Source organism: Nipponia nippon, unplaced genomic scaffold (assembly GCF_047370975.1).
Source record: "Nipponia nippon isolate SJK-2023a ecotype South Korea unplaced genomic scaffold, ASM4737097v1 scaffold_6, whole genome shotgun sequence".
In the NCBI taxonomy this organism is placed as follows: domain Eukaryota; kingdom Metazoa; phylum Chordata; class Aves; order Pelecaniformes; family Threskiornithidae; genus Nipponia; species Nipponia nippon.
Window position 1 is genome coordinate 11,168,414 of NW_028262380.1, and position 72,089 is coordinate 11,240,502.

The 72,089-nt window shown below is 41.1% G+C and overlaps 1 protein-coding gene and 1 long non-coding RNA gene across 2 annotated transcripts; both read right to left on the bottom strand.

The window, feature by feature from the left end:
- Nucleotides 1-3,403: 3,403 nt before the first annotated feature.
- Nucleotides 3,404-16,069, bottom strand: LRPAP1 (LDL receptor related protein associated protein 1). Its single transcript, XM_009471147.2, has 8 exons — nucleotides 15,861-16,069; nucleotides 10,592-10,736; nucleotides 10,125-10,249; nucleotides 8,652-8,772; nucleotides 7,548-7,706; nucleotides 6,937-7,019; nucleotides 4,429-4,605; nucleotides 3,404-4,116 (listed from the first exon to the last, which is right to left on the bottom strand). The coding sequence occupies exons 1-8, from the start codon at nucleotides 16,038-16,040 to the stop codon at nucleotides 4,051-4,053; spliced, it is 1,056 nt and encodes a 351-aa protein (XP_009469422.1). The 5' UTR covers nucleotides 16,041-16,069; the 3' UTR covers nucleotides 3,404-4,050.
- A 6,407-nt stretch (nucleotides 16,070-22,476) lies between these two features.
- Nucleotides 22,477-23,509, bottom strand: LOC104018085 (uncharacterized). The gene is made up of 3 exons (XR_015699981.1): nucleotides 23,339-23,509; nucleotides 22,995-23,103; nucleotides 22,477-22,810 (listed from the first exon to the last, which is right to left on the bottom strand). It is a non-coding gene; the product is annotated as an uncharacterized LOC104018085 (long non-coding RNA).
- Between the last annotated feature and the right edge of the window lie 48,580 nt (nucleotides 23,510-72,089).

The following is a 72,089-nucleotide window of genomic DNA, read 5'->3' on the forward strand; positions in this document are numbered from 1 at the left end:
TGCACCAAGCCACCTAAAGGCGTGTATTGAATAAATGGCAGAACTGAAAAGGCGATGCGTTAGGGCCCCCGCCAGCTCCCTGCAGGGCCAGCGGGGCGAGATGCCCACTTCAGCGGAGCTGCGAAGGCTGCGTGATGGGATCCAGGCAGCACACCCACAGCTGCACTTCATGCCTGGAGCTGGGCACTGTGGAGCTGCCTGCTGCTCCCCAGCCAAGGCCTGAAGCCCTTCCAGCCACTCAGCCCGGATCAGCTGCTGAGGCAGCCGCCTCCGTGAAGCCGGGCTGGTTTCTGTCACCTTCAGTGCAAAGGCCCTATCACCCTGGCCGGAGCCTGGCACGCAGCAAGGAGGAGAGTCCTACCGAGGAAATGAGATGGCACCTCAGCTGACACGGTGTAAAGGCTCTCTACTCGAGGAATTAAATACTCCAGCCACTGCCTGATCTATTAGGCATCAGAATCCCTTGCGAGGGGAGAAGGGAAATTGTTACAGCAATACGCCTGCTGTAGTGGCTGCTCCTTATTTGTCTTGGTTGAATGATGCGATCTCAGCTACTCAACCAGCACGCAGGACATGGTTTTTATTTTAAGAAAGACTTGGTTATTTTTGTTGTATTTAATGCCTTGTGTATTTTTTCCCTCTCATTTCCATTTAATAAATAAAATCTGTCCTATGTGAAATCACTGACATGTTTATTTAAATTCAGGTTCTTTTTCAGGGCAGAATTTGACAGACCGTATAAAATATAAAACATTCTGATCTTTTTTTCCCCCCTAAGAAATGCAGTTCTTTCCTCCTTCTTCTGCTCCCACTTTTGTATTTCAAATTGTTTCTCAGAGTGGTTTGAAAAACTTGGGAATTTGAATAATTACAAAAGGATCAGATAAAATACCAGTTAAGGAAGAGAAGGTTCAACCACTGTTGAAAGCTGTTGGTTCTTTCCTACTCAGATGTCTCCCGCATGCACTCTCACCTATGAACCCCATTACTGACCTTTCAGTAGGCACAGGACTGTAGGCATATTCATTTGCACCTTTTTTCTTGGCTTTGAGTTTTTGTTGCTATTTACAGAAATGCAAAAGTGGTGACTGGAGCTATTTTTAAATGTTTAATGTCTCAAAGGCTACCCACTTTTGTTACTTTAGCCACATGAATTGTCTTTGGAGGTTTAAAAACTGCAATAATTACCTGACTTGTACATATACGGATGTGTGCGAGGCGCAGACTATAGAAACAAGAGTGGATTCAGCCTTTACAACTCGCTAGCCTGTGCACTGTCCGCAGGCCTCAAAAAGCAGGGAAAGCCCCAAAAAGCCTTGACAGGAATGGAGACGATTCCTAATGTCTTCCCTGTGCCGCTGCAGACTCTCACTCCACTACAGACTATTTCGGTGGGAGTTGCACTCAGGGGCAGCAACCACTGCTGTTTAATATTTTTTCTCCAGTAGGTTTGTGGGAACAATCTTTGGGCCTGACGACTCATTAACGGCGATGTTAAATAACTGAAGTGAGGTGACTGTGCTGAGCCCAGTCTCCACCCTTTGCCACTGATGACCTCACTCGTTCCTAATTTGGAATTACTATGGTATGTAAATATTTTGTCAGCCTCCTGTATTTTGAAGTGCTTGCCCAGTGTTCTCTCTGCTGGAGCCCACCTGGCCTTCGAGCCTGATTACTGTCATGGTGTGGTGGGTAAAGACACGGCACAGCCACCACTGCACAGCAGAGCCACCACCGCATGGCACAGCCACCACCGCATGGTACAAGCCACCACCGCACGGCACAGCCACTACCCTGCTTCACAGCCTGCGCTGAAGCAGCTCTGCGCATGGAGACCACCGTTACCACTGCTGATCTGACCCTGGGTATGTGTTCTGTGAATCCAGCCCCCCGCGCTATCCCAAAATTCTTCAGACATTCTGGGTACACACCCAAAACCCAGCTTTCTGTGGAGCACGCAGCTACTCTGCCCACCTTCATTGCAGGCTGAGATCCTCACGTCGCTTTCCGTTGCGCAGCAGAGTTCCCCCCCCGCAGCAGTATCCGAACATGCTCAGTAAAAGCTTTTCCATTCTTGTGCCACCCAGCCAGGACTGCTGCGATCGGAGTGCTTTGCTCAGTTCCTTTCCTCTGCTGACGTACCGCGTGCATGTGTTCAGATTCTTCACCCGGGAGCCAGTGGCGCGGGCCTCTCCGCATTGACATTACCAAACGAGGCTGCAGCCACAGAACACCAAAGTCACCTGTGGTACATGGATTTATTTCTTACTCTGCCAAAGGGAAACATGAAGGACATCATAGTGAAGTCTGCACCTTCCACACACTGTATAGAATACACTTGTATTGTGCATTCACCTTGAAAAAAACAATGATGAAGATAAACCTGTAAGACACAGCCACTGCTGTGTTGAGGAAGGCTGAACAGCCCTTAAAGTGATAGTCTGGGGCAGAAAGGGTGTGTAGCATCCACGAAAAAACAGTTTTCTTCTCAGAAATGGGTTTTAGCTATTTTTGGGTTTACTTTTTTTAGCTTACCAACCAGAGGGGACATACATCATAAACTACGTGAACAGAACCATCGCTGAGATGACTGCTAATATTAATGGGGGCCTCTGTTTCTCATGATGGACCGATTCTCTGGAATATAAATAACTGTTAGCTTACATTAAACTGAAATGTAAAAAAAAAAAAAAAGCTTACTGCTGCAAAGATATTCAGAATCTCAAAGTAAGTCTGCTACCACAATTTTGGTTCAGATCACTTGCACATTATCAAATAGTCTCCATGTACAGAATCATACCACTTTTAACCCACCACAGACTCAGGTACTGGATAAATTATACACAGAGTGGCCGATTCTGAACGGATCTCTTCAATATTTCTCACGGAACAGGTATGGCAAGCGAGGCTCGAGGACAGCCTGCTCATGCAGCACAGTACAGCGCTGCAATCTGTGAGCGACAGAGCTTCCCAGCCAAGCAGCTGTAATGATTTACCTACACTGGACCTTTGCCTTAACCTTGTTGCTGGAAGAGTTTGATGTGAAACACTCCTTAGAAAGAAAGGGTCAGCATTACTCTTACAGAAAATTTTAACCCAGATGGCTAATGTTTGCCAAAGTTCTGATGCACAACATAAAAATCTAGTCTCAAAAGGGAAAGTCATAATAATCTTTACTGGAGATTGTACTTGGAACACGTGCTGAGAGAGAGAAGCTGCTTTAGAGAGCCTTCTGCTTATTCAGAACTTAGGGACACATTCGTGCGGTACAAAACTACCCCTCCTGTCTTAAAAACTAATGTGTGAGTGAACTTTAGTTTAAAGGAATAAACAACATGCTCAAAAAATAGGTCTGGTTACTTCTCACTAAATGAGGGAAGAAAAAAAAAAGGCTTCACCAGTATCATGTTTTGATTTTTTTAATGACTAAGTGTAACAAAGCCAAGCAACCATGAACAAGATAGGTACACATACATTGAATAACTTCAGATGTGTTAGTCTATAACTAATTTGTGTGACTTGACCTCAATACTTGTTCCCTCCTTACTCTTCCTCCCCCTCTCACATGAAACATTCATACACAGTGCAGTTCTGAGCCACTGCTCAAAGTCAGTAGAAATATTTTCTTTACCTTCTGTCAGAAACGTATTAGGCCAGGCAATGAAATAAAAGACTTTCTGGCCTCTGTTTTAACTTCCTGTACCTCAGTGTTTGCTTTCATTGACCAGACTAGTGTTTTTTTTTACTAGCAGGAATCCTCTGAGAGTTCACGTTTTTCCTTTTGACATGACTGCTTATTTCAAAGGCTGTTACTTGATTCAGATGTAAGATTTACATGATCCAAGATACGGAACTTAAATTTATAATCTAAACATTTAATTTGATAGTGCAAATACAAAACTGGCAATTAAGTGGACCAAAAAAAAAACTTCTTACAGGACAACCCTGTTCAATCCTTACGAGTTCAGAATGACTCCTTGGTAAATCCTGTTCAAAAAACACATTATCTGTTTTGTGTTAATAGATTGATCCCATGAAGCAGAACAGATTTTATAATTCATTGTGTTGAAGACCTTGAGAGATTCTGCTGGATAAGTCTTGCAAGTGCTTCTTTACCTAGCAGGAAAACAAAACACATCAAGCAAATTTTAGCAAGACAATGAATTATCAATACCATATATTCAGGTTTTGCTATCAGTATATGTGACAACAGGAAGAGCGGAAACCAGAGGTATTTCAGGCATTTTAGAATTAGGTCTATAAAAAACAGTTACATGTATCCTGTACTAAACATGGAGCACAGGTGTGCCTTAAAATCCCCCTCTGGAAGTCACTCAAATTACATGAAAAATCAGCGCTGGATGATCTACGTACCCTCTAGTAGTAAGTTAAACTTTCAACACATATGTAAAATGGATTTATACAGACCTTGTATCCTAGTTCTTTTGTCTTTTCTTCCAGCATAGCATATTTCTCTTTGTTTCTGTTCAGATGATCCTTATCTCCAGTTCCTTCTACATGCTTCAGTTTCTGGTGTGAAATCTCTAATTGTTTCTGATAATGATGGTGTTTTTCAATTTTTGCTTCAAAGTGCTTCAGCTCCTCCTAAGATAACAAATAATACACACAGCTTCACAGGATTTTCTTTCCAAGGCTCCCTCTCTCTTTTCTTGCCAAGACATCCTTAATGCCATTTTACTAAGTCAAGCACAGAAAGCTTTTTCAGTTCCCTGCTTCTTAAGAATGTCTGGACAATACATTATCATCACCACCCAGACACCCAATTTCGAAGGCAGGTGATGAAAACGACCCACTGCAGAATCCTCAAAAGGAGACTGCTGATGGGTGCGAGGTGCTCGGAGACGATAGCAGTGAGTACCAAATAGAAGTTTGTACATAAGAATAGTGGACTGCGGGGAGGGAAACACAATTTTTAAGAGAAGCCTCTTTTTAAAAATCAGGTCCTGGATTTGCCATTTTCTTCTCAGCTGTAAATGTTTTCTGGGTTTGCAGTCTGCTATGATGAATCTGAAATAGGATGAATTAATTAACAAACAAAAAACCCTCTTAGTTTGTCCAAAAGACATTGGCCAGACTAACTGTGGTGTTCAGGGACGTATCAGAGATGGTCCTCAGACAACCTGGTACACTGCAAGGGGGACCAAAGAATGAGTAATGTCTCTACCCACCAAAGCATGCTCTTGCTTTGCTACTTCAAGGCAGTAAATTTAGTTTCTCTGTGTCTTAGGACACGTCCTCTGTGAAGAGGATATGAACAATTCCAACTGTTATACCACTTATGGCAGCAGTTCTATGCATTACATCGAGAAAAACTCAAGACAAACCCTACAGTGAAATCCCCCTGTTTGACAGGGCCCACTTAATTTTGGTCACTGGTGTGCTTCAGTCCAGGTGGCTGACAAAATTCCTCTCATTTCAAGACAATTAAAAAAAAAAATCCATCATCCTAACAGATCTTCAGTTTTTAAAGCAGTTTTTGTTTTCAACATTTCTGACAAGAGAATAGTTTCCTTTTGCTGTAGAACATTCCAGTCTGTTTTACATACTCCGTTCATGACGTCAGCCTGGGATTTTACTGCTCTGATAAATCATTTTAGCTGCTCCTCTGAGATGATGTACCAGCAGAGCAGCACTCGTATCTTTCGTTATGAAACCCTTATGAAGGTTGGTACTGTGGCCACTCAGGAGAAGACACAACTTCAGCTGCTCAAAGAAGGCTGAATGGAATCAGCACATGATTTCTTTAATTCTGCTTTCATGAACTTTTTAAATAGGCAGATGTTTTGCTCTGATTCTTACTGTCTTACTTTTGTTAGGATGTCTCAACGTTCACAGTAACAAGACAGGTTTGGTTTGGTGAACAGGGTTTGCATGAATGAAGATTTCTACTAAAACAGTAAAATTAATAAGCGGGTATGTGTTCTTGCTTATGGAATTGTTTTTTCTTTTTCACTGCAGCTGATACGAAGGCCAAATTTACCTGTCATGCAATTGTACAGTGCTGACCAAAATGTCCCACTGAGGTCAGCAGAAGCCTTGTTGCAGACTTCAGCAAGCTTTCCTTTGACACTCTTACAAGCAGGGCCACTGAAATCAGTGTAATTAAAATGTTTGCTTCATAAGAGAATCGGGCTGCATGTGAGTTAAAAGAAATAAGATGGATCTTTGATATCGAAGAGAGACAGATTTCGATCCCTGTCCAAGGAAGTCAAAACTCTCTCATTACCTTCCCCAGAAAAGAAGCTCAAGGTGGCCCTAGCCATGTCTTGGAGGGTAAGACAACATTATAAATACATGGAACTTCATGAACAAGCCCTGAAGAGTTACTTCTCCAGGCTATCAACAAAATCTGTTCTGATAAACAGGCAGAGTCAGATGAAAAAAACCCCCAACATTTTATCAATGCAATTTGAATTAAATAAAACCAGTATCAACCCCACAGGAATTAATTTCTGTATTTCCTTGAAAAGTGGTCTTCATCATGATACTTTTCGGTCAGTTCAACACAGCTCCAACATGGGAAGTTAGCAGTGCAAGAGGTGGGCATGAGAGGGAAATAGCTGGGTATACAGAGTACACGGCTTCCCAAAGAAATAATTACATTAAGACATTGGGTCAGAGAGGGAAATACAGTGCATTGGAAACAAGCAAGCAGGGCCTGATCTTTCAAAGATTTAAAATACGCAGCACTTGCTTTCACAGAATTCAGAATTTTCATTTTGCTGATTATAACAGAACCATGCATATGACTAGTTACCTACATGTTTATATATTTGAAATATTAAGAAAGAAGCATGACTCTCTTTTACGGTGTCTGAAGAGCAATACAGAAGTGGCTGCACTCAGAGTAACACTGAGTGTTTCTTCATGTGGGAAAATATCTTTCCATAAAGATCTAATTGGAATTCTACTTACCCGAAAAGATTCAAGTTCTTTCTCAGTGAAATTGGCTGATTTGGCCATGTCCCACAAATCAATCACTCTTGGTTCTTCAAATTCTAAACAAACACATACCACTAAATGAAAATCTGGACACAATGGTTTTATGTCCAGCTTCTATGCAAGATGAGCGTGCTTTCTCACATACATACACACAGATATATGAAGCACTGCATTACTATTCTATTTAGACGAAAAGGAAGAAAACCGCAAGTACTTAACTTAAAACTATAGCATTGCTGTAGCCAGTATTTTTTAAAAAGCAACCCCCCCCAAGGAACTGAGTAATGGTGTTACTTGCCCTGCATATTGTCTCACTTACCTGCCCTCCTGGGGCTGAACGCATAACATCCCTTCTCATGTGGGCATGGAAGACAGAACTATCCTCGTTACAGATTGTCACTATCCTTTCATTAGGCTTCTAGTATTGGCTTCTAAATAGAACAGGCTGGCTGTACCTCTTCAGCCCATTTTGGTCACACCGTGTACTGTGATATTGTGACTACATCTTATTACTTGCCCACTGATTTTTATTTTTTTTTAAATGAAATTGATCCCAAATAAGCATAAAACCCACTGTATCATACCACTGGTTGTGTCATATCCCTGGTGACTGACTTTACGCAAACGTTCAAACCCCTGATTGATGCTTCTTAGCTTGTCTTTGAGCTCTCTGTGTTTGTTGTGCAAGATTTCCTCTTTCACCAGGTTCTCTTCAGATGGGTTGATAACATTTTTGTGGATATCTGTTGAACAAGAAAAGTGTTACCGATTGTGGGCCAAATCCTGATAGGTCAAAAGCTCCAGAAATCCCCCGAATCTGAGGTGAATAAAAGATGATAAGTTCCTAGCATTTGAGCTGAGTGTAAATAAAGCATCAACACCACACTCTAAGAAGCAGTAATTCTTTCTGTGGATCAATATTAAGATCAATGCCCCTCACTGCTCTGACAGGTGATATTACAGAAATGCCTTTTAACTCCTACTGGCCACCAGCCAAGATTCTAGTTCTAGCAAATGTTCTTATTTTCCTAGGTTAACAATATCCCAAGGAAATGGGATAGGGATGACTGATGAGTTCTGTGCTCTCTTCCCCGAGCATTTCATGAACCAATCAGGACATCTGATGTTGAAATGACTTCTAGCAGGTTCCAGCTTGGACTCTGCAAAGCAAGCATCAAACTGCCTATAAGCTTTAGAATACTTTGGGTCTAACGAAATTTTAGCTAGGATTAGTACAGCAAGCTGGTTTCAGATCCTCAGTGCTTTAATACACCTCAGGCTCAGTGCCTAAAATATTCAAGTATATCCTCTTGGGCTCCCAGCTGGTGAGATAAAACATGCATGTTCTGCAGACTTTATGACCACATTTTGCAGCACTGGATCTATGCTTGATGCATAATTTCTGGTAAACTACTATGGCCATCATTGCTAACTTGATGGTATCCTCCCTGCTTGAAATGCAGGCAAAATCAGAAAACTGAAATGGCAACATTTTCATTAGCTTGCAAGATTTTTGGCAGCTAATGCAGAACTAAACCCAGCAAGTATCTGGAAATGTCAGCATCTGCAGGCAGTTCTGACAGAAATGTCAGACTTCAGGAGTTTCAAAGAAATTTGGAAACAATGGAGGCAATGGGCAGAGAAGAGAGTTGTACTGATCTCGAAACATCAGAGAAATGTTCAGGCACCTTCTGTTCTGCTCACGGTCTCCAGCAGAATATTGTATTCACGAATCTTTTCTTTGTGATGCTTAAATTCTCGCCAAAGCTTATCCAGCTCGTCATCAGAGAACTTCCCAGAGGTCTTGGCCTGAAAGAAACATGAGGTTATTATGCCTTCCAGGCCAAGCGCTTTTAAGTGTACTCAACTGCCTAAACTTCCCACCACCTTTAGAAAATTAAGTCCAGCTTGTCCTTAAGATCTTTTGTTTTAAATCCCTTTATATTAGTGTGAGGTCAGGATTTAGACATCAACAGATATGGTGCCTTTAATCATGTCAAAAGGAAGTTTGCTTCAGACTTAAAAAGCTAGACTTGCTATGGACTACCCCGTGAAAAGTGTCTGTCATTTCTATTCCATGGGAAATAATTTAATACAGAAATTAGGGCCACAGAGCTCCATATGCAACTGTACAGGGACTGTTTGCATGAGGGACGCAGCCTGATATTAAGCACAGTCTTTACTTAATCTTACTCTACTGGCAAGTGAAGATTTTATCACTGCTGTGCATTTGCTCTGCAGCGATTTGTTCCTCGCTGGACTACTTTTTAGCAATTAGGGAAGCACTGGTCAGACAACTGGAGCACTACCCACAATTCTGGTGACTTATTTGCTGCCACGCATGATCAAAAGGGACTGTTTTTGATACCTATTCAGCCCCAACCTTTTTTTTTTGCTTAGGGAATATTTCTATCCAATGCTGTTTACTGTTCCCCAAAGCACATATCCCGTCATATCCCTTGCCAGAGCTGTATCTAGTTACAGTAACATTTTAAAACCCAGCAAATCTTTTTCTCTGCTTTACTACCACTGCACTAGACTGATGTAAGAATTCTTTGCTTTACTTGACTACTTGTTTCTTAAAACATGAATTATTTATTTTTTTAAGATTATGAATTCTCCAGTTTTAACTGCCCAGACTGACAGTACACTTTCTATTTTTTATGCATTAACGCAAATCCTGGAAATTTTCACTTGAATACCAGGTTGGGAAAGTCCATTTAACACACCCCACTATACATTTCACTTTTAAACAGTCTATGAAATGGTCCTATTTTAAATGCATCTTTTTAAAAAAGCCCAGAAATAACAATAAGAAAAACAGGAAAAACACCACAGGTATACTACCACACAGTGTAATAGTCACACAAAGGGAAATCATGAGTTCAGTGAAATTTGATGAAAAGCTCTGTTTGTCCTCCATTATCCTCCATGCAGACTGATGCGGCAGAGAACCTGCCAAACCTGGTGACCTAGATGCAGGTGGGATGCCCTCAGGGCACAAAGATGTGAGCTACAGAGCACAGCAGCTTGGCCAGTACTTAAAAGCAGAGTAGTAAAGCTATTTAATTCCAAGTCTGGGGGCTCTCAGAAGAGACAGACAATAGTTCAGTGAAGAAATACTGATTTCCTACACTCCAGTTCCTGGAAACGTTACTCACCTTGCTCCATAATTTTTCCAGTCTTGGATCATCTAGTGTATCACTTTCTGTACCATCTTTAATGTAGTTGGTATCAACTAGTTGAGAGTCCTTCTTTCCATTCATCCCATATTTAGTCATAATGACTGCAAGGGAATAGAAGATACAGAAACATTAGAACCAGCTATGGATGTATGGAAGACGAGAGACTGGCTACATCCTTGAATTGCAGAGCTGGATTTTGCAGCTCACAGTGGAAAAGCTAACAGTTTACGACACAGAGGTCCCAGGTTTAATGACCTCTTCTGAAAACATCTGGAGCAAAGGAATCTGTTAGCCTCCTGCAGCTCCCTGCTGACCTCCAAAGAACTCGTGTGTGCTCAGTGTCTGGAAAGACAACCTGTTATTTAATGGTTCTAACACCAGCACAGGTGTCTAACATGTGTCTGATGCAAAGTTTAAACTCCTCCTGCAAAGATATACCTTACCATTTAAGTTGCGTCTGAGTTTGGCTTCTTTCTCTCCATCTTCATCTAGCCCTTCAGCCTTCAGTTTTTTCCAGCTTAGCTCATCCTTTTCTTGTATTTTTAGATCACTGTGCAACTCTGCCAGTTTCACAGCAGAGAGATGAAGCTAACGGGAACAGAGAAAGGTTTGTATTCAGTTATGTGGAGTCATCTCTTGCTGCAGTGTTACCTCAGAAGCCAGTATAGATGCATAGCCAGTATAGCACAGCATTTTTTTCTTTTACTTTAATGCTGTGTATCCATCTGAATTTAAGAGCCTTAAGGTATGAGCCACTGCATACATAACATCTCTTGCCTATGAACACGACTATGCCCCCAGCATACTGGTGTTAAAAGACAGTGACCACAGAGCCTTCTCTCTCAGCTCTTCAGCTACTTGGACAACAGCGAAATTACGTAAGGGTTAAAAATTTGTGTCTTTCTTTGGTGTTCCTTCAAGTAATATTGAAATGTGTTTTTTCCCCCACTTTTAACAGGACTGCCTTCTAAAAATGATTCTACCTTAAAAATGTCCAGTACTAATAACAAAGAATGTAAAAAAAAAAAAAATTATTAAACCAATTCAGTTTCACTAATTCACAAAAGGCAGTAACAACTAAATTTCTCAAACAACATGCCATTGCCACCACATGTGCTTTCTTGTGGACCACCTTCTAACCATATAGTTATAGTGAGTTGGTAAATTTTATTTGTCAATATGGTTTTGTAGACTACCAGGAAACTGAGGATGGCCTTGCAGGTCAAAGAGCCACTTCATCAGCAATTTTTACTATGATCAAAGTGCAAAATTTTCTAAGATCACTTCTTAACATGGTTTATGTGCATTAAAAACATACAAAACCTAGAGGTATTCCTGTCCCACATAACAGAACAAAAAGATATGATATTGAGGCTGAAGCTATGAAAAAAAAAAAAAAAGATGTAAATGAATGATAGGTCAGCTTGAAATTTTGTGGAACAGAGAAAACAGGAACAGAGACAATGACTAATATGCAGTTGGCTAAGCAGCTCTGCTCTAAGTTGAGTGTGAACTTCTCAACTTCCAGATTTTAAACACTTCAGTTATGCAGTTTAAAACAAAGAAATGTAACAAATCATATTAATGCTTCAGAACTTATTTTGTGTGTATGTGCGTGCACGTTAGTAACAAGAAGGTGAGGTAAGGAAAAGCCCAGAGAAGAGAGGAGATCAAAAAACATGAGCAGTGTGACCTCCAATACAGTTCTGCCTGAGCTGTCTGAGTCCTTCTACCTCCGACCACTGAGCAGCCAGCTCCTGGGAGCTCAGATGCGGCTCTGAACCACCTGGGCTTATCTGTCCTAGGACAAGCTTATTTACTGGAGGGTTTTTTTGGTCATTAAAATCACATTAGATTATAAAAATTCTCATTTTCAGTGAGGAAGAAGTATGTTTAATAAACACAGACTCAGAACTCCGTATTATTTTTAAACATCAGAATGATACTGAAAAGATTCAGCCATTCATTTGAGTGCCAGCAGGTTGTTTGAAAATAACTAGGAAAAATGTTATTATTTTGAGCTAATGCACTGAATTTCTATTGACAGGAATTCAGGAACCTATGCACATTATTGTTTCTGCTTTCAGCATAGGCTGTCCTATTAATTAGTCTTGTGCTTCTGAATATAATTATTTTAATTTTTAAACTACGTTTTTTCCCCTGTATCTTGCACTTGGCTTACTGAAATAATTTACCAAAATCTAGAGTAGTTAGAATCACAGGTAAATATAAAATTTATAGAACACATTAAAACTTCCAATCCCTCTAATACTAAAGCAAAGGAGCATCCCTATTGTCTTCTTTACCATCTGCTTTTGGGGAACTGCTTGATAAAAGCTAAGCACTTAGAAGGAACCGCTTTATTTATGATTTTTAGTATGTGCTAAAGTCACAAAACCTTAATCATGTACTTATTTGCTTTTCTGGAGCAGGATGACCTGGATAGCCAGAGTATCTTTGCTGCAGTGGCACCAAGTAACAATGCGTTGCTCAGCCAGAATTGTGCCCTGATGCTTCAGGAGGAAGACTGAGAGAAAAGTTTGCTATAAGTTGTGAAGGAAATGATCAATCATCTCAGTAGTTCTGTATTCTAATGCCAGCATTCAAGTAGCGTGGACTTAATATGTAGTTAGGCTGAGCAAATCCAGGAAAAAAATCACCAGCAGTAACTTAGATAATAATTAATTCTGCTCCTAAGTACTGCAGAAGTAGGAAAACACAACCTTTTAAATGTATGACTTTATCATCAGAGACACACTACTGTATAAAAGATTACAACAATGCAGTTTATGTTAGATACTCTCTGCAGTTAGTGCAATCTCATAAACACATACAGTTTTGTGTTTTCTAGCAGTTCCAGAAAAGAATATCAGAACTTCTAAACATAAACTTTGGAGACATACCATCATCAATCAAACATTTAAAACTCTTAATAAAAACTACGGAACTACATTAAGCCCATTGTTCCTTAAGGGAAAAAAAAGAAAGAAAATTTCTCCCAATTCTATGGATATTTTTCTGATTCTCATTACAATTTAGTATGAAACTCAAGCAACTGTCCTTTTAAACATTATAAATCCTTTGAAACCTGTTGGAAGCCCCTTGCCTGTCCCATTTATATAACACAAAAGTGAATACATAGGCTAATATAAAGTATACAGTTCAAGAACTGCTTCCTTCAAGATCATATTATGTAGGACCCTGAATGCCACCTGGTAAAAGAATGTCAAAAGGTAAGACCCCACATAACTTTACTAACATCAGTCATATGTTGGAATAACTAACTAGAAGCAGAGATGAAAAGCTAAGTTTAATGATTAAATAACAAAGCACCAAGTTCCTTACGCTCATTCCTTATGCTGCCTGGACATTAACATCCAAGATGGGTATCTGGCAATTCTGGGAAGGAGCACTAGAAATCTGTGAAACATTACAACAATTAAGTTGTTTGCTGTTTACCTGGCTACAATCATTACCTGCAATATCATTACCTACACCTTTGTTTCTGAGAGGAAAGGGTTCTTTAATACAATTTTTTTAGGTGTAACATGCCCTAAATTCTGGAGCCCACTGTTGCTTTGGGATGGCCAGGAAGCCCCGGTCACAAGCGATGCCAGAACTACACCAATGGCCACAACCACCACACCGCGGATTGTTAGAGACTAGCAGGCCAAACCACGCATCTTGTGAAACCTACATAGTATTTGTCATTGCTTCAAATAACTATAGAATTAGGGTCTGACTAAGAAGAACTCTTGGATTAAAATAACTTTTTAAAGTTTTTATATAAGACATATACCTATGAAAAGAGATGCTGGAGAACCATCAAATGCTCCCTCCCTCAGGGAAATAGGAAGGAATTCTGGCTTGCCTGCTCCTGGTTCCCATTAATTAACATTTTGGGGGTTTCTGAAGGACTGTCCATCCAGCTGTGTGTTGCAATGTTGAATTGCCATATCCATCTTTTATGTCAAAACAAAGGAGTTCCTTATTTTCAGTACTATCTTCACCACTACCAAAATGAAGGAAATAGAGTTCAGCATTGGCACACACAAATATTTCAAAGCAGATCTAACACACAAGCAGAGTTTTCTTCTTATTTCAGACCTTGCCGAGACATACTGAAAAATCACTTTCTAAGAGACAGGCTGGGTGTCAGTTGTACTCAAAAGTGAAATTTAGATGGTGGCAAATTTAGTTCAAGTAGGTGCTCCCTCTCTAAAAACTGGCTCACACATATAGAATTTACTAAAGCTTAGTTCTTTACTCTGACAGAGTTAACTTCATTTTACATTTTAGCATCTTAACATAGGTGATGTAAAGCATCTCAAATTTGAATTCCAGAAGATCCAGGTATGAAAATGAAAAAAGACTGTAATTGGAAAAATAAGAGGAAACTGACAATACTATCATTATAGTTTATTTCAGGTGTCCATGTATGTTTCTTCTTCAGCTGTCAGTTTACAGCTGGAGTTTCATTATCACACAGTGCCCTATCCCCCATCCCATCCTTCTCCCATTGAGGTAAGGAGTTATTTTTGATGTCTTCTTTTGGCACGCTGGGAGGCAGCATTATGGCAGGGCTTCTATCTTTTGACTAAACCCAGGGATGTGTTGCCTCTAATTCAGTAGCTCAGGCAGGTGAACATCTATCCAAGATACAGGAAATCCAGAACTAATATTAGCTCTATTCCTTTGCCTGAAGTAAGTGAACCTTCTACCAGCCATGACCCTAACTTCCATGCTCCACAATATTCAGGGGATGAATATGGGTGTGCGGTGTGCTCCTCCCCTCCTGCTGGAGCTGTTCTGTTAGGCTGTAACTAAATATTTCCACCGTAATTAAATATTTTTACTGTATTTTTTAATTAATTAATTAATTAATTTTATTTAATTAAATATTTGTTTAGCTCAGAGTGAGTGAAAGTCAAGTATCACTGTCAAAATTAAGGCTCTCATCTGGGAATGGCGATACCCATTTGCTGGTCCTCCTGCATGTGACTACATCACTTGCTATAAATGAAGGTGACATAACCAACAAGGTGGAGGGTTTCTTACTCTCCTGTGCAGTGAGCTCCTGTCCTGTGCAAAGTAGGAACTAAGGCTACTGCCTTCAGACACGATGAGAGGATCATGTTCCTTACCAAAAGGGCTAATGCATTTGACCAGGAGTGCAGAAGCCAGTCTCGGATCCTCCATGGTACCAGAGGGACTTCACTCTCTCTTCCACTTCCTGGGCATGTGGTTTAACGGCTGGACTTAAACATGGGAAGATCAATGCTTCCCATGACACAGATACATATGGCAGGAAAGGGGAAGGAGATACCTCCTGAGACAAGACCTTACACAGCACCGCTGTTCCCAGCCGCCTGGGTCAGCCCTCAGGGAGCGGGGCTGTGTGGGTCCTGCTCTGAGCTGCCCGTCAGGGGCAGCCAGGCCTGAAAACCAAACAAAAGCCACCGCAGCCCAGAGGCCCAACACCAAGCCGGGGCCTGTCGGGGCGACGCCGGGCCGGACAGCCTCGGTTTCTCCTCACACGCAAGTCCCCCGCTCCAACCGACGCCCGCGCCGCTTCTCCCGCCGCACGCCACCTCCGGAGGCGGCTGACGGGGAATGAGTCAAGCCCGACCGTGGGTCCCCCTCAGCGCTCTGCCAGAGCACACCCTCGGAGCTCCGCCATCGTCGCCACTCCTCCGGCGCCGCCGCACTCACCCGCTGCGCCTTCTCCCAGACCTGGTTCAGCCTCACCACCCGGAACTCCCCAGCCTCCCGCCGCTTGGCGCCGGCGGCCGCCAAGCCCTCGTTGGCCTCCCGAGAGTACTTGCTGGCCGGGATGCCAGCGGCAAGGAGGAGCGCGGCACCGACAGCCGCCAGAGCCCGCCGCGCCGCCATGTTGCGCTGGACGGGGAACTACAAGTCCCGAGATGCCGTGCGGCTTCCCGCCCTTCAGCCCCTAGGCGGGCGGCCGCTGAGGTGCGGGCTCCGCGCCCTCCTCGGCGAGAGGCGTTTGTGTAGGAAAACAGGCTGAAAGTCCAGTTTAGGTCGTAGCATGAGAAGAATTACGTTTGGGCTGTTTCAATTCAAGCGGCTCCGTGTCATTCTCCTGAGTGTTTGCTTCACAAAAATGTGGAAATATGCTGAATGTGGCAGGTGTTTGAGTGTTTTTTTCTCGCAGCCTGTCAAAACTAAGGTGAATGTTCTCCTGCACCCTCTGCGTCTCTCAGCGAGGTGTTGCTATCAGTTGTGTGAGGAAAAGGGGACACGATGGGTTTCAACACCACCCCTTTGATCAAACAAAGTTTTCAGATATTAGCACAATGTTCAAGAGTATACAGAAAAACAAAAGGCAGCTCAGGAAAGGTGGAAAGCGAGAATGGGGACCAGTTCCCCAGTTCTCCCTGTGAGGGGAAGGAGAACTCTGTCCTCCCTCAGAGGTGGTAGTGGAGGACACCTCTGCCCAGGACAGCCCATAGGGTTTGATGGTGTGGGGAGAAGGAGGATTGTGAGAAATCTGATAATGAGTGGATTGGGTTGTTATTGAGGGGTGAACTGTGGGAATGGCCCTGAGGTCGGCGGTGTGTGCTGAGAGTGCAGCTCTTGGGCACGAGCACCCTGTCCTGCATGGTGCCAAGCCCCCTTCGCAGTGCTTCCTCCTCAAGTAGGCAGCCAAGAAGTGCTGTAGGCAACAGGAAATCTTTGGAGGTGATTAAGTCAAGCTGTATTAAGAAAAAAACCCATGATGCTGTGAAAATGTCCAATATTTCATCCAGGGTTCGTATATATCCTCCCCGGTTTTAAAAAAAATCCACTAAAATTGAATGCTGCTATGAAAGAAGTGCAGGAGATGCAGAGCACACTCCATGTGGGTGTTTCTGAGGGGAAGGTGGTGAAGAAAGCTGTTCCTTGTCTTCTTGATGAATCGTCTTCTGCACACTGCAAAGCTTGTGTAGCATGGGGTCTTTGGCATAGCTAGGCATTTCTGTGCTGAGTTTGTTTAGCAAGCTAGTGGTGGGGTTGCTTTCCTGAGCCTAGCTGGTGGTGGAGGCAAAAGTTCCTTCATAAATTCACCTCAGATCTCATGTGTGACCTTGAGCAAATTGAAGTGTAGCTCTGTAGTACTGTCAAAACCAAGCCTTCACGCATTATAAATCAGTCCTATGAAAACAAATAGGTTGCCTAAACTATAATGAGATTTCTGAAAACAATGCCCTGGGGAGGATTTTTACTGGACCCTCATTTTTGCCTTGTAAGCAATAGAAACCCTCTTGAATTGTCTTTTCTGCATTTTCCTAAGTCAATGCAGAGATTCTCAGTCATATGAACCTAGAAGCTGTTGCTATAAGACTAAGTTGCAGAAGCAGGCAAAAGTATTGCAGTATACATTGCATTGAAGAGCAATTGAAGTGAGCATTGAAGTATACATTGAAGTATAGCGAAACGATGACGGGAGAAGCAGCTCATCAGCCTTACCCATATCTTGCAGAGCTCTCCACATCAATTTTAGGATTTAGAGCTTGTTTTATTCTCATTATTACAGTGTATTTATGTATCGTTGAGTCATTTTGGAACAGATGGTTTTGTCTTGTCTGTCATTTGAAGTATTGATTGAGTTTTCAGGCTCTCTGCAAATAAATTCAATCTCCATGCTATATAAACTCTTACAGGTTCCCATTTTTTTCTTGTATTGACCGTAGTTATGCAGAGCTTTGTGCATTTGTTTGCTTGAGTTTTTGAGCTACACTGGGAAAATTTTTAGAAATAGGTAAGGGATGCAGCACCATTAGTTTGCTTATGCTGGCTTGTTGGATCTCATTCTCCAGTGCCCTTACATCTCTGTCGTGACCACTGCTTGGTATTGTTCTGTATGTCCTGGCCCAAGTGCTTCACTCCCACAGGTAAAAAGCCAAAATAACTCTATGGACTTCTGTGTAGAGACTTTGGATTTACGTTGGTGTTGATGAGGCCAAACTCGTCATGGAGTGCACCTTAGTGTAAATAAGAAACACGCAGTGGGAGGTAATGGGAAATCAACTCCGTCACTTCCCTTTCCTGTGCACTTTGAGTCAAATTCTCCCTTCATTTTTCCCTAGTACAGTTGAAAAGCAGCTCAGCTGAATCCCCAGGACTGTGCCAAAACTGATACAAGGAGCCGAAGTGTTAAGCTGTTGTGGACTCTATTGTTTGCATTGTTCCAGAGGGCTGTAGCTGAGTTGATGGACCATCGCTTTTTGTGTATTCATTCTTTATTATCCTTATTAAAAAAAGAAACATTAACAAGACGTGATGTAGACCACATTCAGAATTCTGTCTTCTGCCCTCTGCTTGCTTGAAAAACGAAGTTAGAGGAATTTGGAATGAGAGTGATGTTGCAAAGCAGTAAAAAGATCAGAGAAAGTCTTAGTTAAAAGAAAAACAGAAGAAAGTCTAATAGCATTTATGGAACAGTGCAGGGTTCCCAGGAGAATAAAAGAGAGGAGGATTTTGAAGCTTATGTTCAGAGGCTTGAAGGTGATTTAAATTGCATTCTTCTGAGTACAGCGTCAGGAGATCTTTTCCTTTAAGAGTCAGTGTAAGAGCTGGACCAGCTGCTTCTGGCTTCAGTTTTACCAAAACCAGTTCACCATTGAATTTGTGCCTTCACGTATTCTATATACATCTAAAATTTTTTTGCGAGTGATATAAACTGCCCAGCATTTCAGATACTCTGTTGCAGAGCTCTGGAAATGACAGCAGTTGTTGCCTTTCTCACCTCCATCTTCTATCCTAGCCACGTGGTGTGCAGGCTGAGCCTAGCCAGCCGAGATTGTCTAGAGCACAAGCCTGAGGGAGCTGGGGTTGTTTAGCCTGGAGAAGAGGAGGCTGAGGGGAGACCTTATCGCTCTCTACAGCTCCCTGAAAGGAGGTTGTAGCGAGGTGGGGGTTGGTCTCTTCTCCCTAGTAACAAGCGATAAGACAAGAGCAAATCACCTCAAGCTGCGCCAGGGCAGGTTTAGGTTGGATATTAGGAAAAACTTCTTCACCAAAAGGGCAGTCAGGCACTGGCACAGGCTGCCCAGGGAAGTGGTTGAGTCCCCATCCCTGGAGGTATTTAAAAGACGGGTAGACGTTGGTGCTCGAGGACATGGTTTAGTGGTGGACTTGGTAGTGATAGGCTAACGGTTCGACTCGATGATCTTAAAGGTCTTTTCCAACCTTAACGATTCTATGATTCTATGATTCTAAGATGCAGGGCAGGTCGGATAAGTGCGGCGGGTTTGCAAGGGTGCTGCTGGCTTTGTCCAAATATGCCCTCGCTCGGCCTCCCCAGGACCCTACTGAGGGTCCACTGAAGTGATGTCTGCGAGCCTTTTGCAAACAGTACCTCTCCCAAAGTACTTATATGTCTTTGTCCCACTGCCTTTCACCTTTCAAAGCTCCATTTGATCAGTAATAAACTGACCTGCCTAACTCTTTATTTGGAGAAAGTTCTCATTCTCCAAACCCTAATCCTAATTGTCCTCCCAGCCAGAATATAACCCAAGACAGGTTTATCTATGTTAAAACAAAAAACATACTGTTTCCAACTAAATCCCTCATTCTACTTGGCTGTGCAGCCTGCAGTAAATATTTTTTATGATTCTACTTCCAGAAGTGTAAACCCAACCATAACAGTAACACTGTACAGAAACAGACTGGAGTTGTATTTTGCAAAAATGAAATCCCCCAACAGCCTGCTTTCTCTTCTAAGGCATGTTTCTCACTCGACTTCTCCAAAGCCAACACTTAAGAGTTTCTATATTGTAATTTACATTGAATCGTAGAATCGTAGGATGGATTGAAAGGGACCTTCAAGATCATCTGGTTCCAACCCCCCTGCCATGGCCAGGGACACCTTCCACTAGGCCAGGTTGCTCAAAGCCCCATCCAGCCTGGCCTTGAACACTGCCAGGGATGGGGCATCCGCAGCTTCTCAGGGCAACCTCTTCTAGTGCCTCACCACCCTCCCAGTAAAGAATTTCTTCCTAATATCTACTCTAAATCTACCCTCTTTCAGTTTAAACCGTTACCCCTCATCCTATCACTACACCCCCTGATCAAAGTCCCTGCCCGTCTTTCCTCTAGGCCCCCTTTAAGTACTGGCATGCAGTTATAAGGTCTTCACCGGGGCTGCAGGGTCCAGGGCCACCAGCACTCACCCCTTCTCCTCTGACTGCTCCCGTCCTGCTGGGCACAGGCACTGCTCAGTGTTGCAGGAGCTGTGCCACCGGTAGTGGTTGTCAAAGACCCCGTCCTCCTCCCAGGCAGCATCCCTGTGGAAGCCGGTGAGCGCTCAGCCCCAGGGGCAAGGGGGACCCCCTGCTGGCACCTGGGGAGGCAGGAGGGGACTGGCACCGTGGAGTGGGAGGGAGGCAATGGGGACGGCGCCAGCCTGTCAGGAATTTTGATGCTGAGGTGAAACATCTCCTGGAAGGTCTGTGTGTCCTGGCAGAGCGGGCAGCAGAAGTGCTGCCGGGCAGAGTGCAGTGCCTGGCCCTAGGGCAGAGCTGGCATCAGCGGCGGGGGGGTCCCGCTTGCTCCCCCGGAGCTGGGCGGTGGGCTGATGACAGGGGCGATGTCAGGGGCGGGGGGCGATGCTGCCTACCTGGATGCAGCGGCGGTGGAACCAGGCACTGTGGCAGGTGGGACAGACCAGGGTGTCATAGCAGGGCCACCCTGCCACCGCCTCCTGGCAGCTGAGGCAGGGGATCTGGTCCTGCTGCACTGCCTGCACCCGCTGCACTTGGCCAGTGCTTCCAGCAGAAGGACCTGCAGGATGGAGGTGACAGGTCAGCCCCAGCCCTCCTCCACCCTGGCCCCGGATCTGGCCTTGTGGGGTGGCTGCACGCACTTGAACTCCCTGAAAAGCTGGGAGATGCGGCATTGCTCGCTGCCACAGGGGAAGTGGAAGTTTTGGGGGCATCGCCGGCTCTGGCAGGTGACGGAGGCACCCCACAGCTGGCAGATGCAGCACCTCTGGGGATGGCACAGAGGCAGCAGGCGTCAGCGCCGCATGCCCCTGGGGAGCCCGGTTAGCCCTTGCCCAGCATAGCCCCATGACATTTCAGTAGGCCACCTGGCCAGTGACACCAGACCACTGATAGAGCCATGTACCCTCTGAAAATCCCCAATTTCTGCAGAAATGGACCTTTTTGGATAAATGAGGATCTGGTGAGTTACTTGCAGATGGCTGCCAGAGCATCCCTGGGGGGGCTGCTGGCCTGTGCAGCACTGGCCATGGGGCATGGGGACCACTGTGGGAACATGCTCCCCCCTGGCCTCATCTTCTTTGCCACTCGCTTCAGCTCCTGCCAGATGTCGGGGAAGAGGAAGCTGTAGAAGCTGTCTTCCTCGGCCCCTCTCTGGCTCAGCCCGCTGGCATAGTACTGCCAGAGGGGAAAAGAAGGTGTGTGCCGGGGGCTGTCGGCAGTGCGGGGCTGGGCACCGGGGCTGTCAAGCCCTGGGGACTCACCAGGAAGTTCTTGTGGATGCAGAGCCTGTCATGCTGGCACAACTCCCCAATGACCTTGAGTCACAGTCAGCCTGCTGGCATGGCCAGCACACTGCCGGGGACAGTGGCACCGTCACCCCCAGCACCACACCAGGGTGCCAGTGAGGGTGACGCTGGGAGCGGGATGGGGGATTGGCTAGAGCACCTTCCCGTGATATGGGGGCCTCTGCTTGTGCAGTTGGGCACTGGCCAAAATCCCCTCTGGCAGGTATCTGCGGGGTTGCTCTGCACTTACTTTCCTCCTTGGGGACCTGACGCTTCGTTTGCAGGGGGAGGCGCACAGGAGGGTCCTGCCTGCTCCTCCAGCAGTGCTGTGGGACAGTGTGTGTGTGGGGGGCTGTGGCACCGTGCAGCACCAGGACCTCAGCTCTGTCACCGCAAGGGGCTGTAGTGAAGGAGATGGCTGGGCATGGGGACATTGGTTTGGTTGAAGACTGTCCTGATCCTCCAGTGTTTGAGGCAAACACATCACTGAGCTTGTGGTGGGTGCCCAGTGGGGCTGCCCAGCCTGGGAGGTTTGTGACTTGGCTCTGCACATGCTGTGTGGGGAGGGCCCCCAGAAACGGGCAACCCCCAGGCGAGATGCTGGCGTCACCCCACAGGGATGTCTGGGTCATGCTGGGAGGCAGGAGCTGACCGTGGGCTGGGGAGGGGGAAGAACCACAGGAGCTGCCATGGGTCCAAGGCCACCCTGCCCAGGGGGGAACAGTGAAACCAGGGCATGGGAAGGGCAAGGGGGTCCCCGTGGATCCCTTATCTCATGTTGGGGCTCCAGCAGGGACTTCAGAGACACCCAAAGGGTTTGATAATCCGGACACTTCATTTAAGCATCAAAAATCATGACTACTTATTAACAGGCATGTTGATACCTTTGAAATAATTTTTATATTTTCAGTTTCTTAGCAAACAAAATTTAGTCATGACAAATGTATGTCAATTAGAATAAATTTTCCCGTGGAAGAAGGATACAGCTCAAGCACTCTGTTGTGCGTCTGGTGCCGGGGGCTGAGCCCGCTGCGCTGGGCTGGCAGTGGGGAAGCATCAGTGCTCCAGAATCTGGAAGTGCTTCAGATACTTCTGCACCCAGTGCGCCTCGGGGTCTGCACAGATCTCATTCCCCCTATTGGTGACCAGGCTGCCAGGAGAAAACCAACGTTGGGGCGCTCGGCCAGGGCAGCGGAGTGCCTGAGCTGAGTCCCACTGGCAGCGCCCCGGGTGTCCCTGGCCGTGCCCCCTTCCCCTTCCTGGCCACCCTTGGACAGTCCTGAGGCACTGCCCTGGCTGTCACACCCTGACCCCAGGTGGTGCTGGACACTCACATCACTGCTGGCTGGATGCACTTGCTGCTGGTCTGGTAGGCGGTGATGATGTTGCTGCGCCGGATGGGGCGGTGCATGTAGGCGAAGCAGCAGGTGATGGCGCGGGTGCCTGTGGGGGCAGAGAGACAGCCCCAGTGAGACCCCACGGTGCAGTAGAGGCTCTGCCTGGGGCTCCCAGGGGATTCGCCATCACCTGGGCTGTATCCCCTGAGGACACCCTGGAAGCCTCCATCCCTGAGGCTGAGTCCCAGCACTGGTGATGACCACCTGCTCCCAGCCCTCCCCATGGACACGAGGATCCCGTCAATGGGGACAGGGCTCTCTCCGGCGGGGGGACAGCAAACCTGGCTTCTGGGAGGATGCAGCAATGCCGGAGTCACTGCGATGGGCCTTAGCTGGGGAGCAGATGGCCACGAGGAGCAGAGCAGCCAGGGCGGTTGCAGGGACCTTCATGGTGCTGCGGGGACCAAAAGAACCAGGAATGAGGTTGGAGCTGGGGTGGCTGCAGAGCTCTCCTCTGCACGATGCTCGGCCCCTGCTGCTGCTGACCTCCTTTTATCCCCCGGCCGCTGGGTGGGCTCAGGGTTTCAAGGAAAGTAAATGCGTGCGTCATACTGGGGAAATTGTCAGCATTGCCTGGTTTCGCTGAGCTGGAGAAGGCAAGGAAAGCATAGAAGGGGAAGAGCCAGCCATAGGGCCGTGACTTTCAAGAGAGAACAAGAGAGAACGAAGAGTGGCTGAGGGAACTGGGGTTGTTTAGCCTGGAGAAGAAGCAGCTCAGGGGAGACCTTGTCGTTCTCTACAGCTCCCTGAAAGGAGGTTGTAGTAAGGTGGGGGTTGGTCCCTTTTCCCAGATAACAAGTGATAGAACGAGCAGAAGCGACCTCAAGTTGTGCCATTTAGGGGAGGTTTAGACTGGATATTAAGAAAAATTTCTTCACTGAAGGAGTTGTCAAGCATTGGAACAGGCTGCCCAGGGAAGTGGTTGAGTCACCATCGCTGGAGGTATTTAGAAGATGTGGCGCTTAGGGACATGGTTTAGTGGTGGACTTGGCAGCGCTAGGTTAACGGTTGGACTCAATGATCTTAAGGGTCTTTTCCAACCTAAATGATTCTATGATTCTATTCTATATGACCTTCATGGTGCTGCGGGGGCTGAGGGAGCCACGAGCGGGGCTGGAGCTGGGGCGGCTGCAGAGCTCTCCTCTGCACAATGCTCGGCCCCTGTTGCTGCTGCCCTCCTTTTATCCCCCCAGAGTTTGAAGGAAAGAAAATGAGTGCATCATACCAAGGAAATTATGTTGGGATCACCCAGTTTTGCTGAGCTGGAGAAGGCAAGGAAACTGCAGACGGGGAAGCACCAGCCACAGGGCTGTGACTTTCAGATTCCATTTGGGTGCCTGGTAGGGACTGGCCAGAGCCCAAACCCCTGCGACACCAACCCTGCCGCTGCTGCAGTGACCGCGCTGGCCAAGAGCCAGGCTGGGGCATGAAGCTCCGTAACCAGACCCCTGAGGAAAACGTGAGCAAGGCCAGAAAAAGGAAGAAAAAGGAGGAAGTAGCAAGTTTTGCAGCTTTCTTTCTGAGTGTGCACTGGCTTACCCTCTGGGATTGCAAGTGCTGCCCCTTTTCAGTCACGCTACGATCTCCTCGAGGTTTCATCTGCAAGGCTGCAATGAGCTGATCTCAGTGGGTGCCAGCAGAATCCTCTCCTCCCTCCAGCTCCTACTCTTAATGCCCTATCTCCTCCTTGACACCGGTGTATTTGCTTTTTTTGGGCTAAGCCAGTAGAGAGAGCCTAAAATGGATGAAGTTATCCTGCTTGGGAAGAAGTGGGCAAGCAGTAATTGCAACAACTTGACAACTTCAAATACATTTAGGACATTTTTATGTAGGGTAGGCAAACAATTTTGAAGCTACAGTATCTGGACTTGTTTGTTTGTTTGTTTTTTTGTAGGCTGCTTTTGAGGTCATGGTCCTTTTTAGTTAAGATAGAAGCTGCCCTTTGACTGACCTTTTACATTGACATAATATAATAAATAAATCTAAATTATCTAAATTATCTAAATTAGACAAGTGTGTCCAAACTATAAAAGCAATAATAATTGGCTCTTGGCTATGATATATATGTATAGTTATAGTCCCATTCAGAAAGATGCACTACAAAACTCAATGAAAGTTTTGAGAATGACAAGCAATTACAAATCCTAAATTTCTTGATTAGGATTAGTTATCAGGCACCTATATATCTGTGCTATAACTATGCTTTTTCTCATTTAGACGAAGGTTAATCTAGGTCCCAGCGCTATTCAGTGCTTTAGTAAATGAACCACATCGTAGCAAATATCTTGGACAGGTGCTCAATCAAAGACTAACTTTTTCTTCCCTGTCCATTTGGAAGAGAAGCAATAGTATAATGCCTTTCTAAAGAATGTAGCAGCAAACAAGAAAAATAAGCTCAGGTACTATCCAATTCAAAAGTTCCCCCAGTTACAGATTTCTGTACAGTTCTGCTCTCATCTACGAAGTCTAGCATTTTCTACTTTATGGATTTTGTTCGTTTGTTGTTTTTTTTTTCTTTTAGCAGTCGGCCTTATATCTATAACAAACTCACACCTTTGTGATTATTAAATATTACAGAATTAAAATAGAAGAATATATAAATGAGTCTTCAAATAATCAAGGTTTGCCTGTAGCTTCATCTGAGAGACCACAGTACCTTTGCATACCAACATCAGTCCTGGTACATTGCCTATTTTTGATAGTGGGTAAATAATACTGTTTCGGTAATAACCACTCTGGACTTCACTCTCCTGAACATCTTGACGTTTTCCCTTGGTTTTATGTGTTAAATAACAGAGTTTAGCCGAGGTTGATCTAAGATAACTGGAGATCCTCCATCTACGGGTTAAAATCAGCTGTCTTGTTCTGCAAGAGAGTATACAGGCTCCCTAAATGACAAGATTTGGTCTCAAAGAAGTATAAGAAATGTGATGGGAAGGCAAAACTGGCTTGAAAGCATCTGTCTGTCCCATTTTAATGGTGGCGGCAAACCAAAGCTTCCTGTGGTACGTGTCACAGCAGTTAGCTACAGCCTGATCTTGTGAAGAGCCACAAATGTACCTGAACACCATGTATAATCCTACTGGCTCTGCTTGCATCTGCAGGATTTTATTTGTATTTTGGATTAGGTCTTAATAGTTTAAAATCTTTTTTTGGCCAGGTCCATGCTGGTAAAACACTCTTGGGTTAATATCAGGAATTGATAGCACAGGAACCTTCCAAATCAAGATGGCTTTGGAGATGCCTGACTGTCTTTTCTCAGCTGGTGACACAAAACCTTCTCTGTGTCTGGTGTCTGCCTCTCAGTATGGTTTTGTAAACATGGAGGGATCCTCTTTCTTCTTTTACTTTCTTTTAGTAACAGAAGAGAGAGCATTGTTCTGGATCTTATACATTCATTTTCACAGAGATATATAGTTCCTTATACTCTAATTCACCTTAAATTAAAGAGCACTTACTCAGGTGTGGTTTAGGTTTTCGAGGACAAAACAGTCAGAGATATGTATCTGGACTAACTGAGCTGAAATCTCTCATCAGAGACACAATCCTGTTTGTCAAGGGATTAAGCCCATTCCTTCGCTCTGTGCTGTTCTGTAGATCTCAGACCAAGGTCAGAGTCAGCTTTTAGACATCAGTTTTGACTACTGCAGCAGGGCTAACAGGACCTGGATTCCTCTGATATTCCCTTAAGGAGTCTGCGGTAGCTCACTGTGATGGAAAGTCACAGTTGTCTTAAAAGCACTTTACACACTCAAAGGACCCAGAGGCTCACAGCTGTACCTGAGACATTGTAAACCTTCCTTCTCTGTGCAAACTCCATTTGCAGCTCAGAGAAGCAGTCTGCATCTCAGCATCTGTCTCTGTGATTCTCTGCATGGGTGACTTTCAGTTCCCTGTCCAAGCAAACCCAGATAATGTGTCCTTTTCCAGCACTGGAAGTTTTAGGTCTGCTTTGTTCCAGGTCTGAATCATGGGAAAACTACTCTGTTGTAGTGTGGATGAAACCATTCTGGTTTGGTTTTTTGGTTGTGGTTTGGGGTTTTTTTTTTGTTTGTTTTATAATTTTGTTCATTTAAATTAAGTTAAGCTCTGTAACTGTTTTCTTTTTCTGAAACAGCTTCTTTATTTTCCTTGGATTCTGTTCTGTGCATTCAAGCAGCAAGTTAAACAATGTCAAACTGAAGAAAATGAATTGCATAACATGCTGAAAAGATGAACTGGGGAAATGTTTGTAATTACATTAACTTCTTACCTGTGTCCTTAATGTGAATTACTGGAACGTCAAAGAGAATTAACCAGCTTGGAATTTATTTTTAAATACCTATTCTTATAAACTGGATCCTTTCTTCTATGCACCTAGTTTTTAGTGAAAGAAAAAAGCAAGTGTTGGTATAATATTATTGCAAAACCTCTCTCTAGAGTAGTTAATTCTCCTAAGTGGTAACAGCTTTCTATTGCTGTTTCTTACTGAAATGACTTCCTTAGCTAAACTGTTTAGGGCTGATGCTAAAGGTAAGTGTATGAAAACCTGCTTATGAATTCCGCCCTTCTAGAAAGGATCTTTGTGGCTGATTAAAGTGAACCTTGCCTTGTTTTGGGAAGAAACAAAGTACTCACTGGCATTCTTGGCTGTTTGTTTTAGTGCTCCTGACTACAGCTCTACATAACTTCTGGCTGCTGTGGGGAACCCAGCTTTCCTTTTCATCCAGTTCCCAACGCGTCTTCATAGGCTCGCTCTTTCTTATTAAGTGTGGAGGGGATAATAAGGATTTTTTAGATAGAATCTTGACTTGTTTCAATGAGACAGAGTTTAGGTACTGAATAAACTCAAGCTTGAAATGAGAGGTGGTTTCTCAAGCACTCAGAATCACAGAAACCATCTTTGTTTTATAATCCTGGTACCAGTGTGGACTTTACTGTTGTGAGACTACTTGCATTTTTAATATTAAGTGTATAGGTAATTTTTTAATAGAATATGGGCTGTAAATTATTAGTATAAAATAAACAATGAATGTAAAATAAAGAAATATATTGCTAACAGGTATCTTACCTGCCAGTGAAATGCAGCTCCTCTCTGAGATGAAGCCCATCAGTGCAACTCATGGTTGGGTCTATTTCAATAAAAAATGCAAGAGCAGTTTAGTGAAACAGAACACGAAATAACAAAAAGGATTCTGAAAAATTCCAAGTGCATGTCCTTGAATACCATATATTTAAGTGCTGTATTTTTCGCTCATAAAACTATTACAAATAATTAATTGTAACACTGTTCCTCCTGAATGATCCTCTCTTTAACTCAGCAGTGCAGTATAGAAACAAACCTGACAGGCGTGCTCCTTTACATCAGTTTTGTGTCAGAGTAACTGTGGCCTTTTTTGTCAGGAATTTAGTTAAGAACCACTTAAAAGTATTGTTGCAGTTTAACTTGATCCCTGTTTCTCGCACAAAAATGTAGTACAGCAATCCTGATGGCTTCTTGACTGCTGATTGTCACTGTGAGATGTGGCAATAGGAGGTCTTCTGTACTGAGCAAGTGTACGTGTGTGTTCACGTTTGACTGTGCTGCCACCTTGAATAATTTCTGCCTCTTGCTTCTCTGCCTCTCTTGCTGCTGCTTCCTCTTCCCATCTAACTTTGGCTATGTCATTCCTTGTTTGCATACCTTCACGAGCTTCCGTCATTTTTTCCTTTAGTGTTCACATCACAACTAAGTATACCTGCATAATACATCCTTGCATCCCTTTATTTTCCTCCCATTCCTCCTCCATTGCATATATAGCTTTCAAACTCTACCAAGCAATACCTATACCTTTCAAAACTTATTTGAACTTCTGGCACTCTTCTCCTACGTGCGCAAGGAAGAGTCGTATGTCACAGTTCTGCGTTATTGAGATGTGGCTCAGTATCTTTTTATATCTGTTGAGACATACAGAAAACATTTTCTTTTCTGGCGTATTTGTTATCAGAACTCTTGAAGAGAAGCAGAAATGTTTTTCAACTTACTGTTACATGGGGAATTGAATTTTTGGTGAGCAGCCTTCAGAGGTGGCTTGGCATTTTAGAGTATTACAAGCTCTGGCATGAACACTCGAGAGCATAAAAGGAGTAGTTTTCATTCTCATTACTGTTCCTGAAGTTTCAGCTGTTTAGGCAGAAGAAGGGTCATGGGAGCTGTAGAAAACCGAGCCAAATAAACAGATGGGATCTTCTAGTCCAGCTGAAAGAACTACTCTTCCTGTGGAAGGTTCAAAGAAAGGATTTCAGAACTAGAAAAAATCTACGCCACCTGCTATGTCTGAGATCTTAGTGCTTCCCAGTGGGCGTCACAGAGAAATTCCTCAAGCAGGGAGAGACCGCAGTTGAGTTAGAAGGACTTCACCAGCCGAATGCTGATTTCAGGGTATTTTGTTATCCGTATTGGCTATGAGGCATTCAAATGTAAAAAGTCTAAGTAGCAGTGGCTGAATATCTGCTCAGGAGGGATGAACCCAAAAGGACAATAATTGTAGAGGGAGATGAGATCACACCAGTCTCAAGAACGAGAGCAATTCTCGTAGTTTTGTTAGCTTGCAGTGTTATGACAGCCTGAAAAATAACTTACGAGCCAGAAGAAAAGACTTGCTCCTTGCCTGAAATACACACTATCCAAGTAGAGACATGCTGTGGAGAAGGAGTGCAGGTAGGGTTATACAACAGAGCAAGGAGTACTGAGCTTACAAATATAAGCTAAATGGTGAGCGTGAGCTACGGGAAGGATGATGAATTGACTTTCTTTGCTATAGTCTGGGTCAAAAAGCAAGAAGAGAGGCAGGCAAACCTGCACTAGCTGATGGCATCCTGCTGTTGTACCCAGTTGTTTCAGCTGGATTCTGTTGCTTCTGCAAGATGGCCTACCAACAAAAAAGAAATCAGTGTAATTGTCAGAAAATTATTTTCTGGGGAAAAGTGGTTAAATGAAAAGAATGGTTCTGGATAGTGTTAAATGTGGCATAACTAATATCGAGCACTACAGATGACAAATCTACCAGCCAAAAATATAAATAAATGGAAATCTATATGCGAGCCACTTAATCATTTCTATTTGTTTTTACTAGATAGCATCCAAAATAAAAACTGATCAGGAAAGATGGAAAAATAAAGTGAACAATCAAAAATCTGCTGCATTTGGGAGCGAGTAGCAAAATCCATATGTTTGCTGCCACAGGGTTAGGAAGAAGGTACACAAAAGGAAACTGAGGATGTCTTCAGGGTTCCCAGAAGAAATCTGAATGTCTGTCTGTCTTCACCTGTGCTAAAGGACATGTTGCTGAAAGATGTGGCCGGTGGACACCCTTGCTGTAACGCAGCAGTGGAGCTTGAGCTGGAAAAATGCAGTTGTTTTTATACCTCCATTCAAAAGACACTGGTGATCTGCCTAATTAAACCAAATGCTAGGCAAGCCTAGTTTCCCTAGTGTCATCTTAACTGGCGCGTATCTATAAACATTTATTACACAGAATTAATGAACAAGTGAGCAGGGTTCACTGATAAAACCTTTTCAAACATTCTCCTTCCTTCCAGGCTGCCATTCTGTACGTTTGGTCTGCACAAAATGTTCTTGGAAAGGAAACATGGGTAAAAATCCTTTTCAGATATTTCCAAGAGAATGAGAGTTATTCCTTACCGTGCCCTCCCTCTAGATGTACCCAGGCGGGATGTAGTCCTCATTTTCCATCATGTTCTATAGACCCTTCTGGAATCTAATGCCAAGCAGATCAGAAATAAAAACAAGGAAAATTTGCTGTCAATACTCATCTGGAAGACAAGTTGATTTTATTTTAATCGGAACAGAATTGTGGTATGGAGTGTGCATTGTTAAGTGCATTCCAGTGCATTGAAAAACTGTGGCTATGGCTGAGTAAGTTAGTTGTGGCCCAGGATTCCTATTCATCCTCTGTTTTGGGCTGTATGTTTTCCAGAAACAACTTAAAATACTTTCGAGTATTTTGAGTACAGATATATTCCTTAACTTTCTCTGGCTGTATGGGTTATTTGCGAGTGGGTTCTCCAACTTGAATGGAGAACAGAAAAATCCCAGTGTAGGAAATACTGAAACATATGTATAAATTGAAGTCAGACTCGATTAAAGCCACACATGTTGTCTTGGGGTTGATTCTGACCTATTAAAGTTCATAGGGGACTTCCTCCCTATCACCACACCCTAAAGATGACATAAATCAGTTCTAGAAAGTGGGTCTTTGCCACATTTTTTTAAATTAGAATTAGTGATAAGATTTGACTCTTCTTCTTTTGGTGTATCAGGGATATTGATCATATCGGATTATATCCGTTCCATGCCTCAGAAGAGCCATGAGGGTTGGACATGCAGAGTCATGGTTAAAAGTTTAACATTCCATCACCATAATTACTTTTAATAGTCTGTTTAAATTTGTTGCAGCACTGACAGTGTCTCTCAGAAAAAGACCCTCTGTGAGAAAAAAAAAGCAAGTCATTCTTGCACTGCGTAGCTGGCAATCATAAAAGAAAGATAGAGATGCTTATCCTTATTTCTCCAGCCTTGACAGCTGGACAGAAAAGCTGAGTCATATTAACTGGCTATTGGCAGGTAAAATAGATCAGGTCAAGCACATTCCATGGAATATGTCAAGTGCAATTAATCTTCACAGAAACTGTAACTTGATTTTCAACAGCACTTTGACATAACGGTGAAGAATTTAGACTGCTTTAAGCTACGTTCATCCTGTCATTTATATACATAAATCCTTTATTGCAACAGTTTTCTCAGGTGTGTGGCTGACCCAATGTTTAGGCATTTTTATTATCTCTGAGTTTTTTACCCATGAAAAAGTTGTAATTGTGTTGGTTAAGCTATACTGTTTGGCTAAGTTATGGGGATTTCAGAGAGTACTTTATGTATTCAAGGGTGGGATGATCTCTTCTCCTTTGCACATCAATTCTGTAGCCTGGGAGACCTTGGTTTTGCCATGGGGAGCTTCATGTCAGTCCCTGACCTACACTGTAGTCTCTGTTATTGCTCTGTGTGTCTGCAAACTCTTACATTATGTCTGACTAAGTCACTAAGGACCTGATCCAAAAGACATTTAAGTCAGAGAGAATCTGTTTACTTAGATGGGTTTTGGGTGAGGTCCGGAAGGCCCATGCCTGCTCCCAGTGCAGGGACAGATGATTGTCTCTTACTCTGAAAGTGGGCAGGATATGCTTCTACTTTTGGATTAATAAAGAAGCAGTAAATCTAAGGTAGAAGAGGACTGATTAATTGATGGTGCACAGAAAGAAATGCTGTCACTATTAAACATGACCACTGAAGATGAACGCAGATAATCATAATTGCTGCTGTGAATAACATCATCAGGAGAAACGTAAGGAGCCGGAGGGACTGGCATCATGTCTACTGCTTACTCTTTCTGTTCAGCTACTATGCCATAACATGCCAAACCCAACTTTGGATCTAGGTTTTGGAGGGGTTTGGAGGTGAGTCTGCCAGATCTGAGCTCCTTTCAGAAAGATTGCCCAGTGTATCTGAGGTTGTGCCTGAGAAACAAATAAATAAATAACGGAGAACGCTCCTGAGATTCGTTTCTTCAGAATAGTCTTTGGCCACAGGAGGGCAATACTGTTCTATAATAAATTTGACATGCTTTATTCACTGAAAATCTCGTTTGCAAGCAGGTACCTGAGGGGAGAATGGGATTGATCATGTTTAACAGTCATCAAAGTCATATTGATCAGAAAGTGGATTTACGCCTTGAGGTATGTTTGCAGGTGTTGACCAGCTAGTCCTCCCAACACTGCTGTGAATATCATCTTCCTTTTCAGAAGAGCAAATTGCAGCACAGAAACCGAGAGCTGTGATGAAATCTAAGGAACTACTGCTTCTCCATCCTTGGTTTCGATTGATACTGGTTTATGCCCTCCTTCCTTCCACATTCTGAATTGGAGGTCAGAACCAAGAGGTGGCACAAGCAATACAGTAGCGAGTATGGCGCCCCTCATGGTGCTGGTGGAGGGTTCTTTGTCCCTTGTCCTGCAGCTGTTTCAAACTGAAGTGAGGAGAGTTTTAACTGAAAATGGTGAGGGTCTGAGAGTGTGTGACTCTCACTAATACTGGTAGGAGTATTTAGCTGGGAAGGGTGGATCTTATTTTTCTTTTCTTCCCTAAGGAAGTTTCTGTGTTTTCCCCAGTGGCCCCAGGCATAGGAGCAGGACTCTTAACTTCCTAGGTTATTCATTCATGCCCTCGCTCTTAGCTGGTCAGATGAACCTTTCCTGTAAAGCCCTCTAGGCTTATTAGAAGATTCTCCAGAGAAGCAAGTGTTGTGGGTTTTAAATCCCTGTCCTGGTTTCAGCTGGGATAGAGTTAATTTTCTTCCTGGTAGCTGGCATAGTGCTGTGTTTTGGATTTAGGATGAGAATAATGTTGATAACACACTGATGTTTTAGTTGTTGCTAAGTAGTGTTTAAGTCAAGGACTTTTTAGCTTCCCATGCCCTGCCAGGTGCCCAAGAAGCTGGGAGGGGGCACAGCCAGGGGGGCTGACCCAGGCTGGCCAAAGGGCTATTCCATACCATACGGCGTCATGCTCAGTATAGAAACTGGGGGGAGTTGGCCCAGGGGCAGCGATCGCTGCTCGGGGATGGGCTGGGCATCGGTCGGCAGGTGGTGAGCAATTGCATTGCGCATCACTTGTTTTGTATATTTAATAATAACAATAACAACAACAATAATAAACCAAAATTATTTATTATTATTATTATGATTATTCCTCTGCTGTCCTATTAAACTGTCTATATCTCAACCTGCGGGTTTTACTTTTTTTTTTCCAATTCTGTCCCCCATCCCACCGGGGTGGAGTGTGGTGGTGTGGCTGCGTGGTGCTTAATTGCTGACTGGGGTTAAACCACAACAATCCCCAAAGCAGGTGAGAGAGTTGAGCATGCCTTCTCTGGCTTTTAGATGAATAGGAGATACCACTGTTGGGTCTTATGAAAGAAAATGGAAACTTCACTGTGTTCTCTATGAAGATTACTCTGCTAGGAGTGTTTTGAGACTAGTGGATTCAACCTTTAAAGGGAGGGGAATGCTTGGTTTATGCAGACTGAGAGTTTAGTGTGAGAATGGTATTAGGCACAGTTAGAAATGTGAGTACGTTTGAGTACTTAATACATTACTTAACATACTTCATGTGCTTCAACATTAATATGGAAGTAATTTGAGGGTCTGGGTATCTCCTGAGTTTGGAGACAGCTGAACTCCCCAAACGAACAGAAAAGAACAGGAATCTTTCTAAGGGCCAGCTCTCTCATCTGTGTTATTAGTACGCCAGGAATGGTCTTCAAGAATAGTTGAAATCATATTAAAAGTTAGAAAGGCATATTTATGAAGAATAGATTGCTAGCTTCCAAGCTAACCTTTTAGGTCAGCTGGAAATGAAAATGTTTCAGAGAACGAATGCTACTGAGCTGCTGCCCTTTTTGCTTCTATTTCTGAAGAAAGGCTTAAAGAGGTCCCCTTCTGAAAGATAATTCTTCTGAGTGGTGGTTTTCAGTTTGTAGTTTGCACACAACTTCTGATGGGCCTGCAAAAGCTGACTGAGACCCTTGCTTTAGCTTCTCTTTAGAAATTGCTATACTTCCACTGAATGTATTTAAGGGAAGAAAGAGCATTCATGTCAGGTATGTCTTAAATGTCAATTTATTTATTTTATGTTTTACTTTTTAAAGTGTGTTTTCAGTTTCATAATCCAGAACATAGTCTTTTGTTTTGCAAGAATAAGTTTTATTGCTTTTATTTTTAAACTTGTCTAAGGGGAACTGAAACAAATCTGACAGTTTTGAGGTGCTTGCATTGGCAAGGCAGTAAGGAACCCAAGGAAAATGGCAAGTCCTTTGCAGTGCTTGTAACCCAAGCTGGCAATTATCACCTTCCCAACTACTAGAGTCATTTTGGGAGCTGGTATCCTCAAGTGCTCAGAAAAGGAGAGGAATTCCTTCTGGCGAGTGACAACCAATGGCTCTTGGGCAAAGGAAGGGCAGTGGTGATACAAACCATGATGTGATGAAGTTTTCCCAGCTGAATAAGTTTTTTGGGGGAGAAATCTACGTTTTGCAATTAGACACTTAGGTAAGGCTCCTTTTATTTCATTTGACACATCACTTAATTTCTATGTATAGTGAAGATACAAGTGGAACCAGTCACCCAAGTCTGTGCACTTTTGTATGTACTTAGGTAAATCCCTTTCTCACTTTACTCCACAGTCACTTTTTCTACTTGAACCACTACATTAAAAATCCCATACTTGACTTTGATATCTTATTCTTAAATATTGAAGAAGAATTAGATTAGTGCATCTTTGAGCCTTTGAGTATCAGTTTTCTAACACTTAAAACGTGTGAAAATGGTCATGTTAAAGATGATTCTGATGTTACTTTTTCCTGAGATTTTTTCTACTCTCTGCCATACATGTAGTGTATTCCTAGATAGATCTACACATATTTTCTATCATAAGAGTTGCTCTGCAGAAGTCACTAGCAGTCAAATGTCAACTGAATGTCAGAGAAATGACCCTTATAATGACATCTATTAAGGTGTCCAATGGCCTCATGGAGAAGTCAAGATAAACTTACTTTGTGACCTTTAGGACAGATCAGCCAAAACAATAAAAAACACAGAAAATAATGCCCTGCATGGGGATGAAGAAGATGGCCAAGCATTGGTAGAACTTTTCTGCTTTATTGATGTTTATCATTTTCTTCTACTTTTGAAATAATTCACTATGATGATTACTTCAAATGCTTATTTCTGTCCCACTTCTGAATGTTAGTAGGCAAACCCAACTTTTTTCATTCTTTTTATTCTTTCTCTTTAATATAATCAAACTATTTTTCTGGCTAATCATGGAAATATTTGCTGTTTCTTTATTCACTGATTTAGAGGCTAGAAGAGACTGTTAGAATTGGCTCATCTGACCTCTTGTACAAGCCAGACCAGAGAACTGAACTCCATAATCCCAGCATAAATTCTTCTTGAGATAGAAAACGTGGCCTTTAGAAAGACACTACATTTTGTTTCAAGACTTTCAGTGACAACAAACTCACTATATTATCTGATAAGTCTTTGAAATGCCTAATTACCTTAACTTAAAAATTGCATCTTCTATCTAGCCTGGATGTAATTAGTGTCAACTGGCTGCTATGGGATCTGGATGTGTCTGGTTAGTTGCTCAGGAGAGAGTACCTGAGAACAAAGAATAAGTTGTCTTGTTGCTCCTGGACCCTGATGCCTTTAGCAGTCTAGCTGAACTATCCACAAATATTTTTGGTCTAAGCTTGGAAACAACACACCTAGTTATCTGCACCAGGGTTTTGAAGGTCCGTGTTTTGAAGGTAGGTGGGGCAGAAGAATTAACATTCACAAAGGCTAACTTTAGCTGAAAGAGTCCAAGTGTCCCTCTGTCAGCAATGAAAATAGAGTGGTACTTCCAAGTGCCCAAATTAGAATATTTAAAGTTAGGCTTCTGATTACCCCGAGCCCTTGAGGAGCCTCTATAAATATCCCATAGGGTCCACATTGTACACTTCTTTTCTGAGAGGTTTAATTTTGTTCCCTCTTTCCTTAGTAGCCTTTTGGGTACATGTGGGGGACTGTTTGAAGGAAATGTATGTCCAAAAAGAATGGATTGACTTCCATTGAAGAATCTGTCAATAAAAAAAAAAAATATTTAAACCTGAATTAAGGGTAGTTTTCCTGCCTCTGCCAGATGAATTCCTAGCTGGAGAGTGCTAGGTGATTGTTTACTCTTGTAGGTGAGAAAGTAGTTGTACTGATATAGGTCAAGGACATTTAAAGACTCTAATATTCAATTACATAAACTAAAATCACCTCTGACCTCAGTCTGGAGAGATGCTGTGTACCCTTTTTTAAGGCTATTGTTCTTAATGAATAATGTTATCTTTTTTTTCAGAGTTTTGTTGTCATGTTTGTTTTTGTTTTATGCTTTCATCTCATTTGGTGATGAAAAAGCACACTCTGTGTGGGACTGTTCCTGAGCTCTAGAAACATGATAGCACTTTGTCTCTTGTCACTTACACAAGCCACAGGGACATTCAATCTGGAGAAAAATATTGTTCCTAAACATTGGGGCACATGAATTACAGATTTTTATTGTTACAAAGAAGAGTGTACTTTAGTCAGTCAGCTGTTCAACACAACATATTGACTTAAGAGCCCAGAGAGGTTTTCAACAATATGGCCAGCACATACTGGAGGGGCATGATTTTTCTTTTGCTCTCAGCCTTCCCAGAACTGCTGATGTTTTACAGTAAAAACTTCTCATATCTTCTATTTAATCTTTAACAGGATGCTCATTAAATCTCATGTAGTAGCTAAAAGTTCCTGAGCAATGATGTCTTTGGCTGTCTAACGTATTGCTCCTAATTCAGTTGCCCTTTGGGCTGATGCACAGGACTATACTGGCTGACAACTGCTGTCACCACAGGTAGACAAAAAGAACCCCTGTAATCTGAAGGGGAGGAAAATTGTTCTGATGGTAAAATTTTCTTGGCTGTTTCATGGCCTTTCAAGGGATGTCATGCGAGTCTTAGAATAATGGATGCTTCAATCGGAGTCAGAATTAAGGAGAAATAAATAGAATTGACAATTTGAATTGGCTTCATAGAAATTAAAAGTTGCATGTTCTGTTGCCAGCTCTGTCACTGACCTGCTCTTTACCTTTAGCAAGGCTAAACTTCCCTACTGTTGTCGGTTTAAAGGGTGAGCCTTTTGGGATTGGAGCCTTCTCGTGTGACGTGGTTTGGTCAGGCCCACTCTTTTTTGTGCGTTCTAGGTCTTTCTATAACAAAAATGCTAACAGGAAGCTCCAAGGCTGTGGAGACACACAACTCTGTTCTCTTTGGCAATTGATTTTTTTTCAGGTGTTATTATCATCACAAGATGTAGCTAATGGATCCAATGCTGTGTCAAAGGCTGCTCCTTGGTGATACACTGCAATAAGGGGTGCTTATTTCTATTTGGTAGTTAGTTATTCCAGGAAGAAAAAAAAAAAAAAAACAACCAGCTTAAGTTTTTAAACCTATTATTCAGTATTCCAAAAGGTCAAGTTGCTGTTCTTTTTAAATACAATTTAATTGAAAATGGACAGTAGCCTGGATCTTCTTCAGGTGTAATGAAGCAGGCTATTGATATGCACCATGTGTCCCTGATTAAAATCAGAAGGCTAGGAATGTTCAGCCAATTAGGCAATTTGTGAGACATTGGCCCAATTAGTTTGGGACCATGGAGAAGCAGGGACACAGAAAGATACTTTGTGTGTTCCCTGTAAACAAAAAAAGAAACTACAAGGTGCCGAATAGATGTCCAGGCTAATAAAGCCAATTAATTGGCTGAACTCTCTTGTTGCACTTTATTTGTCCCCTAGAATGATTTGTCTGTAGTAGAAATTTACACTGTAGTTAAATATAACAGTAGGGAAACGCAGAAGATTTTTTCATGAAGTGAAATAACTGTTCAGCTGACGTTAGGATTTTGCCATGAACAGTTTCAGAACATGGACTAAAAATGAAGAGCCAAAGACGTTAGTGAAGTTCCTTGTATGAGATTATCAGTAAAATTCACTTACTTATAGCTGTGCTATGATATAGACAAGAAATTCCTATTCTTGCTCTCTGTTGTTTCCTTTCTGGCTGTGTTGCATATGGTGTATCTGCAGACAAAGAGTAGGAGTTACTCATTGTAGCTTACAGAGAAGAAGCAAAAAGGGACAAAGTTAGGTCTTCAGCAGAACACAATATAAATATATGTTTCATTAATTAAACATGCCACAGGATCTCTGAGGACATTAAGGCTTTGCTCTCTGGAGATAAGCAGAAGGTTTAAAAGTGTAAGGGTTGTGTATGTAGGCAAAACACAAAGTCCTCCCAGCACAGTTTAGGAAGGTGTCTACATCATCTCCAATGATCATGTTTGGCTTTATTGACACCTGAATTGCTGCTTTCAGATACTAATGCAAAGAACAGAAACCAAAAGTATAGTTTAACATCTGGAAAAATCCTCCTATTTTGTATTGTGAATGTAGCAGTTTCTGAACACCTCATTTTACAGATCCATCTAGGAGCAGGTCTCATCGCCTAATTCTCTAGTTAAAAGAATGACTTATTTAAAGAGGAGAGATGTGGTTTTCATGATGAATGGACTTTTGGATCATCTTAAACAGGAAACATTCACTGTGGAAGATGTTTACAGCCACAGACAAATAACTCCATATATTTCAAGTTCCAGCTTTGTCTTTCTGGTTTATCAGAAATTACAGCTTGTACAGACCCTTATGAAGTACAAAGACACATCTAATGAGGTAGTATTATTTTGCAAGAATATGCCTGATCATGAATTTACCCAAAGTACAGAAATATCTCTCAGTAGGTTTGAAACACCAGAATTATCTTTTTTAATAGATATATTTTGTTACAGAAAAAGTAAATGTTTAATTAGCTCTAGTCTGGGAGACACACATGGGATGTTCATCAGATTTGCCAAATTTGTCAGAGCTGAAGTTATTTCTAAACTGAAGAAAACATTGTTTGACACTGGCCAGTAAAGATGGGCTAGCTAGCAATTCAGTCTTCCCCATGAAAAAAAAAGCCACATTGCAGAGGCTTTAACTGAAAATTAAACCTTCACGTAGTTTGCTTAGCTGGTGTTACAAAACGTGCTTCACAGCTCCTGAGTGTTTGAAAAACAGATTGATGTAATCACGGACTCAGGGGCTTTATTCACATGAGCAAAGGAATTAAAGTTCAGCTACTTTGTTGTGGGCTAAATGTTAATCCCAAGGTGACTGGTACTGAGGTGCCTAAGAGATAGTACTCAGTTACTGAAGGCGATGAAGGTTTTTTGGCAGCCTGGTGCCTATTCATTGCATTTGTGCTGAACAAAGAAGCAACTGGAACAAAAAACATAACACTCATGAATCCTTCAGGGAAAGTATCAAGTCAGAATTAAGGAGTTTACTTCTTTCAGCAGCCAAAAATTTCTGGTGGAAAGTGTGATTCTCATAACAAATGCAGCTGCACAGTGGAGTCTGACAATACCTGTCAGGTATTTACATTGCTATATGGGCAGCAAATATAGGAACGCTTACCTGTGTCCCAGTCCTGTCCCAGCAAAGGCAGCTGGAGTCATTGGGCATCTGTGCAGAGGGTTGTGTGACTTTACTGCGGCTAGCTGCTCTGCGCTGGGAGGTTTACTTTAAGCTGTAGTACATGAGAAAAGGCAGTTTGTGAGGAGAGCAGAAGCCCTTGCTTTGCAGGAACTGTCCTGACCCGAGTACAGGGCATAGCTCTCAATTCCTCCTGTCACACATCCACTGTATTTAAAATAATGAAATGCTTACTAGACCATGGCAAATAAGTGTGAGAATGATTTTATAGCCTAGTAGCTATGGTGTTTCCCTGAGAGAGGTCAGTGCTAGACTCCAGTCGCTAGAGTACCTAATAGAAAATACTGGGACCATGTGTGGGGTAAGGGTCTCCTTTTTCCAATAGAATTCTAAAATATTCCTTGAAAAGCATAGATTTAGTAAGAAGGTCTGAAGAAGCCCGTATTTTCTAAAGAAATTATAAGTGATCTGTGTGTTAAAAGTATCTTCATGCAGGAGTGGGGAAGGAAGACAAGTTATGTATAGCTTAGGTGAATACTCTAACAGTCAGACCAGTGAATTAACAGAGATTGCATCATTCTCTGGCTCAGTTTTGTTATTTGATTGGTTTTATTTGAGAATATCAGCCATACTGCAAGTGAGACAGGAACGGGCCTGTGCTACTTAGCGAGTTGAATGGGGCTAAGAGCTGGGATAGGTACTTGCCTTCATGTATTCATCAAGACATAGGCAGTCCCAGCCGTTTTAAGCACCCTCAGGATTAGATGGAAGCTGAGCAGGAGTTTTCAGGGGCTGAATTTTGGAAGAAGGCATCTCAGCCTTTTTAGAGATGCTGTCCCAAAGCAAGCACAGGGAATCTGTGACAAATTTATGAATTGCTCCACAGGTTCCTAACTTCAGCCTTGTACCATAACCGTTGCACCATCTTCCTTTCATAGCATTGAAATGCAAATCACAGTATTTTGTCTCACGTACCTGTAGTAGTGCTGGTGATGGAACCTTAACCACTCTTCTTAAGTGTTCCACAGTGTGTTAATCTTACTTTTGACCGTGTCACTATTGTGAACTGCATTTTCTCTTAATTCATGTCTCTATGTTATGCTGATTTATACAGCCTTTCTAAATAGATTCTTCCTCAGACCCCTGGAAGCACTGATCTCTACCCTAGTATTTGCAGTGGGGCAAGAAACACTCACCAATTCTTATGTGGCTATGCTTTTCCAGACCACCACCATCACCAACACATTACTTGATTTTCTTGCCCCAAAGGGGGATGTGTCATAACTTTATTAGTTTTCCATTGACAGTCTTTCAAGACCCAGCAGGTGTAAGGAAGAAAAGGTGATGCTTGTTACAGGAAAGCAAAATGTTAAATTACAGGTTAGAAACAATTTTAGAATATATTAAACAGCACAAATCCTCATGAGCTGTTCCTGTATCTTCCACACAGAATTCTAAAAATTTGTGAAAATGTGTCTTAGCTGGTAAGCTACAAGAACTCTCCACTGTGTAATTTGCTAGTAGTATCCCATCTCTGGGATAAGCACCTCACAGGTTTTCCTGTTCGCTCTAAATGCAGCTGTGGCATTTGAGGGTGAGTTAGGAAGACTCACTTTTCTAAAATGCTGCCTGGTAATCCCAGTCTCTGATTTGGGTAGTCACTTGTACTGTAGCTTTGAGGGCTGTTTGGATGCTTAGAAAATGTTCAGGTATTAACTTGGCTGGTAATTTTTCATGTTTTCTAAGCTGTATAAGCCAGTACTGACCCTTCCTCTCCACCCTTTTTACTTCTAAATTAAGATGTACATTAAAGTGTGCCTTTAACTGATTTCTCCCTATTCAGGTATCAGAACATACTTTACAAAAACCTTTCTTAGCTTTGCGCCATTAATGAATTAAATGTAATTAAAAATCAATCCCACAGCATCAATAATTTACAGTACCTGTGAGGTTCTTATACAAACACTGTAAATCAACAACGTAAATATTAGATTAGATAACAGGAAATTTAGGCAGTGTCCTCCCTTCCCTCCCATATTTTGTTTCTAGTGCCATGGAAAGACTGTGGGAACAAAAGAAGAACAACCACTTTCAATGGTTAGGAGAAAGAAGGATGCAAAGCAGCTGTACACACAAAATACAAATAGACACAGCAATGAACTGTTGATATATGATAGGCATTGTTCAGTCTGCTGTTACTGTTTCGCTGGAAGGCACTAAAACATTGAAACATTCTCTTCCAAGTGAGGATCAAATCATAATTGCCTAAATGTATCTCACAGCCATGAGCTTCACAAGCTATCCGTTTAACCAGGAATGAGCACCAGCACTCACCTGTTACACTGAATCCGCAGAAGATCTTGTCTTTTAATATGCCTACCATATCTTTCGCAACATGAGTGATGTTTCTGCAGGACTGGAGTCTTAGGTCCTTTGGTAGCAAGTGCTGCATGAAGCTTTTCCTACAGCTGGAGAATTTGTGAGGTCTTTCTGCCTTGCAGATTTTCTGTGTGAGATCATGGGTCATACTTCAAGAAACTGTTCTCCTTCTGGCCACCTGTTTTTTTGTGATGACAGTAGGAGCATAATCATCTTTGAAATGTCAACTCTTCTTTCATCTTGAACAGAAAAATGACCAATAGTGACACAGTTTATTACAGAAGACACTGGGATGATATTATCACATAGGTCTTATTTCCAAAGGAAATCAGTCAAAAAATAGACATGAAGTGTGATTAAGAATGTCGAAGTAACAATTTCCTGTTACAAAACTAGATAAAACCACTAATCAACGCATGTGTATGAAGCTCTGTTACTGGCACTGTTACAGCATAAAATTGTTAAATTATATCAATAATAATTACTAGAGTATTAAAAACTGGTTTTACTTGCACAGGTACATACAAGTACATATCCTAACTAGTTTCAAACTTCCTTTTATATTGTGTGCAGCTCAGGAAGTTTTGGAAATTTTTGTCATTGTCCATAAAATCTTACTCTGTAGAATTAAATTTGTATTTTCCTGAAATTTGTATTTTGCTTATTGCCTCAAGCTCACACTGTTCTTTGCATATGATGTACTCATGTATTGTGTCTAAATTTTGTGTCACCAGGAAACTTCATTGGCATTTTCTTTTGGTTGATGTCATTTGTGAAAAAATTAACTAACATCAGCTCCAAGACTGATTCCTTAAAAACTCCAAAAAGTAGAATCCTGCCATCCCTGTCAACACTTAGGCTTTCTCCAATTCCTTACTTAGAATTTTTGCCTCAATTTCTAAGTTTCCATTTTAAGACAGTATTGTGGGCTTTGCACCATATTCAGTGCTTCACTGAAAGATTAGGTCTGTTTTACATCTTATTGTGAAATTCTTGGGTCTAAGCTCTCAACCCCAGATCATCTTTATTCTTTAAAAGACACCTATCACTTACCAAGTGCTTTATGCTTTACCTTGACTAGAGTCATAAGCTGAAAAAGTGTGCCTGTGATTATTTACCAAAGCTAAAATGTTATTCAAAGGAAAAACTGCAGCTTTCTCTTCTAGAAACTCCAAGTTCAATCTACCAGATAATCATGTCTTTAGGGTTATGATAACAGATGTGTAGTGTCTATGAGTCACCCATATTTTTTTATGTCAGATCCAAAACTATAGCTCTCTTTGGATAATTTGTACTCCAGAGTCTTGCCTCCAGAGGAAAAGGTGAAGGAACAGCATCTGAAAATTAAATACCATGTGGAGAACATGACAATTCATCTTTCCTGTCTTGGAATTAGAGTTTAATTACAATCAAAGAAGCCTTCAACCTAAATTGTAATTGCAGATTTTACAGCCACATCCGATGGTTCATGTCTTGCAAGTAGTTTCATAGAATGATTTACATCAGTTTATACTCAGTTTGGTAATAATACTTCTCTAAGAAAGGGCTCCAGCTGAGATGATGGGCAATGTTTTTGAAATCCTCAGGGCTTCACTAGTTTGAATTTGTTTCTCCTCCAGTTTTCAGATATGATATTGTCCCACAGCTGTGCAAGCCTGATAGCAAAAGTCTGCTTTTTACTTTTTGTGGTCAACCCCAGTTGGAAAAATCTGAAACTGTAGCTTTAATGAATTGTCATAGCAAACAGTGCAGTTTATCTAGGCAAGCAGGTCACAAAATATGCACACTCTGTCTGTAAGAAACCTGCATGATTCTTCTTTGGACAAAATGACAGTGGGGTATACTAATAATTGTATTACACGGATATCAGTCTTGCCCTACATCAATATCATATAGTTTTAGGGTTTTTGTGATGAGGGAGTTAGCTAGGAAACATTACTGAGTTTTACCTACTTGGTCAGCTGGAACTGTTTCAGCTCTGGATTTGGGGTCTTAACCCAAATTGGGTACGGCTGGAAATGTCTTCTCTTTTCTAAAAGCCAAGCTCCTTTCTGTGCAATAAAAGAATCTAAGCCAGAGAAGGCTAGAGAACAGGAGAGAAAGCATAAGCAGGCTCAGGTAGAATTAAAAATAAAAAGCAAGAATACTGACCATAGCAGGCTGGTTTCATGTAGCAATTAAAATATAGATGAATCCAGATTTTTCAGCCTCAGATAAAAAGGAAAAGGAAATTTTTGCTTGCATGTATTACAAAATAAATTGCAACTAATTTAACCCAGCTAGTTTGAGGATCCTTTTTTCTGAAATTAGGGGAGAGAAATCCAGACCTAAATGTTTCGTTGTTTCCACTGTGCTCTTGATTTCGTCTGAATGTGTATTTGCATAACAACGTCGATAGAGAGCTATCCTGCTTATATGAAGGGCATTGTATTCCTATTAAACTCATTATACACTGGTATTAGTGCAATATAAACCAAGCCTAACCTTTGTCTTTTCCTCATTTTCAAAACTGGCCTAATACTTAATTCTTTTCATAAGGGTTGATGAGTAATAACTCATGGGTACTTATATAACACTTCTGGATCCTCACAAAGAAAGCATAAAAGAAGGTTAGCCCCTGAGCTGCATTTAAATTTCCTCTGCTGTTTAACAATCTCAGAGCTTTTTATAAATATTATCAGTTGAATGCTCAGAAGCTGGGGGATTATAGCCTGTTTGTCTGAAGACTATTCCAAAGGAGAGCTCATGTGCCCAGCATCTTCTCTTATTCTCTCCAAGCTGGGAAGGTGCTGAGATACCTCAAATCCTAACTCTGCGCTGCCCATCTCACAGTGCTTGCTTCACACGCCTTCATAGCAGGTGTGCTTAGTGGTCACCTGGTCAGCTTTAAAGTCAAAATGAATACATGTGCTTGGTCTCTTCTTTCAATAAACATCTCCAAAAGGATTAGTATCATCAGGATCACCCTAAATGATTCCGAGCTGATGAGCACAAACATAATATGGTTTGGAGGCTCCAATTTTAAGATTGTTTTAATAGCTTCAAGCTGATCGCATCCTTTCGCAACTACTTGTTGTATACCAGTACACAACAAATCTAAGTGCCGTCTTATTTCTTCTCCCACCTGTTTATGTGAATGCCTCTTTACGGCAATCATCTTTTATACAAAAGCAACACATTTCAATGCCCTTACTTCAGAGTGAATGCTGCCGCAGAAAACACACCAGCATGAATACTTAGATTGTTATAGGAAATGCTGGAATAAGGAGTTTGACTTAAACCCATCAAACAATTCTGATTTTTGAGAATTTTTTTTTTTTATTTCATTGCAGACTATAGGTTCACTTCAATTTACATCAGAGCAGGCTATTTAATTGTAAGCGGCATTACGGCAGAGTGGTCAGCACACAAAAGTGATTGTTCTCTGTGCGCCACAGAATTTCGAGAATACCTTTCGAAGATTTGAAAGGCGGCAGCAGCAGCAGTTTTGAGAGAAGCAGGGTGGTTTTTTAATCAAACACAGCAAATCCAACCAAAAGCTCCCTTCTGTCTAGGCAAGTGACTTGCCTGAATTTGATGGGGAGGACCAGACGACATACTGGTATCATGAAACTGTATAGGGAGGCTTCCTTCCAGAAGGAAGAAATGCCATAAAGACAGCTTTTAGAACACTATATTGACTTTTTAAAGAGGATTCAGCTGTGTTGAAAATGAGATATGTGAATGTATTGCTTTTCCTCTGATGCTTCAAAAATATAATTTTCAACCTCTTGACTGGAACAAACCTGAAATCATTTTGCTTCTTGTCAGGTCTATGTCTCTGTCAGCTGTTCTTTAAAAAGGCTATTTGGCAGATGTATGAAACAACCCGTATAAAAAATCTTAAAGGTTTCAGGATAGTGACAGACAGCTATGTAAGCTAGTGATCAACTGGGCAATTGCAAACATTTCGTGGCACATTGTGCTATCTTCTGTTGTATCACCTCTGCCTTTCTATGTCTAAAACGAGACCCCTGAGGAAAGATTCAGGTGTGTGTGTTAATATCCCCTGCTCTTATAAGAGAAGTTTCAGCAGCAAGGCTGAACCCACTTCCATAGCGGGTTTCAGAGCAAAAATGTGTGGCAAAATAGATTACTGACACCTTGTATGCATTAAAAGATATTAAATTTACAGAAAAATTAAGCATGTCCATTAATCTGTTATGAGCAATTTCCCTCCTGGTAAGTCATCCATTTTACCATTTATTCTATTCTGTCCCAGCCAAATTATCACCATTTCAGAACAACATGCCAAAAATCAGCTCAGGCAGAGTTTACAACTCACAGAAATGGGGCCTATTAAATTCATAAGAGCTTTGGAAACCAACCTATACAAGTCTAAGTACATCACAATTTCAGAAAGGCAATAATCATTACAATTTATATTATTACTATTTAACCAACCAATAATTGGGTTTCTGGTATATTTGAACTCTTCATAAGGCTTTAGACTGTACTCTCTTTGTAGATAACAGGCTTTAATGAAGATCAACGTAAAAACAAATGTACTCATGATTTACGCCAAAGAATTTGACCTCTGGGAACATTTAGATATTTCAAAAGAGAAAAGTCACAATGATAGCACATTAGATCACAACAGCTGTTCTGCATCAAGTGAAAGGTCTTTTTATGGTTGAACTGTTAAATGTAATTTGCAGGAGTATGCTTTAATGCTTAAAATATGTACATTGTTTTATAGTTGCTTTTAACCAATTAAAAAAATGCAGAGTGCTTATATATGTCCATTAATAACAATGCAAATATGATAGTTTACAAAAATGTAATTTATTTCTTCTAACTTGCTATCACAAAGATCAAAATTGTATTTGGAGTTTTAAATAAATATCCTTTTTATCGTTAGGTAGAATGGAAAAGTCAAATGTGTAAGGTTCAAAGCAACACAGACAGACATTTCATGAGACAATGCTGTCTAGTAATGTAATTTTTGTCAATTCTGCCAGGCCAAGTTAACAAATTAGAAAATGTCTGTGCAATATAAAATTCTTCACCCCTGTCAATGGTTATTAATGTAATTCTGTTTACTCTTTCTCCTAGACTTTTGAGCCTCTTGCTTTGGTATGCTGTTTTTGCCATCTTGAGATTCAGTCAATAAGTTCCCAGTGAACATTGCTATACTGTTAATGTATTTAATTATCAGATATTTGTTATTTCCATATCTAAAAAGGATGGCTTACAACAGTACATTTCTTCTCTGAGATGAGTGTATAGATTTTGGATTTTAGTGGATTACACAATGCTTTTAGAGGAAGTATTCAAATAATTTAGAGCAGTTAAAAAGTTTACACTGTTTTGGCACATGTTCGTTTATTAAGAGCAGGCACATATTTTGACTTTCATATACTCAGTCCTTTAGTTCTTCTGCCTATGTAGCATGGAAAGAAAAGAGCAAGTCTATGTAGGTGCCAAAACCAATTCTTAGCACGTGAGACCTCTGCACTCCCTGGCAATGTGTGCTGGGTTCTGGCACTAGGGGAAGGCAAAGTGAAGGATTTTTTCCTGTAATGTGACTCTGGCCCCTCAAGAAGCAACGTGCTATAGCTCCACAGCATAGGATTCATCCATTCCCATTTTCTTTTGTCTTGCAGAAGGCAGCAAGAGTGGAAGGGGAAGCCTCTGAAAGTCACAGAGGCTGCTATGCACTACCTCGTACTTACACTTCTGCTCCAACACCATTGACTGTAGCCAGGAATCTTCTGTCAAATCGGCAAATAACGCTGCTAGACCAGAAGCCTGGAGGTTTGAACATAATTCCATTTAGGCTAGATATGATTGCTGTATTTTGAGTGAGTACATATTTGTTTTTTACTAAAACAAATGAGCACAACTAGTCAATAGAGCAATTTATGAAGTGTTTGATGGAGTCTCCATCACTGGCAATTGTAAGTAAGTCGAGAATGCAGATTTTCTAAAGGGTTCGCTGTGCTTCAGTCATGATTAAAATCAGGGAAGTTTGTTCGTCTGCCTGATGCAGAAAGTTGGAAGTTGATTTCACAAAGGTCCTTTCTGGTCTTTCAGAGTAGGAGCACCTTTTTGTTGTAATTAAAAGCAAAACCATTTCTGCATCAGTAATGAAGTGATTGTTGAGAATGTTAATTGCTTTGGCTTAGTGTCTAATAAACTCTACCACTTTCAAGCTTATAACTGATTTTCCAGTTGTAACAATTTGTAACAATGAGTAATAACATCATCCAGGATTCTTTTTTTTTTTGCTCTCTCCTGCAAACACCCTTATGTGCTGGTGACTCCATTAAACATAATTTGAATGTTTTCAATCAGTTCAATAAAGACAGCACTAATTTTTAGGTAGTGCCAAATTTTTAAAATCAGACTGTTATATGGCATTAAGTGAAATACTTTGCAGAAATCTTAACATATTATGTCAACACAATTACATTTATCAGAGAAATTGAAATCTTGTCAGGGACCCTGCCTTCTATCAGATTCACAGCTTCCAGCTTTAGTGAAGAGAAAAAAAAATTGAAGGTAGCATTTCAGTTTAATGCTTGAAGTCAACTGAAGGATTAACCTGTCCTTCCCAAAAGGTAGGCATTCATTTGCATATCTATACCCATGGCATGTTCATTTTCAGGAGCTCAGACCTTTTTTCACACTGCTTCAGTAACTGACAGATGAACTGGAAGTTAGGTTTCATTTCACATGCTTTAATTGTATCACAGCTCTAGGACCATCCAGCTTGCTAGCTGAGGCAGAGGAATGTTGCAGACTGTCATTAATACCTGCCAGAAGTTTTAATTTACTAAAAAAAGTCCTGATTCAGAAACAGCCTGCTGGGTTCTCAGAGTTGTAGAGCATGCACTCATCCAAAATCTTCCCAAAGCTGATGGAAGTGTGTCTGTTTCAGAGCTAATACATTTTCTGACTCTGTGAGCAATTTCTGCTTTGGTGAAGGGAGACAGCAAAATACAAAAGATTTGTGTTCAGAGAATATTCTAGAGCAGCAGTTTGGCTTTTGCAAGTTGTCAGAGCTTGATTGACTTCAGCGGCATTGTTCCCGTTTGCACTGTCTGGATATTTGGCTCTGCTTCTGACTGCATTCCCTCCTCCCCCCCATCTAAACCCCTCATCTAACAGATTTCCCCCCACCCCTGAAAACTGCAGGTGTTCAAATGCGGGTATTACAAACATTCAACTATTTGTTTCCTTGCACTGAATCCTAATCTCTGAGAGGAACTCACTGCATCTTGTGGTATCCTGTGCATAATGCAGAGGTACTCTGCTGCATTTTGTTTATGGCAATGTCTAAAATTTACAGGTATTTTTTTACTCATTGTTGTCACATAAACATACAGATATCCAGGTTGAGTGTCTGCAGTTGTCTGGGATATTCAGAACAGAAGCAATTGTATTTTCCTGCCTTTGTACTGACGAGTGCTTGGGAGGTACAGAGATTTTTAGTCCTTGTTTAGTTAGCATTCAGCACAATCTATGTGTTTTCCATTTAGCATTATTTATGTAATGCACCCACAAAGGCAGATATATCCTTGCTGTCTGCTTCCCCACACCACAAAAGCTACTGATTAATAAAAAAGAAGGCTACCTTCTCTTCTTAAGGGACTTTATGCTCTGGATTTCAAATGGAATGAAAAAAGTAACAAAAACACCTCTACAAAACAAAGAGAGAGATACAAGACTCACCACAACCCCCTTCTGTCTCAGGAGGTAAACCGTGGAAAACACTTTCTTCCCTAACCTCAAACACCACATCAGCCAAAGGCTGGAATATTCCCGTGTCCTCACCTCACAGGTAAAATGAATTGCCTATTTGAACATTATTAGAGAAGAAATAATTAATTCCTGTGTAGCTGAAGGCAGAATCAGGTTTAGGTAGTCCTCAAAGCAGGAGAACAAGTCCGGAGTATCAAAGACTGTGAATACCTACATGTTGTTTATATGCTAGTGAAAGCTGAAGGAGTTCAGTCCCTCTGAAAACCAAATCATGTTTGCAGAGGGCCTAAATCCTTCTGTTAACTAAGGAAATTTGAACACTTCTGCCATATTTCCTCACTGGGAAGATGATGAGTTCAGACAAGCCTGCTTGTTTAACCCCATTCCATCCATGGCCCCCAGTTGAGAAGAAAAATACAGCTACACTGTTTCCTAGCAGATATCTGTCTAAGCCTTTTTTAAGAACCTCCAGTGATGTTCAGTCCAGTTTTCCAGGCAGTCTTTTCCAGTTTTTAATTATCCTGAATGATAAAGCATTTTCTCCTTTGCAGTAATTTAAGTTCATTACTCCGTGTCCTATCCTCAATGGACATGAATAACTGTTTGCTGTCTTCATTTTTGTTGCAATCTTTAACAAGCTAAAAGGCCATTAAGTTTTCTCACTCTTGTCTTCTCTATGCACAACCAGCCCAGTCCTTTCAGGTTTTGTTTTTTGTACCTTATATACAACACTCCTCTTTATACAATATGACATTTTCACAACAGCATGTTTGCCTATATGGTGGTAATAAGCAAACAAAGTCAAGTGCATGGAATTTCTAGGAGAAATCTTGCCAGTTCCCTTTGGATGTTCACAGTATATTAAAACCCATAGCCAAACCAAACTTTATCCTTTATGCATTCCCACCAGATTGCTACTGGGGATTCTTATTCTCGTCACCTAGAAAAGGGCATGAACAATATGGTTAACAAAGTTTGCTGAGGTAGTAAGTTATTCATGGTAGTAAAAGTGACAGCTGACTGTGAGGAATGGTGGAAAGAACAGGTCTGAGTGACCAGCCAACAGAATGGCAGACAGAATTCGGTGCAGATAAATTGATGAATGTTGGAAAAAGTTGTGTGGACTTCACCTAATGGGCTCCAAATTGGCATTACCACTTGGTGGGAAGGTCAGGGTTTGGCATGATCAAGTTCAGGGAAGGCAAACAAGGATCAAAGGCATGAAATGTCTTCTGTAGAAGCAACAGTTGTGTAAATTGGGAATCTTCTGACTGGAAAAGAGACAGTTGCAGTGAGAGCCACAAAATCACAGTGACCTTTGAGAAATAGATGGGGACTTTTCTCTGTCTCTATATAAAAGAAGTAGAAGTATTGAATGAAAATAATGGGAACCACGTTCTTATCAGACAGGAGGAAGCATTTCATTTCATAGTTGTTTGTAGACTTGTGAACACCCTTGTCCAGGATATTATGGCTGCTGGATTCAAAGGAATTCACCATGGGCTCAGAGAGAGACTGAACAATTTCATGGAAGAGAGCTTCACTGAGGGTAACTAAATACACAGAAAAGCACATATAGCCCAGGAATCCCCTGAAGAGGAGATAGTTAGAAGGTGGGAAGTCAAGGTAAAGCATCCTTGTGCTGAATTTTGGTGCTAGTGGTTTGTGGAGACAGAATATTCAGCCACATGGACCTTTGATGTCACCCAATACTATCTTTCTTCCTAAAGTCAGAGCAGTGCACTGCATTTTTGCCAGGTGCAACCAATATTTCTTCTTCAGAGGAGAGGAGTGTGAAATTCTGGGCTTGTTGAAGACAATGGCAACTTTCTCATTGACGTCAATAAGATGGGCACTTCATTCCAGGAGCGTCAGCCACAATAAATTGTTCTGGAAGCAAACGCTGGAACAGAGAAGCCTGCCAGGATGTTGAAATTTCTGAGAAGATAATGAAAACTTCAAGGTACAGCACAATGTTAATCAGATTATCCCAAATGCACAGAACAAATGTACAGAGTGACGACTGTCACAGAGAAGGACTTAACTAGAGTAATATTTTGATTTATCATATTGGAGCTTTGAGGCTTTCTCCCAAGAGCCCAAAAACATTATTCTAGAAATAACAGTTTTCTGAAAATAAAAGTGCTGTGACCATACCTTAGTAATATTGTCTCATTCCTGTTTTGAATTAAAGCAATTGAAAGAGACTCACAAGACTCTAGTCAAAAGTGAAAGCTTTAGGGCAGAGAATGGCAGTTGATTCTGGAAATGATTTTCAGAGTTGACACTGCTGCCCTATTAATGGTTTCATTGTAGGAAATAGATATGATGTTACATATGGAGAAACTTAATTAGAAGTTTAACTTTATTTTGCTCTAAAGGCTCTTCCTCTGTTCCTGAGGTGTGATAGCCTCATATGTGTGTTCTGATTCTGATGTTGATCACTGCAGTTTCAGCTGCGATCCCCTGCAGAGCCATAACCAAATTTCCCTCTAAGGAAGATACACAAAATTTGTGTATAACTGTATGGCACAAACACTGCCTCTCCCATCCTCTAGGTACACTACTGGGGACCAAATACTGTATGAAGTGTCACAAATGGTGCTAAATACAAGAAAGTGCTGGCTCACTTAACGGCAATTTAGATGCTTTGTAAAAATCTAAAGCTTTATGGAACCATAATGAGATTGCATCAGTTCCCACATAGGGCTCGGACACCAAAAGAAAATACATGAGTATTTGAGTGCCCACAGTGGGACTTTAATTTTCCAGTTAATCCTCTACACAGAACCATGGAGCCAAGATTTATATAGTTAAGTATGTAAAGTGAAAACAGGTACAGAGATACGTGAAGTAAGCTGCTGCTGTTATTTATTGCTTGTTCTATAACAGTGCTTAGTAATCCAGTCAAGGGGCAGAACCTGGTGTATGAGAAGCACTGTATACACAAATATCAGGAAACTTGACTATTACGAAAACAGTGATATTCCAATAAATATTTCAGAATAAATTATTATCTATTTGTGTCTGGAAATTTAGTTGTCCTTTTAAAATAAGATGGAAGTTTAACAGCTGGACTCGATGATCTTCAGGGTCTTTTCCAACCTTAATGATTCTATGATTCTATGATTTTAAGTATCAGTAAAAAAAATGCTAGTTTATTTCTAGCTGAACAGTTTTGAAGGGAATGGAAATACTGCTAAAAAGAAAAACCATCTTTAAATGGCTTAGCAATATTTTTGTTATGATGCTTCAGAATTCTACTTCCCAGTATAGACAGCCATCTGCTTTCCTTTACATTTGGTATGGCTTCCAGTTCCTCACAGAGATTCTCATTCCAGATTTTAGTTTTTGACAAAGTGACGAAGTGTAATGCTGGCTTGTGTGAATATGCATTCAAATGAATGTGACTCTAGGTCAAAGTCCACAAAACCGAACACTTTTATGAGACCTGTCAAACCTAAACCACTCTTTCTGTTGACTTCAGTGGGAGATGAGTGAGAGTCTAATATGGCACGCTGATGTATATTTTTCAACATGTGCTTGAAGAAGTGGTGTGATGCATGGTTCTGTGACTGCTAAGCAACCAAGATGATGCTCCTTTCCTCTGATGTGTTTTATACACAGGGGTGACACAGACTGCCATTCCTTGGGTATTTTTTCCAATACTGCAGATGATGCTTCTGTACATTGGATTAATGTGCTTGACATGTCCAGTAGGATTTTGTCACACGTTTGTCAAGCAAGGACTTTGCTATAGTGGTGTGTCACCAGTTTATGGGGAGAGCAAGGGCCCATCAGCCTTAGCTGGGAAATAGGTTAGAGCCAGCTGTAGTGGGAATGGGGCAGAAAAGAGCTATGCAGCTATGGCCACATCAGTGAACTGGGACTGTGTTTGTTACACCAGTACAGGAATAATGATGAAAAGAGCAGCCCCTGTTTCCTCAGCGAACCTCTCATTAATGATCTTCAGAAATCACCTTTCACTCATCTTCTTTTACAACTTCACCTTATCCCTTCACAATGTATCGGTTCAAAACAGCTGACTCTGAATGGGTCCAGTTCAGTCTACTCAGTTTACCTAGAAGGAGGCTAAAGCCTTAATTAGTGTGAGAAGCAGTCTGATTGTAGGTAGCTCTTCAATCTGGCAGAGAAAGGTGTAACAAGATCCAAGATTTGCAGGCTGAAACTAGAGGATTTCAGGCAAGAAATATAGTATGGTTTTTATTTGTTTATCTTTATTTATTTGTTTTATCCAGTGAACAAAGTAGCTTCCAGAACAATTTATGTAAGTAAAAGTATTTCTTTTAGCCTTAAAATTGCTAGCTTTGATAGTTAAGTCAGGTAGTTACACAGAATAAGTCACTCGTCTTCTCCTTGGATTTAATTGTAGATTGGTTTTCGTACTATATTTGAAATATATTACAGCAAAATTTGAAGTCTGTCACAATGTCCTATCAGTTCTAAACTCTTCATATTTAACCTTGCCAACACATTCTCCTGCCTGAGCTATTTGTTTTTTGATATTAATTTTAAAAATGTACACACAGCTACCAAATAGAAGTACTGGTAAGCATGCTCTAGGGTATGAATAAATAAGATAGAGGCAATAGAACACATTTCTTTGAGTAAATACATACTTCAGGGGGTGAAGTGGCTTTAATTAGAAATCTGTGATCAGAGGACACTGGCAGAGACATGGCATTACATGGGTAAAGATGAAGAGGCAATGAGGGGTAATGCCACAAAGCACTGGTGGCTGGTAGGGCTCTACATGATTAAGTGTCCTGAGATCATGTAGTTAATGTGGAGAAGTATGGTGTGGAAGAGCTAGAACAGAAGCTCACCTTACAGCCACGGCTATCGAAGCAATGCAAGTGGATAATGCTTCCATTCAGCTTTTCCAGCAGCAGAGCACATCACTGCCCCTCCATCAGCTGTAGGACTATTGTGCTTTCTGCATGCCATGGCTTCTGACAGATTCTTGCTCGCATATGCTACCCTGATAGAAATCTTGAGCCTTGGCACTGTGCTGGCTGGCTGCTAATTAGAATGATCCGTCTTCCTTCATTCTTTCCTGTTTTCTTTATCCAAAATTTCACTGCTGTTGGAGTCTGTAATGGAACATCCCTCAGTAGGAGGTTATACAGATACTTGGGAGGAGATCATCCCTTGGGGCTGATTGTCTACTTGCTGTACACAGAAATGGATGCAGCAGATGCTGCTAATCCAGCAGGTGCTGGCCATACTTCAGTATATCATCGTAGAATCATAGAATCATAGAATCATAGAATGCTTTGGGATGGAAGGGACCTTTAAAGGCCATCTAGTCCAACCCCCCTACAATTGGCAGGGACATCTACAACTAGATCAGGTTGCTCAGAGCCCCATCCAGCCTGGCCTTGAATGTTTCCAAGGATGGAGCATCTACCACCTCTCTGGGCAACCTGTGCCGGTGTTTCACTACCCTCATTGTAAAAAATTTCTTCCTTATATCCAGTCTGAATCATGTTGTATCTAGATATCTGAGTATATCATGGTGTAACTATATCATTCATGTATATCAACTAGGTATAGCATCATGGTATAGCATCTAGGTATACATATATTTTAGTCTTTAATCTGAAGGCTCTGAAATGAACTCCTTTCAGACCAGTGATGCTGGAAAAGAGTGACCAACAGGTTGGCAATTCCTAAATTCTCCTTTTTTTTTAAATTTGTTTGCAATAAATGTTTTCTACCAGACATTCACCTATGCTATTTTCTTATCCTATTAAAATGCACATTCAAATTTCCTGATATCTAATAAGTTTGGTAAACTTCTAGGAAAATCATATTTGAATGCAATATATTTTCTGTTTCATTGCTGTGAAGAGGCGCACATTCTTTACTCTGTTGTAGCATAGCAGTGTCTTACAGCCTGCCACCCCCAGAAATAAGTGATGAAACTCACAAGGTTCCCACCTCTCCCAAGTCATTTATCCAAGCTGACATGTAGGCTTTAAAAGAAATGTTATAGCTGGTAGGGTTAAAACTGTATCAGATTCATATAATCCACTTTTCATAAGAGGCACAAAGCTCTTTGTTATGCAGATCTGTGTCTGTGCCAGTGATGTACTGCATAGCTCATGTGCCACTGTTCCTTCCTACCTTTATTCCTACGTTCATATAAGCTGTTTTATATGGGAATAGAAATATCCAGGTGAGATCTCTAATGTGTGTTAAGCTAGGAAGATGCAATTGAAGGCATACTGAGGGTGTAAAGTGATGGCTGTTGAATTTAGGGCCACATTAGTACTCACCCTGAGGCAGCTAACAGAAAATAATAGCAATGGCACCTATATTTTACGCAGTGCTTCTTGAGTGCAAAGCACTTTACAAAGGTGGTTAGCAAACCTATAACAGAAACTGGAGCCACTCTTTGCCTCAATGACTTGTCCTCCTGGGAAACTACTGATGGTGCAGTTCTGTGCCATGAGCTAATCCTGTCCTTTGAGGTCACTCCCTATAGGGCACTTGCTGCATTTCATCTGGAAGAAAACTGTAGGTGGGAGAAAAGAGTAAGACATGAAAGATAAGAGAACTGAAGTGGTCAGTCGTAACTGGTTCACATAGATTTTTAAGGGCAGCCCGGCTGAGTAGTGCCACTTATATGATGGTTTGAGCAAGTACCAAACCTAGATACCATGGTGAAAATATGCAGATGATGAGAAAGGTGTTATTCTGCTGTGGAAAGTGAGTGCATGACTGGGGTATTTCAGAAGGAGGTGCTTTTCCCAGAACACAGTAGATGTTGGCTTTGTATAGTTAGCAGGTGCCTGGTTACTTGGGAAATTCAGATATGGTTGGAGTGGAGGTGGGACCTAATTTACCAGACCTTCCTGGGAAGAGGACATACCAGCTTTACCAATGCCTCCGCTTCTGCCTGGACAACTCGGAACATCTAATTAGTTATTTTGGTCTCATGAGCTTTGATTGTCCTGACAAATAATTGCAGGCATGGGGTTAGCATCCCACTTGAGACCACTGCAGCCCAAAGACAGGCAAGCAATTGCTAATGAATAATGCATAGGTAAATGTAAAATGCATTTCCAAACCAGTAAATTTTTTCCTTCTTTCTTTTTTTTCAAATGTCACAAGTTTCATCTCTCAGCACTGCAGGCACTTAACTCCATGCTGTGGAATCTTTTCACCGGGAGAAAGCTTTCATACCAAAGTGAAAGAGAAAACATTTCAGCAGCTAACTTTTTTCTGGTTGGCATTTTTATTATAATTATTTTTCTGGTTCTATTTTGTAGATAAAACTCCCTGCTGCTTTTCTCCTAGATAAAAAAAAAATCACAAGATTAAAATATATTTGCATACATTCTCTGTGATATCTTTTTATTCCTGTTTGAGTTAACGTAAGATTTCTTCTTGCATGTTTTGCACTGTCATTCGTTGCTTCCAGCAGTCTCAGAAGTAGTGCACAGTCACTGATTCCTCGTTTCTTCTCTGAGACTTCCAATGATGACAAAATTTCATTAAATGTGATGATTTTATTTTTTAACAGCTTTTGCTTCCAAATGTTTAATTGCCCTCCTCTTTTGTATTTTTCTCCCTATTACTTCAAGGTGGGTCTGAACAAGACTAGTCTTCCCTTTCATCCTGGTGTGCAAGGGGATGCGGTCAGCAGTGTCTATATGGTAGGTCGAGGGAGGAAGGGCACGTGCACAATGCTCAGCATCCTTCCCCATGGTCTGGAAAATCCTCTTCTGATACACATTACACTGTGGGGATTATAGGAGAAAGTTTGGTCTCCACAGGCCCCCGTGTCAAGTTTCTTTTCAGGTGCCTTCACTGTTGCACAAAGGTTTCCACAAAGCAGCAATTTATTTTATGAAACAGGACCAGAGGGAGCAAAGGGAGGGGAAGGGGCTCTCTAGGACTTTATTCCTCTTCTGCAGAATAGGACGCTGCTGCTGTGAGTGCTTAAGTCAATGAAGCATTGAATTTGCTGTCTCCCTGGGCTCAGATCATTAGCTGTGGTGTTATTATAGGTGTGCAGGTTAATCTAGGCCTCTTTCAATTTTCTGGGGATTTGAAACATGGGAGAAAAGCTTCATCCCTCAATGACCTCTTCCTTTAGTGGTTACCTCCCCTTGGAGTACCAGAGTCTGTTTTCCCTACGGCGTGTTATTGTGCTGTTAATAAGAGGACAAAGAGTCTCAGTCCTGGTGAAATAAGGAGGCCTTTTCACAGCAGAGATTTTGGAAGGTGCTGCGCAAAGCTTGCTGGCTTGTAAAATTATGCACTATTTTGTTTATAAACTTGCTACTGAGCATGATTGATTATTTTTCTTTTTAATGATTGCATCCAGGATGAAAATGATGGCTGGAGGGCTTGGATATGGTGATAAAGATAACTCACATGTAAAGTAAGATCACAGTTCAGGGAAAAAGACCTGCAGAGAGGAGAAAAGCTGCAAAACTGAAGAACAGCAAAGTGTGTATCTGTATCAGGCATAATTTCCTGGGAAGGAGGGGTGGGTACAGCAAATGAGAGGGCAGAAATCTTTCCTAATGACAGTGGCAGAAGTGCTGTAGTCCTGATTCTCCACAGTCGTAAATAGGCACAGCTCCAGAAGATAAACAAACAAAAGTGTCTTGAAGCTGTAGTAGTTTATACCCTTCAAAAACAGGTTCTCAGTGGTTCAAGACGCCTGGAAAGTGAAGCTTGCATTTTATTACCAATAATAACCTTTCATAAGTAAATCTGGCTAGGAAACCACTTCAAATGATGTGTTTCAAGAATAGGCTTATTCTGTCCAACATGGTCATGGTCTGTCATTTGCAGGGGGTGTATTGTACATTATGATCTAAATCTATCATGAATGACTTCAAACACTACTGGATGCAACTGCTTTTTGAAAATTCACTCCGAGCGCTTGATGAGGACTGGCTGTCTTTCTGATCATAAGCAGCCAAGCCAGTAAAAGAAATCTTGAAATACAGAAATCGGCTACTTGAAACAGTAGGGATGAGTCTGCTGTCTGATTGATGGAACTGACCACTACTGAAATAAAATAGTGTTTGTTTTTCACAGGTCAGTTCTGAAACAATTAATAAACATATGTTGAAAATGGTATTAAGTATAGGAGGGCATAAAACTTAGATGGCAAATATATTCCTAGCAAGAGAACTGGCAAATGTAACATGGAGAGCATCAAGGCTGTCAGAACAGAGGAAGGTTGGGAGATTCTAGTACTGATAATATAGGATACGTTGCACACTATAGTAAAAAACTTGTTAGGAGAGATTAGTAGACTAGATTATGGTATTATTTATACCAAATTCAGTGTAATATTGTTTACAGCTGGTGTATTTTGCTCTGATTTATGTTGATATAAACTAGGACAAGAGTTGGCACAGAAGCTCTTAGAACAATTCTTTAAATTAAACTGCATGATCTTGTCTTTGTTTCTTTTTTCCGTTGATTGGGAATTCTCTGTATGCTCATCTAGCATGGACCCTCATCTTCATGTGTCTTGTGTTCTTCCCAGTGCACTCATGGCAAAATTATTTCCAGGACAGTAGAGGGTGATGTATTATTTCCATAACAGATAGCAAAAATAATCTCCAATTGAGTGAGCTATGATGTTGCAAGTAAGGTATTAAGACATCCTAAAATAATTTAGTGGGTAGAGAATGGTGCTGAAGCATTTGCTGGGTATTTAAGATACATTATTTGTGTATGTCCAACTGTTCTGCAACCTATGGGCCATGGACTTATTGTAATGATGCATATATGCCTTTTGCCACAGGAATTAACTGGACTGCAGACTCAAATATGGACCAAACCTTCATCCCTCAACCAGACAGTAAGACTAGAGTTAGCCTACTTTTTCCTACCAGCTGAGAAAACTGCTGTTTGCATTTGGGAATATATTTCCTGCAGGGACAACCACTATGACTATTCTGGTAGGCAGGGATGCATCTGCTGAGTGTTCATTAACACAGGAGCTTGTAAAGCCCTACAGACAGTGGCATTGAATGTGACACTCAACATGACCTTACACCACCATGTGTATTGGTCAGAGAAAAGCTATTGAATATCAGATTCCAGAATGTCTTCATTTTTCTTATAAAATGGATATTCTCTTCAATCTTCCCTTTTCACAAGGGGATATCATGATGTATGTTTTTCTTCAGGTTTATAATCATGTGGTGTGGTAAATTCTTTGTTTTTCAGCTGCAGTAATACCTTCAGCGAGAAGCTCTTAAAATGGATATATGTGATCTGGTGGGCCAGAAGTGTCAACATCAACATGTGAACTTGCTCTAACCATGGAAATTTAATGTGAGTCATATCAGACAAACAAAAATGCTAGGGACTTAAGTCTGTAAACTGGCCAGGTCAAATCATTATGTAAAGAAGGAAAATAGGTCAGAGTAAGCAGGAACTCATTTTCTTTTTATGGATTGTATATGAACATATCATTGGCCTCAGTTTCAATACAAAATGATTTGCTGAATATTGGGCTGTGCCCAGAGGCAGCTAATAACTGGTTTCTGATTTTCTTAGTGCATGTTTTAGGTTATCAATCAGTGGTATGTCAAATTTTTTCTCCCCAGTCCCTAATTAAAAGAAATACATTTTTTAGTATAAAAATTTAGTACTTTTGGAGCCTATACTATCATAGACTCAAAGTTCACTTTCTTTGAATATTAACTTACTCCATTTTTCAGTCCTAGAATAGCTAGAATATTTGTAGCAGATAAACAAAGAAACAGGCACCCAGAGCAAATTAATTTAGTGCTTTATGGCAAGGCTACTAAAGGAAATGGCATGCTTTCATATCCACCTTGATGGGCTTTGATTAGGCCCTTCAGGAGCTTATTTCTGTAGGATTCATTCAGTTCTGTAATTTCTATTTCAGACTAATAAACAGATCCAGAGGGACAGAATTCACACATCACCCACAAAACATCTCATTCAGCTGTTTCTAGAAGCTGCTGCATAGCTTTTGCTTTCAGCGTTGCTGTTGAATTTGAAGTCTTTTAAAATGTCATTACCTTCTGTGGCACTAAGAATTTTTCAGTAAGCAAAATGTCAGAGAGTAGGTATGCGAATTCCCTCACATTCTTGCTTTCATGCCACTGATGTAGGCGAGTTCACTCTTTCTGTGTCAACCGTAGTTTTTCTTTCAATTAGTAAGATGGTTAACTATCAAAGCGTATAATCCCCAAATTTAATTTTTTTCATGTGGCTCATTGCCTCTCTTATCTGCTAATTAAAAAGGTTAAGTAACGTTTTTGTTGATGAAATGCAGCCACTGCATTTCCTTCTGCCATTTCAGAGAAGTGTCCCCCAAATTCATTTATGTTTTATATTCATTTACATTAGCATAGTGTACAAACTGATTTCTCACCAACAAATCAAACCCTACGAGCCTTCCTGGAGCTTGGAAAACCATCTGTGGTGAACAGGTCTGTGGCAACAGCTTGCTTTGATCTGTCTATCCCCCTGTGCAGGTTTTAGTATTAAGCTACTCACAGCTGTATTTGCAGAAACCTTCACTTTTTTCACAAAGGCTTTGCTTACCCATGTCATGATCTTTGCAAATGATTGTCAAGTATTTGGCAGCCCAGTAGCTTCCTTAGCTGTGTTTCTAACATGGTGTTCAGAATTAATCACTTGCATTGAGCTGCTGGTGAGTTAAGTAATTTAAACAGCCCCTAAATAAGTGTTTCACAGGGACCTTCCATGAACACATCTCAATTCTTTAGTCCTGCCCCATCTAATGCCCCATCCTATAGATGTGTGAACTACAAGGGGATTCCTGACAGATCAGAGGGGTGTCAGGTTTGCAAGGAGAAAATCCTAGTTTCTAGCAAGTCTTCCTTCTGGTCTACCTAAATAAACGTTGAACAGCAAGCTGCGAAGCTCTGGTTGTTGTGTGGCTGGGTACCAGCTCGTGTAGCATTTGCAGTCAGGGTTTCAGAGCAACTCTGTATGAGCACAGCATATACTACAAGGACGTGAGAGTCCTGGCTGACAGCACTTTGTAAAAATAATCTAATAATTCACCTATTAGGTCTTACTTTGTGGTATATTTTATCATATGCTCTCATCATGCACAGTTTCATTTTACTTGATTGCATTGATTTTTGTTGTAAATACCTCTATATTAGAGTGGAGGGTATGTTAGATACACTTATTTTTTTTCCTCTGACTTTAAAGTTCTTGGCATGAAACCAAAAGACAAAACAAAATTCATAGGCAATATAATCCCAGGAGGAAAGACAAAGCTCTCTTCTTAGGAAATCTCTATTAAGGAGCTACTTTGGCCATATGGAAAAATTGTTGTTACTCCCTCAGCACAGAAATAACAAGGCATAACAGCTAACTGAAATGACAAATTCTTTCTATTTAGTATTAGAGAGATATTCTGCATTGACAGTATCTCCCTGCCTGTGCCATTAAAATGGAGCAGGAAATAAGAAAATCAGAGTGAAAGAACAACAGTGCTCATAATGGAGAGCCCCAAATGTTTTGTAGAAATAGGCATTGCTCCACTTGACTTCAGAGAGGGCTGCGTTGTATTGGTTGATGGAAGGATGCCAGTGCACTGTATTATAAAGTTTATAAAGAAGCCTGTGACCTTTTAAAATCACTACAAAACTGCAGCAGATTAACAAAATGCCTTAGCACTTAGAGTGGAAAAACTTTTTTAATATTTTATGTGCCCTGACTTACAGCAGAAAATAAGTCATTATTTCATGTTGTAATAAATTTTAACTTTGTTTTCTAGAAGCAACCTGCATCCAAGAAACTATATTCTTAATGGAAATATTGAGCAAAAACTAGAGAAAGTTATTAAAGCTTCATGTGGACAGCCAAACACCGCATTGCTGACTTCCTTTCTATTTGTCTTCCTGCAAAGATGATATTGTAGCAATAATAGATGTAAGGCAATAATGGATATAAGCCAAGTAGAAATATTCAGAAAACCAAGGAGATCATAAATCTAATAATACTGAGGAAATTATGAGTCTGATTCTGACTTTTTCATATATTGGTGGACAAAAATCAGAAGCGTCTCCTTAGCTACCAGTGGAGTCACCTGGGAGTAAGTGATAGAAAAAACAGTCCTTGTATCTTGTAGGAAAAATAAAAGACTAAAATATTGCACGTGTTAGTTCAAATGTGAACAGAATAATGAATTATACTGCAAAAAGAAGAAGGATGCTAATCAAAATGAGAACATTTTATAAGCGAGTGTTAAGCCATATTTGAAGTATTTTTGGGGAGCTTCTCAAGGTGGGGACGGTTTACCAAGGTAATCTATTGCTTGTTTCTCATTTCTCTAGTTGTCACTGTGATGGGTAGAGGACTGTCGTTCTTAGAAACAAACATTTCACAAATGTTCTTCATTTGACTGAACTGGAAAACTCATTTGTGAAACATAAGAGGGGATCTTCAGGGCTGATGCAAACAGATCAGATGTTTTCTAAATAGGTGTTCTACAGCATGAATACTGCATATGCCTGACAGCTTAGGAGAGGGACAATATACACAGGGTCCTGGCCTCTTGGCCATGCTGAATCTTTTAAAATATGATGGCATGTCGCCAACCAAAGATTATCTTTGTTGCTTTGTAATTCTAATAGACAGCTTTAGTGATTGGTTAAATTACTTGGGCCATTTCAATCAAATCACGGCTGCTGTTTAATTTACAAAGCAGTTAGGATCATCCTCTAAACCTGTGGGCTTTTGAGCAAAATAAGCAAGTATGAACACTTTCCCTCTTCCAGGTATCATTCAGTAAATATTGCTGTATTACAGCTTTCAGACATTAGATCGGTAACGTACATTTAAGTAAATCAGTTGATAGGGTGGTATATGTAAGAATATCTGTCTGACTTTCACAAGGCACAAACCTTTTTCTCTCAAGACATTAAGACTAAAATGAGTGCAGTGCGGCTTTGCAGATGCACTGTGTTCTGACAAGGCAATGACATTCTCAATTAACGCTTTGTGTCATTGCTTTGATGTGTCCATTCACAGACAACGCTGTAAGATGTAAGAGAGGCCAGGTGAGAGTAGTTTTACATTGGAGTCTTTAAATGATGGATTGGAGGATAAAGATCTTATTTATTTCTTTCAAGTACAGTTAGTCTAGGATTGTACCATCCACAGTTGCAATCCCTATTGGCATACTGTACTGGAGAACTGAGCAAGTGCAGCTCTGGCATAGTCTTTCAGCCAAATAAATGTCTGTCCTGTAGTTCAACCATCAGCTGGGGAAGTGCTGGAAATGTATGGACTGAGCCTGAAGAGTTATCAGTTCCTGAGATCTGATCTCGTGTCTGAAACCCACTGAACACTAAAATGTTGCTACTGATTCCGCTCAGTTTGGCTGCTTATTTGAGATGGATTTGTGAGGGCTGTGTTTCCAAACTGTCTGGGTACCCACAGCATCAGGAGCACTGAGGGGGTAATATGGGATCTGAGCAAAATCTTACCTTACTTTTCGTAGCTGTTAGTTTGCATATTTGAATACACCATTTTTTTATGATTGAATTGCCAGAACATTTGGTGTGTTGAGGTACAGCTAGTGCTTCGCATGAAGAATTCAGTGATTAATATGCTGACATTGATTAGTATTTGTGAAGTCAGAAAGGACTGAGAAATAAAATTATTTTCAAGTGAGGTTTGCAAAAGATGATGCAATTCCAGTTTCCTCTAAGGCAAGGAGGTCTTCCTCTTGATGAGGAACAGAATATTATTTCCTTAACACTGACGTTGACCTTACATTGTAGACAGTGAACCATGAATAAGTGACAAAATCATCTCTTTGGCATTGACTTTCAGGAATAAAACCCTTTGGTAACTCTGATGTGCAAGTATTACATAACCCACCACATTTAGCCGAGAAATTAGTTCAGCAAGTGTTTTGGCATCTTGTTTTTGGAATTGCTGTCCAGAAATATTAAGCTATAGCTTTCACAGAATTGGGCAATAACATTCTTTCACTGGAGGATCATTCCTGCTGGTCAGGCATGACTTATATGCAGAAAAAGATTATGGTAGGCAGCTGTGATGTCGCTAATTATCTGATGTACCATAAGGCAAAGTTGCCATCTACAAGTCATCCATATCTTCTCCCATAACGTTGTTTTTAACGGACTCAGATATGCTTGTCTAAAGGCACACTTAGTTCAATTTTTCATTTAAAATGGATGTTACTGATTTCATACCTGACTAACAACTTAAAAACTAAAAAACAATTTAATTATGTGATCTCCTTCCATTCTTGTGTCCACGGAGATGTAACATTTTAATTATTTTTTTTCTGGACCTTTAGGTTGAATATATTCTGAGAACAGCTTCATTTCCTCCTTCAGAAATAATTTTGCTACCAATACTCTATAGCACATGAGCATCCTGGCAAGCTTCATGAACCTGTGTGAAGATGGAAGTGGAAGCTATTTTGTTTTAAGATGTCACCAGTGTTGCTCTAACTCTTGGAAGCTATGCACCTTTCATAGGCAAAGCCCGCTCAGCAGAGACTTGGAGTCTAGTTGTGTTTTTACATTCAGTGGTTTCAGTTTCTTCTATTATAACTAATATGAAAGAAATTTGGTTTTATTTCCTATGTTAATTCTTGATTTAAAAATCTACAATTTTAAAAAAATAATTCTAACCCCAAAAGTCATGCAGTGTTCTCCAATCTTGCTCTATTTGTGTTGCCCAATTCAATTCAGAACGGTCACAGATGTCCCAGAACTCTACAAATTAGGACTTCAATGCCTTCACTGGCAGTTTTTGAAGATATTTGTAATCACTTAATTTTTTTCTTAAGTCAGTGATACTGAAATAGGGAGGGCTTTTGTATATATGTAAGTCACTCAGAAAATGGCTTTAATTGTCTGATGGGTATCTATAAAGGAAAGTATTTTTTTGCTTTAAATAAAGATACTAAAAGAATTTCAAGATGGCAAAGAAAACACAGAAATGTAGGACATTCCGGAATTAAAACCACTCATTAAAGCTTAATTTGGCTGATATGTGCATATGTATTGTGATACTGTTTTAATTACTGTAATCATACTTTTTTTTTCCCTTCAAGACATCTGCCAGTTTCAACATCTGTTTGGCCATTTCTGTCATCTTCATCTTACTTTGAGAAGATTCCAGCTTCCATGCTTATGGGATGTGTTGGGCAAGAGATTTATTGTTGGCTTTTCAGGTGGTTGTGGCCAGTGGGTTGGAAGACTTGGAATAAGGCAGTTACATACATAGATAAGGCTGCTGTTACATACAAATCCCACTTATGCACTTATTTGGGTCTTTCAACCCTCTGCTCTGAGCTGAGGCCACACCTCTGACGCCCAGTGCTGAGAGATGATGTCTCTCCCTTTACGGGGGCTCTGGTTGGATATCCAGTTCTGGCATGGTCGGGTTTTTTTTTTTTGTTTTTGTTTTTGGGGTTTTTTTTCAGTTTTCCTTTCAGTTGTGCCTCTTGGACCAGCCTTTATGCTGCACTGGGTCCTGTGGTGCAAGATCAAAGCTCTGTTGTCTAAAATCAGCAACGTCTGGGGTGCTGCTTGAAGGTGTGGCATTGCCTCCACTGCCCTATAGAGCTGAATGGATGAATAGTTAGATGGCATTAATACCTCCTGGTGGGGAGGGCAGAATGGCAGCTTGCCTTAGTGATGCTCAGCTTCTGTTCAATAACCTGTTTTTTAGCATGCTTCCTTTGTTTACATCCCTGCAAACTGGGCATGCAATTTTGAAGTGACAGAGGCTTGTCTGATAATTTCAAGTAACATATTCTGGAGGACAGCACACTGCCACAGCTGTATATCTCTGGTGACCTCTCAGTGCTCATTTTCTCTTGATATTAAACCAAGATATTTCAAATCCTCTGCGGCATTTTAAATGGCTCTTGGTTTGGGAAGTCAGACTGTAAATGTAAGAGAACTATCATGATCATTATACAAACAAACCCACAAAGTTCACATTCTGCTTGGAGCAATTTAAAATCTTTCCAGTGTTTTCAGTTGTGGTGGCCTTAGAGGATCTTCTGAACTCATTTCTAATTCCTCTATATTTAAACTAATTAATTCAGCTTTAACCCCATTCAAAATGAGGAACTTCTGATGCAGCTGTGAGATGCTGCATCGAATGGTCCCTAATACAGCACTGGGACAGCAGAGTAGCAATGTGTTGTTGCCTGTTTCAGTGGCTTTACTTGTGTAGTTTCCTGGTTAATGTCTCTTTCTTTATAGCTATTACAGGGCCAAGCTACCTGGATTTCAACATGAAATCCTCTAGTCCCAGTGCTGACAAACAGGAAAGAAGATAGGCTGCAGTAAGATGCTAGTGTGGGATACCAGGCTTGCAAGTCAGGAGACACAAGGACTCGTTTCTCAGCCACTGACCTGCCATGCCGCTTAGTCTGTTAGTGCAATTTCTCCTTCCTCTGTCTCTCATCTGTTTTGTAAGCTCTCGAAGCAGGACATAATCTTGTTTAGCATTTGCTCAGGGTGTAGAAAAAAAGAAGCCTTAAGATAAAATATTCCCTTCCTAAGCTGCTTGGAATGGAAACAAGTATGATGGAAAAATGATGGTAACAGAAGGGCAAACACAGATAATAACTTTACTCCTGACCACTTGAGTAGGATGGGCCATTATTGCTTTTTGATTTCTCAAGACAGCCTGGTCATTTGCTGCCATATCCTTGGAGACTAATAGCTGACATCTTTCAAAGCAAAATGCAGTATGGTTGTATAACTGATGAAAATGATTGGTTGTGAACACAACAAATTTTAAATTATTTATTTATACTCCCAACAGAGGCAGAATGATATTATTTTGTGGGTGAAATACATTCAATTAAAACTTGAGCTGTAGGGAGAGAACTAAGCTGTTTTTCCAGTTCAAATGCAACTTGGTGAATAGTTTAGGCCACAAAAAGTGGAGGAAAACATTCAAGTATCCAAGTATTGCATCTCAGTGAATTTGAAGTTAACTTTGGCTTTGTTTCAAAATGGCATTTTTCTATTTAAAAATGAATGTAAGTTAAAAGTACAGATCTACCTCCATATTCTTGTCGTCTTTTGACCAAACAAAACAATCTAAGCTCCCCACCTACTTTGCTGCATCTGGACAGAAAAACATAATTATTTTTCAAGAGGGAAGCCATTTTTGCCCACACAAATGTGACCAATATTCATTCATTTTTCAATCGGCCTAAGTGGCTGTACTCATTAAATCTCCATAGTTTGTTTACTTCTAAAACATGTCCATATCTCTTTTCATTACAGTGAAATATGACCACTGTAGCAGTGCAGTGTATTCCCATTTCAGATTTACTTTTAAGGAAATAAAGCAATTATCTTCAAGGCATCTATAAATTAGAAAATGCGTGTCAAAAACTGTACTAAGTAAATGGCTTCGTAATTACAGCTATGCTGAGATGTTTGACAGAGAATCTCATGCTGACAAAACCCCACGTCCCTGCAGAGTTACTACGAGGTCAAAAGAAACCTGACACAGAGGTGCTGAAGCACTAGCACTTTTAAAGCTGCTCCCAGTATGTGAACTGATGACCTTTCTGAGACTGCAAGGTAAATATGGAATGAATTCATGCACTGTGATCTTGCTTTGAATATAATGATGTTTAAGATGCAAATGAACCAAGATGTGAATGACAGTGAGGGACTGAAGGACTGGGATGTGCATGGGGAATCAAGCTTCAATAGATTTCTCAAGTGTTTTTTCACCTTGGCAGAGTACGTGATTGGAATTAGCGTTGAACACCTTTCTAACTCAAACATTGTTAAACACAATTTGGCATATGCTTGAACAGGTAAGCTTTTGAGACTAACTGAAAATTTGAGGTATGGAGAGCATCCCCTGGAAGCAAGAGCTGGTTATCCTCCTGCTGCCAATACGCTGTGCTCTGCAGACCACAGCAATGGGTGGGCAGCAACAAGAGCAACCACAGAACTTCTCTGTTCCTGCTCTGGACATCTGGAGCTGGTGAGCCAGGGCTGGGTTAACATTGAGATGGAAGTCAAACCCCTTAATTTGCCATCCCTGAGGAACAGGCAATGACATGTTGCCTGCCCTGGGGAGGAACTCCTGGCTGTATAACACAGGAGGAGACATAGCAAATGTCTGCTCAGGTAATTGTTCAGGAATTTCTCATCTTGCAAAGTCTTATGATTATTACAGGCAATGAGAGTGATGGGGTGTGCACGCACCAGAAACTTGGAGGTATCACTCTGAAAGAGCAAAGAATGACTATATTATAGAAACTATTCTAGGAACAGCTTCGAAGCAAGGAACGTGAGATAATCCTATTTATTTCAATGGAGTCAGGGTTACAAACTGTTATAGTCCAGCTCTGAGTATATATTTTTGGCTTCATTTTGTAAGATGGAAAGTGGATAAGAGAGTTCACCATCCTGTTCTGCGAAAGAGCTTCCTTATAGGCCTTCTTTTTAAGTTTTCATAGGGGACTTTCTCAAAGTTAGCTATTAGGGACATTTCAAACCCATTAGATTAAACTATGAATCAGTAACCATTTTGCTGTTTTCTTCTAGGAATTGAACCTCAGTCCTATGGAGCTGATAGTGTATTTTAGAGCAGCAAGTAAATTACCCCTCTGCTAGCTGTGTGGTGTTTATATATTCATTTACTAGCTTCCAGAGCAGCATATAGAGTGGATATCAAATTATGAAGGGGTAGCTGCAGATTTTCTTTTACAGGTCACCTTCTTTGGACTAGATGATTGTTGTAGGTCCCTTCTAACTGAAATAGTCTATTCGATTCTATTCATCCTTCTCTCCATGCCTGTTCATCTCTCTCACCCCACTGTATTTCAGGAGCGTGCCGTCTGACCAGCTGGCTGTGCCTCTGGTGCTGAGTGCCCCCCTTGCTAAGGTGAGCTCCTAATGGCAAATATCTCATTCTGTACTGGATGCTTCTGGCTCCTATATCTCTACAGAATATAGCAATTCAGACAACTTATTTGTCAAGGCTAAGCCAAGTCTTGCATCCAGTCTAAACATTTTATTAAGCTCTTTGTCTGTCCTGTACTTTCCATGTCAGAGAATTGGCTTTAAACTTTAGCACTTTAAAATTATTGCACTATAGCTACAAACTGTACAGCTTGCCCAGAGGTACATGGGTTGGTTGCTGTCACAGCAGGTCTGTTGTTTGATGCGCCATAGTTATTAAGCTGTTCCATCGCCTATGTGTAGACTACAGGGGCAGGATTCAGAGTGAAAGCACAAAACATCCTTGCAAAAATGAGGTAATTCACTATTAATTAATCCACAGGATTCATTGTTTAAAAAAAAACAAAACCAAAACATTTTCTTAGCAAGGTACTTTCCTAAGAACAAATGCTTCATTAATTTTGAGCACTTCAGCCTGTATGAACTATTAAAGCCTAGTAATGACCATTTTATAAGGAATAACACTCATCACATACGCATGAAATAAGATGTATTTATTAACCCAATAAGCACCCTGATTATTTATGTTTCCTGCCTGCTTAGGCTGGAGAGCCATGTAGTTGTCCAGTGTGCAGATTGTTCTTCTCTGTATTATCCAGCACTCCTGATAGAGGGGTTTTTTCCAGCCTCTTGTGTTCTGGTTTGCATCTGGGCGCCCATTTGGTCAAAACCAATGTTTTGGGATATGGCTTCCCAGTGGTCAACATAATGAGGAGTGGAGGTAAGACATACAAAGTGATTAATCTGTAAGATGGACTTAAAGAAGCTGGGAAAAAGACAAGAAAGAGGAAGGAGAATATAAAGGGGAGGACAAAAGGAATAACAAGCATGAATCAATATTCATTCCACTGATTTTCATTTCCCAGTTTTTGTTGAGGATTTTTAATTCATTCTGCTTGGATTCAGCAGAAGAGCTCTATACAGGCAACGCTAAGAAAATGCTAGCATGGTTTATGTGTTCATGTTTCTCACAGTTCACGGTAATGGGAAGAAATGCAATCCCAAACTTCCAGTGAAATGGGGAACCACTGAAAGAAGCTCTCTGGCTGACACTAGACTGCAGAAGTTATTTTCTTAACCAAAATGAAGATCTTTAATAAAAGCTCATTATCAGCCTACTAAAGTTTTTTTATGCCAGTGAAGAGTCTGACAGTTCATCCAAAACTAACTACAGAGACAGAAGCTCTTACAAAATAATAAAACTTGAAACCTACTTATTTTCAACTCTTATATTCAGTTAATATCATTACAGAGCCCAGAATCCTTAGCCCAGCTTCTTCTCCTTCACGCACACCCCCCTCTAACCTCATAGTACCTTCACTCCTGTTCATGCAGAGTCAGAATCAGGTGCCTTCTTCCTGCCCCCAGTTTGGGTGAACTGTGTTTCTTAGTCCAACAATGAGCACTTCCTCTTTGTGTTTCATGCCATTCCAAGTGCTGGCTGCAGCCACTGGTTATTTGGACTCTAATAGTTGCTTATGGTAAGGTTATTAGGGTAGGCAAGTGATATATTTAACCAATGATTTTTTAAACTTGTGTAAAATGCTGTATTTCCAGTTGCTTCCTGTTTGCTGGCATTTGCACAGACATCACAGTTTGTGCATTATTTGATTACTGATATGGACTTTCTGTGCTTAAGCCCTTCTTGGTTAACTCTCTGAGAACTATGACCTGATAAATGTTGTACTGTTATGCATTTTC

Coding starts and splice junctions, on each gene's coding strand:
- LRPAP1 (XM_009471147.2), bottom strand. CDS start 16,040: ATGGCGGCGCGGCGGGCTCTGGCGGCTGTCGGTGCCGCGCTCCTCCTT. Junction 7,020..7,547: donor GGGATATGACACAACCAGTG/GTATGATACAGT, acceptor GTGTTTGTTTAG/AATTTGAAGAACCAAGAGTG. Junction 4,606..6,936: donor AAGAACTTGAATCTTTTCGG/GTAAGTAGAATT, acceptor TTGTTATCTTAG/GAGGAGCTGAAGCACTTTGA.